The sequence below is a fragment of the Saccostrea cucullata genome, unplaced genomic scaffold (genome assembly GCF_032062105.1).
Source record: "Saccostrea cucullata isolate Sc308-1 unplaced genomic scaffold, CSIRO_AGI_Scuc_v1 ctg613, whole genome shotgun sequence".
In the NCBI taxonomy this organism is placed as follows: domain Eukaryota; kingdom Metazoa; phylum Mollusca; class Bivalvia; order Ostreida; family Ostreidae; genus Saccostrea; species Saccostrea cuccullata.
The window spans coordinates 1-72,089 of NW_026923726.1; the positions used below are offsets into that span (position 1 = coordinate 1).

The following is a 72,089-nucleotide window of genomic DNA, read 5'->3' on the forward strand; positions in this document are numbered from 1 at the left end:
TCAAAATCTCGTCAATTTGAGCATTAAAACCATGCTTAAACATACATATTTCTGAATGTAAATCTGATTATTTTTCTATTTCAGAAGCGACTCGATGTCTCCTGCCCTGCCCCGGAAGATGCCTCGAGTTTTTACAAGAGGTTGGGACTGGACATTTTGGCCCTGTCCTCAACTTCCGGGCAGCCTGAGGAGGTCTCAGTTTTGTTTTACTTTACACTGTAAATAAAACAAAAGAGTAAGTGTGGCCAAAATTAATTATGTTACTTTTATATTTTTGGGTTTCAAATCAAATTTATTCATCAAAAAACTTTTCGACATTAAACATTGAACGCTAATAATGCATTATTTTTTCTTCTTTAATAACGATTATTCATGGTATTATTCATTTGATTTTCAGACTGAGCCACCCAGAAAGCGTTCAGTGCAGCAAGCGAGCCACATAGTCCGACAGAACACTAAACCTACTCAGAGGCCCGACAGAGTAGGACAACAGTGGGTCAGTAGTACCACAGTGTTATACTAATGAATCTATAATTACTATGAAATACTGAGTATAATTTATTTATGGTCTCAAAATGTTTTATTTAAATTTCAGACTCAGTTTCAACAGAGAGATAGGCATTCTCATGCAATCAGTCAAAATTATCCTCATGGAACTGGAAATAATGGAAAGACAGAGTCTGTGAGCAATGCATCCTCCTACCGGCCGCAACATTTGCAACAAACTCGTCCATATGAGCATCATATGCATGCCAGGGCAGGTTTGGTAAATGGAAGAGCAAACGGGGCAAACCAGTATCCTCAACAAAGGCAACCAGCTCGTTCTGATTATCAGACTCATCATAGGACTGATTTAGTGAATGGTGGTGATTTCCGCCGCCATCAAGAAGTGCAACCTGCTCCTGTACATCCAGGGACTGAGTCAAGAGCCGCAGCTTCCTTCCACAGAGCTCAGCATGTGCAACCTGCTCGTCCTCAACAGAGAGTGGTTCGCAAAGAGGTAAAATATTGCTGCCATTCTAAATTTCTAATACACGTCCTAATTTTAGGAGAAAAAGATACCCTTCAAGATTTTTTTTGAATACAAAAAGTCATGTGGGATTTGATTAAAAGAAATTAAAAATTATGAATGTATATTTCCAGCCTCAGGTGAAGCCCATAAACAGATACGCTCCACCAGATTACATGACAATAATGTACCACCCGACTCCGACACTAGAGGACCTGGGGTTAACCAGATATCTGGACAGTCCTCCGTCGTCACCCAGAGCTACATCACCAGTCCGGGAGTTCACAAACATTTCAGAACAGGAGACAAAACAGACTCTCTCAGGGAACGGATTGTCCATGCCAACTTTGACAACGCAAAAACAGATGATTGGTAGATCTCAGACTGTCTCAGTCAACAACTCGGTAAGTACTGAAGTCAGTCGGCAGTTGGCTAAATCATTTTTAAATGTCATATTGGAACATTAGACTGAATAAATGAATCTACAAAGTGATGTCAAATCAGTTTTACAAACAATTCCTGAAAATAAGAAATAAAATTTATGAAATACTACTCCATAACATTAATTTTGACTTCATTTTCTATTTTAGAATAATAACTCAACAAGGAACGTCAGACCTTCAGCGCACGTCCCAAAATTTGCTCCTAAAGGCTGGGCCCCTCCTTCTGAGGCACGCAATCCCTCCCAGAGGCGTGGTCAAACAGAGAGAATGGGGGGAAGTCACGTTGCACTAACAATGACTGCTTCTTCTGTGGGTGCAAAAACTGAATCAAAATCTGTCAATCCTGCAGGACAAATGAACAGTGTTGCTGTGAACAGATCCAAGAAAGCGGCATGTGATTGGGTAAGCAAATACTATACTGTTATTTTTAGCGAACAAAAAATATTAAAGTTGGAATTTATTTTGAGCGTAATATAATTTAAAAATTTTAGCAATTTTGAGGAAATTTAAATTCTTTATTTCTAGGACAATATTTTTATTTACTAAAAGATATTTTATCGGTGTCAAAACCATCGTTAATAATGCAAAAATTACTGTAGGTTCGCAAATTTCGTGACACATTAATTTTGCGAGATGTTCTTTTGGTATACATGTATATTTATTAGCGTAATTTTCAAGAACTCTGGTTATTGTTCTATGTAATTTTTTGCATTTAATTACATGTATACGCTTAGAATTAAATTTTCGCGAGCAGACAGTTACATGTAATTATGCGAAAATGACATTCTCGCGGATAAAACATAACTATGGGCAGCAAAATAATTTCTGTAATATGGTATAAACAGAACTTATAAGTATCAACAATTCAAATACATGTATCATTATTTTCGGGAAACAGTAATTGGAAATGCAAATTGACATATACCAGTAAGGTATGTGTAATTTTCCTTTCTTTTTTACAGTCAACACTTGCTGCGCAGTATTCCACAGAAAGTTGTCAGTCTGACAGTCAGGAGACGAGACGTGACGCAGTGTATAGACGCTACAATGGTGAAGCGCGCCTCTCAAGTAATCAAGAGACGCATGACGCACAGCGTCGCCAGAACCAAAACGCATGGCGTCAAATGAATAATACGTCACAGATTCTTCCCTCCAACCAGCAGATATATGACCAGGTGAAACATGTTTAAATTTTAATTTATCTGCTTAAACATTATTTGTCATGAACATAATTTTATTTATTTTGGCTATGGCTTTATTAAGTTTCAATAAAATTTATATACAGTGTAAAAAAAAATATATTGAAACTAATGCATGGCCTAAAAGATGTTTTTATTTTTTTTAGATAATGGCTCAGGAGAAAGCTAGACAAAATGTTCATCAGCAACAGCTTGAGTCCAATGTCAAGTCTGCGCAGATTACAGGCGTCAAAATGGAGGAGTTGATTAGCTCGGAGACGAAGGTGGGTTTTTCTTTTGGTTTTATTTCAAAATGCTACTTTTCAGACAGTTTTGATCTGATTTCTGCTAAAAAATTGTAAACATGCATTTAGCCTGTACTAAGGATATTTTATTCTTTCAAGATTTGGTGGTTAAGTTAGAAAATTTCGAACATTTGTATTCCGTCTGTACAAATGTTAGGTCTAAAGAGAGCACACCAGAGTATGTGCATGATTCAAATACAAATACACGATCTGTGATATTGACTGTATCTTTTGAACGTTGGGTTTTCTTTTCTTCCATAAATTTGGATGTGAAATGAGTCTCTGCTCATAACAGACTTAAACTTCTTTTTTTTTTAATTTATGAATCAGTTATCAGTTTATGTGTCCTCTGAATAGCATTATCAGCTTAATTATCGTAGGGTTTTGTCTGTTGCAGGAAAAAGTGCTTGGAGACATGAATGATCTATTTGGTGGCATGTCGCCATTTAGCTGCTGGATGCAATCACCAACCAAAGATCCAAGATTTTCTTAGCATCTGAGCTTTGTGTCCATTTTGACAGTCACAACATGACTTTGTCAAAAGCAGTTTCCTCCTGGATTTTGAATGGAAACTTTTGCATTCTTATAGACTTTTACTACCACGTGCATTCTTAGAGACTTTTACTACCACGTGCATTCTTAGAGACTTTTACTACCACGTGCATTCTTTGAGACTTTTACTACCACGTGTATTCTTTGAGACTTTTTACTACCACGTCTTTCAAAGGAGCTGTCAGTGACATACAGGCAAATTATTTGTGATTTTATTATTAGAATTAAATAATACTTTTAATTGACATTTCGTTATTGTCTTGGACAATTTTCTCATCGTTGTCTGTGACAACCCTCTTTTTATATATTGTTTGTGACAATGATTTTTATTGAAAGCACTATGTGCTGCTTAAATAATAAATATTGCTAATTTTAAAATGTTTGAAGAGAGAAGATGGGAAAGAAGAAAAATCTCCTTGTACTAGTGATTCCTGCAAGAAATCAGGTGTCAAAATTGGCAGATCCAGACTTTTTTTCGACACAAATATTTTTTTAAAAAGTAACACGTGAAATCAGTATGATCAAAAGGTTGAAACCAATTTTCTGACATACATTTACTGACATTTTTAGAAAGTAAATAATATTGTTCAAAAAGTTTCTTACGAAATAACTTCATTGCTTCAATGGTAACAATGTTGATTAATAAACAAGAGATGTTTGTAAAACACTTATATGCCCCCCTCCCCCCAAATTGGAATTTTTCTGAGTCCAAAAGGGCATAACTCTGTCAAAAATGGTGCCATCGTACCCAAAACAGAACTTGACCAAGATTTTTATCTGATAAATCTGTATACTAAATTTCATTTCAGTATGTGCAACCTATGCAAACAAAATGAAAAGAAACTGCAAATAATTGAATTTTTTCTAAGTCTAAGGGGCATAACTATGTCAAAAATGGTGCAATCTTACCCAAAACAGAACTTGACCTAAATATCCATATGATAAATCTGTATGCTTAATTTCACATCAGTATGTGCAATGGTTGCGAAGAAAATGAACGGAAACTGCAAATGATTGGAATTTTTCAAAGTTTAAGGGGCATAACTCTGTCAAAAATGGCGCGATTTTACCCAAAACAGAACTTGGCCTAGATATCTATATGATAAATCTGTATGCTTAATTTCACATCAGTATGTGCAATGGTTGCGAAGAAAATGAACGGAAACTGCAAATAAGTGTAATTTTTCTAAGTCCAAGGGGCATAACTCTGTAAAAAATGGTGCAATCGTACCCAAAAGAGAACTTGACCTAGATTCTCATGTGTTATACCTGTATACCAAATTTCATTTCAATAAGTGCAACGGTTGTGAAGAAAATGAACGGAAACTAAGTGGACCGACAGACAGCAGCAAAGCAATATGCCCTCCCTTCTTAGAAGGGGGGCATAATTATTTTTAGATTTTCCGTTGCAAAATATTGTTTATATTGAGACTTATTCACATTTATCAGAATAAAAATAGTTTAGAGGGTCTTTTCCCCTTTTAAAGGACCTGTCATTTGCATTTTAACCTTCTTTGGAAGAAAGATAAAGTTTTGGATTAAAAATTCCAGTGCGTGCTTTTTTCTGATTTTAACATTTCATGCATCAGTACATTGTCAATTTATGGATGAATTAAGAATGCATGAGCAAAAAATGTTAATTTGAGCTTTATTCACGAAAGTGTGTATTGTTCATCTGGAATGAATGTCAGACTAAAGCAAACTGATTCTGTGCATCCCTAGATAGATGTAATCATTAATAAAATTTTGTTCAACAGAGTTTATAGCTAAACTTGCAACATATTTTGCTCCTACAACTTTAAAATTGGGATGTCAGTTCTATGGTGTACACCATAAGCTCAACTTTGATTCCTTTGTTGAGCTCAAAAGAAAACAAAAAAAAAGATGAAACTTTAAGAGTTCTTCAGAAATTTTAATTCAACATTAAATAGCTATAACAATTTAACTGCATTGACTTAAATTTGACACACGTGGACCTGGACATTAGCACCAAATTGTCAAATCAAGAAAATTACTGCTCAACATGGACATTACTAAACTCTGAATCAACAAATATCATGGATTTACAAACACAACTATCTGTTGCTGTATGCTATAATCAAAACACAACCAAGTTAAGTTATTTTCTGCATAAAGAACCAAAAGTCACATCCCATCTTTTATCACAGAAAAAGGAGATTCTTCTGGATTAATCTCAGTTTTCATGGCGTTTCCAATTTAGCATTCAATCTTTTTAAGAAAATAAATCAAAATGATTTTTTTTAAAGATACATCAAAAAGAAAAATAAATTTTCTAACATCAGACAGGTACATACATGTATTACAATGTTATTACAACAATATGTACTACATTCATGGAATGTTCATACATTATAGGACATTAATAAGGATCACAATAAATCATTACACTGACAGGTTTTTACCTATTAAGATGTCTATCTTTATGAATGCACAAGAACAAATGTTTGAAACCTTAGCACTATACACTGAAAAAACATGAACAAAACAAAGGCAGCACTGCATGTGCAAAATAAGAACACAATTCATAATTGGGGACTAGAATTTTTGAAGGAAATAAGTAAATATAAAGGCAGTGACCATTCACTGAAATCCTAAAAACACGTCTACACATGAGAAGGAAAATGGCAAAAAGAAATAAGAAAGAAAGAAAAGAAAACAGTTGTGCAAAAGCAAAGTGGACATTTGTAAAAGGAGACTTGAATCAATTATGCTGGGGGTGGGGGTGGTGTTAAAACCACACATATGCAAACAACACAGCTTTGAACTGTTCTTAATATCCTTACTTGTAATCCCCCCTCCCCTGCAAGTTCATGTTTAATGTGAATCTTTGGGAGATGGGCAGGGGGTTACAAGTAAGGATATTAAGTATCATAGTGTATAGTTTAATGACAAGCTTTTGAAAAAATTAAGAGTGGCAAAAAATAAATAATTTTAAAAAATTAGATCTTTAAAATATTTCAGTACAAGTTTTGAACCTGTTCACCAAGTGAAACAACACCTCATTTCTTTGTTAGATTATCAAGAAAAAAAAATATTTAAAATAATTCTCCACTTTCCATTTGCCAAATGCCCCTTGTGTATGCAAGATACAAAGAAACTTCATATACAACCCAGATAAACAGCTCAAATTAACCCTCTCAGATTACACCACTACCATCAACTAGCATTCCACAGACGATATAAATACTAGCGGCGAAGCAAACATCATGTCAATAATTTGTATAGTTGTAAATGTGCCTTAAGAAGAACGAAGTTCATGAAAGTTAACTTAAATTTAAATTCTTAAAAGATAATTAATCAATGTTACATTAAGCATATGTGAGTAAACTATGAACAAAATCCCTCACCGGTACCGGACAAATTCATTAGGTAATTAATGATTAGTTAATAAGTTAACATATAGACAAAACTGAATTAATTCTGATTTTCAAGAAGTGATCCTTAATATCTATTGCAACAGAAATGAAAATTTGAATTATGCTCTTCTCTTTCAAGACAAAAAAGAACATTATCAAAATTAAAGCTAATGTTTGCAAAATCAGCACCATTATTTGATCAGTGAATTAAATCAGAAATACTGGTGTTTTTACTATACTTGTACAAATACTGAATCTAATTATGACATAATTTTCATTCCGTTTTAATTAATTTGTCAGTACTATAAACATGTATGTATCAAACTCAATGTAAACCCCATCTTGAAAAACATGTTTATGTACATCTAACTCTATAAAGTGAACGTTGCTTATTACAAAGTGACAAGGAACAATTTTGATTCATCATTAACATAATTCATTCTGCTAAATTGATAATGTATGTGTTTTAAAAATACAGGAAAGAGCATTTTTCCACTGTTAACTTGAATTCATCATATTAAGCTTGCATGCTGTAACAGAGCTTTACTACACAAGGTAAAAATAAATTAATCTGTAGAACCAGATAAAATGGCAAAAATAAATTAAACTACTTTAATGCCCACAAATAAACTTGTGAAAATAAAGCCTTAACCAATCAGAGAAAGACCTATCTTTTCTGCACTGCAGAAAGGTCAATACTTGATGCCCTTTTATGCGACTTCTTTTTGGGATGTCCAGCGTTGCTTTTGTCTGGAGGTCGGCCACTGAACTGACCATTGGCTGGCTTTGAACAAGAAAATGTAGGTGCTAAAGTCTGAATGACAGGATAAACAAACATGCAATGTCCATTCTGACTTGTTTTGTTGGAGGCAGCACATTCCGAAGACGAAGATTTCTTCATCAGTTTTTGTCCATTTGCACTTGAGGGAACTGCCTTATTAGACTGTTGACCTTTGTTCGCCTCTGGGAGAGAATTTGGGCAACTAGTCTTTCTCTGTGCCAAATTGTTCACCGACTCTTTATCTTTCCAAAAGTACGACAGCAGTCCCCCAGAATTCCTCTCTGGCTTGGTGCTTGATGTCAATTCTTTGGGTATATCACTAGTAAATAACAGCCCAGCCTCACTATGACTGTCAGCACTTATGTTTTTCAAATCTTCTGGGAGATTGTGGATTTCTGTAGATTTCGAAACTTGCACTCTGTTTCTTTTCTTCTTTTTTCTTCTCTGAAAATCTCTTTGCTGTAAAGTGAAGGATTAAAAATTGAAAGAGTTTTAAATATTATGGAATTTAAAGCTACATGTATGAATATAATAAATGTAATGAAATTTTTTTTATTTAAAGCTATAAATATAACAAGCAAATTCAATATCCTTCGAAAATATGTCAACAAGTTATTGATTTAACACTACAGCAAAACTTGGTTATAACCAAGTTGCTGGGACCTTTGAAATTACCTCGCTATATCCGTAATTCGTTATAACCGTATAAGAAATTCATTTAATTTATATAGCTGGGGATCCAAAATGACTTCGCTATAACCGTGAATTCGCAATTGATGTTTTAGCTGAATCTAGATAAAAAATAATACAAAGACATTTAGATTATTTGATTTAAAAAACCCAAAATCGCTAAATATAATACACCGCTAATGTAATACATTTACAGTATTTTTAAAAATAACAGTGTGCTTACTCTATTAAAAAGTTTTCTGAGAGAGAGAGAGAGAAAGAGAGATTACAAAATGAAGATGCATGTTTTATTATGGAAGTAAAACATTTCCACATCTCTTTTACAAAAAATGCCATACCCAGTGAAGGATCACTGCTGTGTTTCTGTAGTTGTCCCTCAGACATCAGTATTTTGTTTGGTTTCCTGGCTCCCTCAGTGTAGGAATTCCGCCTTGGAACCTTGGACACATCCATACTTAGCGGCATTCCTTCAATCAGCTTCTTGACCTCCGGGGGCATGTTAACCACAGTAGATTTACCTCGCCTCAGACAAACAAGGAGAATACAGAACAGGACAAAAATCTCCACAGTTGTAAAGAAAACCTGTCTATCCAGGACCTACAAAAGATACTCAATTTATAATAAACCTTGATTCATATCTCCTCACATTTCAAAAACCTTGCAGTTTTGTCTGTAATAATACTCTCTTTATGAAATAAAAATACTTTACGTACTTTTGCAAACTACAAAAATCTATTATGAATTTTTATTTTATATCTTTGTGTACCAAATTCTTTTGATATTAACAAAATCTGCGGAAATTATGCACACTTAATATTAATGCAAGACATAGTGACAGTCTGAGAAATTTGCGCAATTTTTGACCTGCGGATTAAACGAAAATAGAGAATCTGCAGAATTTTGACCCCGTGGAAAAAAGAATGTCTACAGTATTCTTATAACAGCTGTAAGTGTACCTGTTTGTTGAGATGAAACATCTCGTCTTGGAGTCTGTACACCATGTCTGTCAGGTTATCTAAGCGGTGTTCCAGAAAATTGATCTGCACCTGTTGTTCTCTGTCCTAAAATAAATGTAAAAATGTGATACAAAAAATATTTTTTGCAATAAATATTTAATGTTTTAAAGTTTCATATTACAAGTGGAATTAGTTACGAAAATGACATCCTAGGAATTTCTTACAGGTATTTTCAAAAATGAAAAAGACCTTCAAAGATTTCAAAGCATTGAACCAGAGAAAATATTTATCACAAAAAATGGGGATATAAACATGTTATCATATCACAACAATGTGTACCCTACATGAATTTGTAGCATTTTCTCATGTGCATGAAAATAAAGATTAAGCTGTCAATTTTGGAAGTCTTTCTCATAAACACAAAAGTAAAAGCTTGACTTTTTTTCAAAATAAAAGGCATTTGAGAGAAAGTCTTATTTTCTATTGAATGAGAGATTTTTTTCATCCTTACTCTGAGCTCGGCGACCATAAGGTCTCTGGTAACATTCTCAAATTTAGCAGTCAGCAGTTTCTGCATTTCCTCTGATTGCTTCTTAAACTTCTGAGTCATCTCATCCAAAAACCTGAATTTGTGTGAAAAAATTGTCAGTTTAGATTTATAGTTAAAAGGTACACTTCATAATATTTTATAATTTTTCTTTTAAATTCTACCTATCTTAGAAATTTGCAAAAACATTATTATTTACCGTTACTATTAAAAATATTTGTAAACTTTCTGTCAGTTTACCTGCTGCTGAGAGAAACATTAGTTTCCAGAGCTTTGATCCTATTGGTCAGTCTCATTATGGCCGTTTCTCGTTTCTGCAGAGGCAGGATGGGAACCTTGACCAATCGGAGGTTTTTCTGTGGCGTGTACTCAATGTCGTCTGCTGACAGTGTATAGCTGGATTCAGTGGTCTGCTCCATTGTGTCTGGGGCAGGGGTCACTGTGGCTTGGGGATAACTGTCCTCTGTGTGCCTGTCCCCCTCCTCAGAAGTCTGGCCGCTCACTTCGGTGTCCTGAGAACTCTCTGTCTGTACAGCACTGCTGGTTGTGATGGAGGCACCATTAACCTCTGGAAGGTGCATTTTCTGCTCTGTTTTCTGAAAAATTCATTATACAATACCAATAATAATGTGAATGAAATGTAAATTAAGGAGAAATACATGGAATAAAATAACATTTATCTCAGACTTACACTTTCCTCTGTTGAAGATGGTGAGGTTGAAACTGGAACTGTGTCAGACACTGGCATTGTTGTAATGGATTCTGTCTGCTGTAGATGTGGAGTCTCAGAAAAGGAATCCGTACTAACATCAATAACAACACTGGGCTCTAGTACATTCTGACTAGATTCCACTTCTTTGTGACTAGTAGAGGACTCAGCTGTTGGTATCTCCCAAGCTACCGTGTTTTCCACAGAAACAGAAGATGTGGCTCTGACTTCTGGACTTTCTGTTTTGTCCATTGTTTTCTGAGATGTTGATAAAACAGGCGACTGATCAAATCCTTGCTGAGTTTTTGTTTCTTTTGTTTGAATTGTACTGTCTTGTACAGGAACTTCAGATTCAAGAGTAGGAACATGTGTCTCTGTTGAAATTTGAACATCAGAAGTGGGAGAGGGCGTGGGGATAAAACAAGGTGACTGACTTTCCCCTTCTCTCTCTGTTGGAGTTTCCATCACTTCAGATGTAGGGGTGGTTACCACCTCTGTGTGATCCACAACCTCCTTCTTTACCGTTACTGAGGGTGTCGCTGTTGAAGATTCAAATGTCCTTGACCTTGGTAGCAAGGTAAATTCCCCAGGCACCGAGATCCAATCTCTTTTTAATGCTCGCACATAACTACACATTGACAAAGTGGACCTCTGTCGGTGGCTAATCTTGAATCTGTGTGGAAGAATACATGACAGAAACATCTCATACAGAGTTAAGCGCTTCTTGTGATTTCCACTTTGTATTAAGGAAACCATGGGAGGCTTTAATTGTTCACTCGGCATTTGTTCATGGTCCTCCAGCTTGGTAACTATGGATACAGCAGGATCCAAAAGATCCGGTTTCATGTCATCACTTACAGTCCCTGCAAAAAAATTCAAAAATCCTCTAAGAATTAACATTATAAATGCTCCCCCTTCTCAATATCCAGAAAAAGACATACATTGTGGGAGATTTTTGTCATCATTTCTCAATAATTTTTTTTTATTCATACCCAATGTTTATCTAAATCAGTCATACCTGGAGTATCACATGGTTTTTCTAGCTCAGCAGGACAAGAGGTGATGGTGGGGGGTTTGGGGGAGGTCTCTCCTTTCCCAGTGTTCACTACATCGGCCTCAGTCTTCTCTTTTTGAACTCTGTCAATGTAGAATTTACTGCTCTAAACCAATTTCTAGTATACATTTGTATATGTACTTGTGAGTATATGTAGTTGAAATGTGCTATTAAAACTTTAATGTCATCTTAAACTGTCAAATTATGAAATATATACATGTATCACTTAATATAAGAGAACTCAGTTACAAATTACAGTCTATGCAATTTTTTTTAATTCAGCCACACAACTTACAATCTTTAGACTTATTATAAAAAGTTGCTAATGAAATCGTATGTAATGTAGGATTAATTGTAGACTAGACACAAAGTTATCTTACTCTGCCTTAGGTTCACAGGGCGCCATCTTCTCCTGTGCTGCTGCCTTGTCAACATCAGTCACGTTGTTTGAGGTGGCATTCAGAGGCATGGTATCTATACATGACATGAAATATGCACACAATTACAATCAGAGTAACTGCAAAAATTATTGTCACTCATAAATGTAAAATTAGTAAAAATTATTAACGTTGTATCTGGAAAATCTATAGGGTTGTGCACTTAAGTGATTTCACTCAAGAAGAAATTTGGAAGGGACACTTACAGGTATTTCAAATGATGGAAAATGATCATACAAATGGTAAACTTACGTATTCAAAAAAAACAACAGATTATAAACACTTTTCATTTATAAGAACTTTATTTTTCCTGTAATAACCTGAAGCAACCTGAACCAGAATTCATCAACATTTTGTATTGATAATTAAGAATAGATAGCTACATGTATTTTGGGAAAATGAGTTGTTCCTACATGTAAAAATTTTGTGATCTACAGTGACAATCCATCAATATTGACAGAATTCATTGAGAACAAGAATTGATCAAAATATGGGGTAAGTAATCTATAGTTCTCACATGAACATTTGTAAACTGGCTAGTGACATCATTACCGGCCGCCAGGAGGCGGTCGGTTATATGATATGAAAGTTTTAAGTCGCTGTGCGTTTCTGCGGAGTTAACAATTTAAATAAAAATATTTAACATTCATATCGCCGGGGAATCAACATGATCAATATTAAACAAAGATTTTCTAAATGTTTAGGAAAAAGCACAATAATCGTAATATTAAATTTCATAAATAATGGGGTAAATATTTCATCCAATCCTGATTGACAAACTCTGATATAACTGAAGTGCGGAGAAAATTAGTACGAGTGTTAGGCATAGTCTAAAACAAAGCCCGCGTTGTAAATCAACAATTTTACTTTCTCTTTTTAAAACAGGATCTGCTGTATTTATTTGAAATGAAGTGTATATTTAAACATTTCCTATGGATGTTTTTCAAAAATATGATGAAATATTGATTTCTTAAAAAGCAAAGAATATTACGACATGTTAGTCCAGGAGACTAGGATATAGGATAGAGCTCGTTTTACAATGTGCCAAACATTTTCCCGCCACATCTCAACACCAAAACAAAGAGATTGAAAGAGAAGAAATGTAGTGGTGGATCTAGAAAGAGTTGGGGGGGGGGGGGGTTAACATCCTCTAAGATAGAGTGAGGAGCCCCACATATTATATATTTGTTGCGTTTTTATTAAGGTAAAACTATAGCTGAGTTCAAACTTTAGTTTTGTACGTTTTATGTAAAGAATAAACAGCAAACTCACAAGAGTTCAAAACTGAGTGCAGAGACGCAGAGGACTATATGAACAGTCTATATTGACTATACATGTAATATTGTACATGCATTGTGCATGAAGAAAATCGGCACATGCAACGAGGATATTTTGATAAATATAAAAAAAATAAAAAAAAAAAAAAAAAGCAAATTTCAGTTTCTGAAATAATTTCAACTAGTGACATGTTTCTTGTGTGTATCTACATGTATATCTGTATAATACTTACTGTTGAGTTGTGAAATTTCTGATTTCTCCTCAACATTTAAAACTTTCTTTACCAGTTTCAATACAGTATCTGAAAGAAAGGAAATCACATGCAGAAAAGTATTACACATGTTCCTGCAAATTTTGATCAAGGTTGCAATGGTGAAACAATTTTTGCCAGATTCTCCAAAAGATCAACTTCTTTATTCTTGCCATAATTATTTTACTTTAATAAATGTACCACCCTCAATACGTAAATCATTGTTAGTATAAATTTGGTAAAATTGATTCTCAAAAATAACATTATTCTGTAAGTCAAAAAAGATGGTCAATGTCAAAAATCAAAAGGAATTATACCATCAAAATAACTGTTTTTAGGTTTTTTTCAAAAGGATTTTATTAAGAAACAACATTTCAAAAACTTACAAATGAGAAAGAAATCCTTTTTTAGCATGTTTAGGCCCAGTATTAGAGAAACTGTTAAGAGTTTTCTGAGAGCAAAAAGGTGAATTGTGTTTGATAGGATTAGTATACTATTCTTTATTAAGTTTGAAAATGTTAGAAGAGATAGAGGAGCTTTTTGACTGAGAGAACTTAACCTTACAGTTAAGCTTAACGATAGATGTGTCATTAGAGAAATGAGAGATAGAAAGAGAGAGAAAACTGTATGTTTACCACCTATTTTCATACAATAAAAAAAGGCTGTAATTAAAAGTATAAAAAATAGGGTTTTAGTTATTGAACATCAGAAGTGGATGAGGGCGTGGGGATGTCACATACATTATAATGCTAAAAAGGAAAGTTATTGTCCAATGATGTTATAATTATTACAAAATTATTTCTTTAGACAGTTTTAAACAAATAATTGATGAACTATAATTTGAAAAGATGAATATCCTCTAGTTACACCCTTTTCTTTAAATCCCATTAATAGGGTTATATGTCATATGTTGAATTTAAAAAATTACCTTTAGCACTGGAGAACAAATTCTTTGGTTGATCTGAGTCAGCTCCCTCAACACTATCAGACGCTAAAAAAATATGACCAAAAAAAATGCATTGAAGTTCATGTAAAGATTTATCTCCCTTATAAACTACTGTAAAACATGCACTTAACAAATATATAAACTGGTAGTCACAATATGGCTACCATTTTAAGTTTACTAATGGTTATACAAATGGCTAGCCTTACTGCTTTCCCCACTGTGCTCCCCCTCCTCATGTTGAGATTCCAAGTCATCATCATCATCTAACTCCACTGGTAATCCATACACCCTGAATTCACAAAAATAGGAAACACAATTACTTCATGCCAAGTTTACCAACAATGACAACCAATCATTCTTTACACAAGTTTAAACAAATGTTTTGAAGATGTATATCAAACAGGAAAGAGAATTGTTAAAAATAAATTAATAATTTGTGAAAGAAAAAATATTTACCTGAACATTGTCAGTGGACAGTAATGTTCATCCCCATAGTGAGTAAGCATTTCCACCTTTACATACTTGACATAAAAATCATTTTCCACTTTGGTTTCAAACTTGTCCAGCCCTCTGTTCTCAGTTAATGTAAACACACCTAGACGGTGATATTCTTTGGTTGGATATCTGTACAAAAAAGATTTCATAGTAATTCACAAGAACTAATTCACATAGTTTTAACTTTCTGTCAGATATTTTAATTTACACTTGAATGTTACATACCTTCAGCTGAACTCATATAACTACATAACTCTTTAATAGCCTTACCTGTCACTAACACTAACACTGATATTCTCTGGTCTTGAGGAAAAAAGTTCAAAACTACCAGCCTCAATCTCCTTGATATAGATAGGTTCACACAGTTCAATCACAAACCTAAAATAATTAAATGTAAAATATTAATGTATAATTCAATCATAATGCGTTCTAACAAAAGAATATTTTCCTCTAGACTCTAGACTAAAATCTGTGTCTTGTCCAGAATTTGGATCCACCCACCATTTTTTGCTGACAGTACAGCGGTTGATCATGTATTCATCTTTGTTGTTGGTTAAAATTCGGTCCACATTTTCTGCCTCAGGGTTGCTGGCCAGAATCTTCGCCCCACAGTCTTTTGAAGCAAAATTCACCTTCTTTACACCATTCTTTTTCTTTGGGGCCACTACTCCTTGTTCCGACATTTCAGCTAAAGAACGAGAAAAAATTACAAAAAAATATATTTGAATGCTATTTAACATTTGTATAAACATGCATAGCACAGTAAAATGTGATAGAAAATAAACAGTTCTAGAACGTTAAATAACAAAACGTATAATTTGTTTATTAATATCATTTAAAGTTTTTTTTATAAGGGAAAAAAAACTGCTGAAACAAATGCTCATCATTTAAAAAAAAAAACTACAAAGAAACATTTCATACACTGCCTACCTTTCTGTTTGTTCTTTTCCTCTTCAGCCAATGCTTTTTGTCGCCATTCAGAAAATGTTTCAAAGTCTTTTTCAGCAGCCTCATCCTTTACCTTATATAACAAAAGAAAACTCAAATAAACAAACCACAGAAAAGGAAATCATCTACTTTACAAAATGTGGAACTCTTCTGTGTTCTCCTTTTACCTCTTTGACCCCAGGTTCAGAGGTCAGAGTTACAGGTTCCCCCTGGGTGGGTGTGGAGGTTCCAGCAGGCTGCTGGGGTAGCTTCTGTTCACTCTCTGGGGGTGGGGCTGGGGTATCCTTGGTTTCTTTATTTAGAGTTTCTGTCTGAGACTCTGATTCTGGTTCTTTCACTTTTTCAGTGCCCTCCTGAGATCTGTTACACACAAATATTGGATCAGTTCATAGAAATACATGAATTACTATATAATAAGCATATTGATCTCAATCTACAATATCCTTAAATGTCTTCGTGTAAAATTTTGAATGCAATGCCTAAATGTAGCCATTGAATCCGAAATTTTTAACCCACCTGTCCTGGTTTCCATTGATTTTGTTCTCCTGTGATGTTTCCACATTCACAGGATTCTGGGATTCTTTCCCTGATGTTCCCAAATCTGTATCATCTTTGACGACTGTTCCTGTTGAATCCTCAGCTTTGTCTGTGCTTTTTTCCTCAACACTGTGAGGAAATCAAAATAAACAATTAATTTACAAAGTATATATGTATATTTTTTTTTATGTTTTTTGTTATTATTTCCATGTGTTCTAAATATATCTGCATTTTAACTTTTTGATTGAATTCAGTTTTTATCCCCCTCAACAAGTTCCATTTTAAATGGAAGGGATCATACAGGATTAAAAATATAAAAAAGTGCATTTCATGCCATATGTTTGCAAATAACGCTAAAAAATACAGAATACACAACTATCAAAACACAGATCAAGAACTGATAAAACTTACTCTTGTTGGGTCTGTGTCTGTTTTTCAGGTTCACTTTTGTGGGGAGGTTCTGTATCTGACTCAGGGTCACTCTACAAAATGTTATCAATAGTCCAAGAAATTAGAATGAAGAATCAGTCATATTGAATTCATAGAATACTTTTTCATTTCTCTTTTTTAACAGAAATCAAAACACAACCTAAAAGCACCGTTTCATTAATTTATTCATATAGGAGTGAAAAAAAAAAAAGCAAACTTAAAGAACTTTACGGTAATCAATATTTTTCAAACTTTGATTATAATTTCTTTTAACAGTATATGATCAAAGGAATACATAAGGAATATGTACGTAATGACGTCACAAACATGACGTAAATTTAATTGCCAGAAAAATGTAAACGTCTGTGTAAGCGCATGCATGTTCAGGATCAATATTTTGATATTCTGTGTAGAATGATAATATCAATGAAATATGACACACATATAAATTTTAAAGCTAAAATTGTTGTCAATTTTGAGTTTGTGAATAAAAACAGAAACTGTGAATAAACTGCTTTGAAACTATAACATGTTCTGTTAATTTATATTTTTAGAATTTATTGAATTCTAGTTTTCAAAATTTGAAAAGCAATATACCGCATATAGTTCTTTACTCTTTAAATTATTTTCTTTTAACAGTATTGCCATAAATTTAATTGCCATGAAACCTATATAAGGATTATAACCAACATGATGTATTTTTGTCCTATAAAGCAAGACCAGAAAAAAATGCCATCATGACATAACCACTGAAGGACAACTTGTACACACAGTGTCCATCATTCTGTCCTGCTCAAGGCTGTACTTTATCATTCTTCATTTGTCATGTCTAACCTAAGAGTGCTCTTTTGTCGGAACTCAAAACCTCATTAATTAGCATATACACTTTTCTTTGACCTTAAACTTTCTATGAAAAAAAAAATTCTCCACATAAAGCTAATAATCTTCACAGTCAAAATGGCAAAGAAAAGGACAAATCTGAGACAGATTTAAGAAATGAACATCACATTTGGTTGTCTATAGTTAGATATCACAAGACGAAGGAGAATTTCTAATCTTGAGTAAGTTTATTGACATGATTGCAATACAAGCCACAGCTATCAAAGGCAATCTTTTACAAATTTAATTTTTTTTTTTATTCATCTGAGCTACAATTTTCATAAAATTTCATCTTAAAAGCTACAGTAAAACACGTTTAGTACGAACACGGATATAGCGAATTCACGGATATAACGAAGTTTTTCTTGGTCCCCGGCAAAATTTTTAACAAATCTTTGTAAAATTTTACGGTTATAACGAACTCTGATATAACGAATTTACGGATATAGCGAACTGATTTCGAGTCCCGTTGAGGTTAAATATAATGAATTTTACATCTTTTATAACGAACTTTAAAAGATTTCAAAATTTGAATAATTGAACTGACTTTATTTTCTCTCAGTATTTGTATATAAAATTCAATTCATAATAAAACATTAGTTATCGAAGGTATGTTTTGTAATATTTGCTTCCCTAACATATTTAATAGTAACCCTTGAAGGAAAACATGCATATTGCGAATTCGCTATGTATGGTTATACGAATTCGTTACACAGATATAACGAATTACGGATATAGCGAATTAAATTCACAGGTCCCCGGGACTTCACTATAACCGTGTTTTACTGTATTTGCAATCATTCATAGATTTAAAGCAGCAGTAAAAGATAAAAAAAAAATTCTATTTAATTATGCCAAGGACAACACATATCTTGCATCTCCAGACTCTAAAATTGATTTTACACAAGGAAGAAATTCTGCATTGCAAGCAAGACAAGCAAACACAGCTAACTGACTTTCCAACCACGGCATGTTCATTAAATTACATGCAGACTTAATCGTGTCTGACAGTCCCACACAAACTTATAAATAATGGCCTTTACAATAGTCTACACCTGTTACTTCGCAACAGATGGTGATACCTATATAAACATGTATATTTCTGATGTTGAAATTTAACCTGAATACAGATTTTTTATTACCTGTTCATTATTGGAAGACTTATCATTTTCCTTTCCATTTATTTTTTGTTCAGCTGATAATTCATCCACTGTCTCTTGACTCTGAAAATACAAAACAAAGATAAATCTGAAGTAATTTTATATTTGAATGACTTCACAAAATGATATTCCTGCTCTCTATAAATTTGAGTAGAATGCCAGAGTCCATGTTTTGCTACATGAGAAAGTCCATACATGAATCCAAACAAAACATAAAAATAGCACTAAGTAATAAAGATTCAGGGTAAGTCTCATTAAATTTCATTGAGTGGTATAGGAGGAGTTGTGGATAGGAGATGGATGCCCCTAATACTATAGAATGACAGTGTCAATGAAAATGTTTTGCTATAGGAATCTCAAAATGCATTTCTGATCATACATAAACACAAAGTTTTACATATGGAAGGAATTTGAAAATTTTAATAAAACATTTTTCAAGACTGGAGATGTCAAATGTATCATATTCATAAACAAATATACATAGTTGTATATATCTCAATAAGTACATGCTTTGCAAAACTGGCAGACATGCAAGTGATTACCAGCGAGTGCATGTGCAGCTCTGCAGTTTATTGCATAAGGTTCAAGGACAGACTATCTCCATAATTCAGTCTGAAATATTTGTCTCTTAAGGTTGGAATTAATTTCCTTATCTTCTTCATATCTGATTACATCATCTTTTGTTTTGCATGTCTGCCCTGCATGGTTTCAGATATATATATCACAAAATGGTAACATATGGGTATTATATGATTTAGAATACATGACACATTTTGAGTCGGAAACTGCTGTATTGGGAGCAACTAATCATTTGATCTCTAGCAAAACTGACTTGATCAGATATGCAGGTCTTATAATACTAATTACTTATCAAGAATTTTTTTAACATTTATATATAAATTTATATAACCATACATTACTATTTGACAAGTGTGTGCAAAGAGAAAGGTATTTAGAGCATACATTAATCTATTGATGCATTAAAGTTTTCTCAGTAATCACACATCATTCTGCTATATTATCTATTTCTTCTAACATATCTTTCTTCACACTTCATATAAAGATGATCAATTTTCTATATGTGCATCTGTTCTATTTTTCTACTTTAAAGTATATAATCCCCTGTCATATTCCCCTGACAAGATCCTTACAGCTGTAGGAGTACCTTAAATCACCTCTCTACGTAGTTAACTGTTTATCTTTATTGGAGTGTAGAAAGGAGTGCACTGGGACAAAAGGTGATCCCAACTGATAACCCATAAAAAACAGTAGGTGGTTGTGATTTCATTCAAGATTACACTCAAAGAAACAGAGAAATCCATTCACCAACAGTGTATACCACTGACCCATACATAAAATCTGTAGTACATAGTGTCAAAATGTATGGTAGGGATATTGGATTTTATGATACATGTACTGCTATATATATGTATACCTGTGTCTGGTGTTCTGAGTTAATGGCCTGCCCCTCCCCTGGTGGTTTAGCCTCCTCCACCTTGGATCCTCCCCTACCATCAACTGTCTGGCCCCCACTGGAAAATCTGTCAATACATCAAAAGAAAGTCTTTTATTGTAATGCAAGAGTATATGTGTAGAATGGTTTGAATTCTTTTGAGAGGTGCAATGGAAGACATTATATAAACCTAAGGCCACATTTTTTTTTACTATATAAAAATTGTATAATGATGTTTAGGTAAAAATGTATAATGAAACAGTTTTCATTAAACTGTTACATTGTGTATCTAATATGTTTTAAATGAGCTTGCATGCTTGTTTTGTTTTACAAACACTGTATATATATTTGTCAAGTTGTGGTCACATGATTTTAATCCACATTTTTTTTTCAGTCTCTTATATTGTGTAGTAATATTACATGAATATACACACACATGACTAAATAATAGGCAAAATCACTTATTAATAAGTAATAATTAATACATAATAACTTAGTATATCACTGATCTTTTTTTAATTCATGCAATCTCTGATATTTTTGTAGGCCAATTCAAGTCAGATATCCTATATGAATGGGATTTAAATGACTTTCTATTCTGGTATAAATCTTGACCTACATAATTCCAATATTTACATAGTATTTACATAGTACAGGTAAACTCAGAAAGGTATGTCATTCAGACCAAAATTGTAACAGTACGGACTCGTGTGTATTGAAAAATACAAACAGCATTCACTGTGATTATATTTAAATATACAGCTGACCTTTAAATGATTTCAAGAAACAACATAACATAAATACCTAAAATAATAATTTAAGTAAGTTGGGATGGGACTCAGTGATGGGTGCAGTCCATGCATGGACACGTATTAATGTATATTTACTTTTTAAATAAATGTCAGTATGTGAAGTTTTCTTAAACTGCTATAAATTTACACTAAGTATACTCACTTAAAATTTTAATTGACAGCAATTATTAAGACTGTATGCATAAATTAAACTTATAAAATTTACAATTTCTCAAAATCTTTAGCCTAAGGTTAATGACTTATTCTGTACACAGGTGCATAGTCATCGAATGAACTTTGTAATGTAAACAGATAAAAGTATAACTATAGTTGTTAACTTGTGTCATCATAGTACACCTTGTAAACATGACTTATCATTGTGACAATTAACAAAGTACATTAGTTAGGTACTTTTCCTCTCACTGCATCTCTGTGTAAACAGATACTTTGGACCTCCGTTGACTGAACTCAACATCCATCAAATTATTATTGAATATGCCATATCAATCTTTTTATCTAATTAATAGATTATAGTTAAAGACATGAGATTATGAAGAGATAAGTCTGACCTCTGACCTATTCCTTTGAAAAAAAAAGTTACTTTGATTTTCAACTTTTTAAATAAACATACATGTATTTTCATCAATTATCAATTAATTTAAAATTTTTATCATTTAATATAAAAAAAATTGACAGGTTTGACCACTGGACAGTTTTACACTTCATTAGAATGTAAGATTCTCCATCCATAATAAAGTATTTCAAGGAAGTAGTTCTTACATATTTTCAAAGAAAAAATAATCATCATGCAAGACCAATGTTCTAGATGTTGGAGACGTGTATTGATTGTTTTTTCTTCATATCTTATACGGATATCCTTCAAACACGTTAAGGATATTATTTTTATCGATTGACTGGATTTATTCCATTTACATTTTTTTAAATTCCTGAGAGATTTTACTCATTTAGTGAGTACATGTAATAATATTAATGAGACAAGTTTCAAGCTTCTTTGCATGCATAAATTGTGGTCATGATAACTGCAACTTTCTCACATGTAATTTGTTAGCATTAAAATAGTATTTCAATTATTTCAAACTACAATTTAATATCCTAGAACAAACCTCTGTGTGATTTAAATGGGATATTATTATGCTTAAGTAAGCTTTTTTTTCTCTAAAATCAATAATGACCATAGAAATATATAGTGTTTTCTTCAGCAACTCAGGCCAGGTACATTAGACCATGTTACACGGTGTTCTCTAAATATTGATCATAAGAATGTTTCAAATCATTTGCATACATTGCTAACAATCTGATTTTCATCAATTCCCAGTGGTTCTCATGATATAAGTATTACTATGTACTGGTAGTTGGTCTTATGTGTACATAATTTTCTCTGTATGGACATTACATATGGCCCAGCATCAATCATTCATTGATCTGACGTCTTTTGATCAAGGTACAATAGGTTAATGACAAGATTTACATAGGATATGTGATATACTGATATATTACATGTTTTGCAATCTGCATCATTATATTTTATGTACATCAGACAGAAAATGTTCCATTTAACGATCTATTTTTTAAATAACTTTGTATCAAATCTTATTCTGCTGCTTGTCTTTATAGTTTCATTGAAAGACCTTTATGCCATAAAAGGAAGAAAAATCAATATATACTTCTTTTATACACAAATTTCATCACCTACATCATTTCGACATTTGAATTTGTTTCATGTTTAGTGAAAGTTTAAGCGATTAGGCAGAGCTTTGAAATATAAAAACACTTACCCTAACAACAGATTAAATATCACCAACTGAATTAATCTGTCTGACTTCAACATGTTCTTTAGATCAACTCATTACATCTCTTTCACATTTCTACAGCTCTGATGACCGACTTTCCCCATTCTGTGTTGACTGTGGATAGCTCAACTTCCGGCGACGTGTATCAATATAATACGCATGCGTTTGGAAAACCCCCTTCCAAGGGTTAATCGGTCAGTGTATTTATAGGTCATGGGGGTTCCACCTGCATATTTTCGAAGGTCCCTTTATCATTTATTTAATAATTTCATGTTGTTTGCATTTATTAGCCAAACAATCTTGCATATATATATATATATATATACACCACAAAAAGAATACGTCATTTTTTTTTTAAAGACAATTTCCCGGAAATACATTGAACACTTGTTTTGTTTCTGCTTTTCTTTTCATTTACTGCGAGCCTGTCATCTTGAAAGCTTCATTGGCAACAAAGTGCTTGTTCTTTTTCCTTGATTATCAAAATGCCACCCAAAAAGAAGAAGGGAAAGGGGAAAGGAAAGAAGAAGAAGAAGGATGGTAATCAAGCGATACATATAAATTTACGGAATTATTTCGATCTTTTGGTTTGACTAAATAAATAGTTATCTATTGTCAATACCATAGTATTGAATTGATACTGTATGTACCGATTGTAGCCAGGTCTAGGAAAATCACTATATTTAGCTATATAGAATAGAATAAATAGATATATACTTTTTTTACACAAATTTCAGGGCCCATTAGGCATAAACATTTAACATATATAATTACATATAAACATGTATTAAAGTAATAGAAAGTACAACATGTGGTGAAGAGCTTTCTTCTATAAAAGTATATATATATACTGATATATATGTTGGTGGCAATTTAAGTTTCATATACAGACATACATGATGGTTTGTTGTACAAAAAAAAAGTGTGCATAAGTATCATTCATGATATACATATATATGTAAATATATACATATCAAAATGCATAAAACTATGTTTGAAACATCAACAGGAGGCACAAAAATGTTTGTGAAACTCAAAATGATGTGGGCGGTGCGTGTAAAGGATATACAGAATTCGCACTTCTGCCTCATGTAGAATAAACAGACATAAAATTTATGGAGATAAACATATATTATATAAATAAATTATACATTGACACATGTGTTAATTAAACTAAACTACAATGGACAGCAAGAGTCATTTATTTAGGATAGTATCATTGTTATTATACATGTATTAAAGTTACAACTTCTGTCCATATATATATATATATATACAACACAAATATCAACAACACCTTTACATAGTGTAGATAATTATCCAACCAAGGTACTTCAAATGATTTTGAATTTTTGAACTTACATGACTTATGAATTCACACAATTTGAACAGCACATCAACATCTTCACAGTTCATTAACCATAAAAATTGGTTATTTTTTGACAAGCTATTAAAAAATGACACCTCATAGATATCATGGATAGTAAATTTATTCTTGATTGACTATGGCATGGACAACTTATCAAAACAACTTAAAAGAAAATGTACTTCATCTTCTATCTCTTCTATTTTACAATTGGGGCATATTCTCTCTTCTCTTGGAATACGTAATGTCTACCTTTTTCAATCATCAGATTTGAGAAGATATTCTAAATTTTGTTAGAATCTTTCTTTTTTCAAACTTTCTTAAAATTAATAAATGAGGTTCTAGCCCAAAGTTCTGTTTAATTGTGCAATAGGTGTCCAATTTCCCACAATTACTTAATTCTTCCTTCTTTTGATACTATATAGCTAAATCTACTTATATAGCTTTATTTACCAATATAATATAGCTTTATTTAGCTATTTCAGAGTAAATTTCTGTTTTATGAAAAGCAGACAAAAAGTCGCAACAATTCACCCAAAACCCATTTTAAAAATGTTTCTCCTTTTGTGCAGTTGCATTCAAAGATCTAAAAGTTTTGGGGCTATGTATAACGGTTAATCTGTGATTAAGCAGCTACTTTAACAAAGAAAAGCAGTTTTGTTTTGGTCAACAAGATAACTGATTGGTAATAATTCAGCACAATGCAAGGCAAACCTTTTTAAAAAAATATCAGCCATAATTTTCAGGCGATTTTTTGTCTGCTTTTCATAAAACAGAAACTTATTCTAAAATAGCTAAATAAAGCTGCATTATATAGGTAATAAAGCTTTAGGTAAATTAAGCTATTTAGCTAAATATAGTGATTTTCCAGGACCTGGTAGCTAAATAGTTTTGTACATTTATTATACATAAACAAGAAAAGAATTTCAATAGCTTTACATGTATTTACTATTTATAAGTACACTGTATTAACAATCTAAATTTATAGTGTCCATATGTTCAAATAATGATGAATGGAAATTTTAAAATTGAAATGTGAGAAAAAAATTTAATTTAAATTTAAAACAGAAAATAGACCTTGGTATGGCAAGTAATTAAGTGTTCTATAAGGCAAAGTTATTATAGTGATCATAATGTACTCAAAAATAAAAAGTTTGTGTTAAAAGTAAGGTTTTCATTTTCGTGATTATTTCCCTTTAAAAATGATGTGGTTTTTGCAGATGCACAGTTGGCATTAGATGACCAATACACACAAACGATGAACAAAATAGAGGCATTAAAGGATCATTTGGGTATGTGTATATCATAATACAATCCTCCATGTACATTTCAATAAAAAAAAACTATTGTTTCTTTTCATAGAGGTATATTTCAGAGTAAATTATCTTTTACTTTTTATCAGCTGTAAGAAAGGAACTTGCTCGTCGTAACCAGGCAGCGGAGGAAAGCATGAAAGCTCAGATGGATGAGACCAAGGGAGAACTAGAGGAAGTCAAGAAAAATCAACTGGACATCACAGCTGGTAAAAAAATCAATACATGTTATCAGAATTTTGTTGTCAAAGTTATGAAGAATTTCAATAAATTTTATTTATTGTCTGCAGATAAACCTTGAGCATTTGCATTAATAGAATATGCTGTTCCTAATTAGAAGTCTTTCATGTTTTCAGCAATAAATGGAATTTGAAAACAAACATTTTTTTTTCAAATTTTTTATTGGAGCTTATTAAAAAATATGAAAGCTAAAAAATTCAATATTGCATAATATTAGGGATGTCAAATCGGTCAATTTTTAATACTCGGTTACTCGGACGTTTTTCCGATCGAGTACCCGGGTACTCGGTAAAAGTGTATATAAATATGAACAAGTAAACATTGTAAACTCTTGTAGAAATAAAACCACATGCTTTGATAGGAGGTTTACCCGTTAGTGTATTTCTGTTGTATCAACGATGAGCACTTCGTGCCCGATGAAATTTAATATAACATCGTTTATTTTCAATTTATTCATCAGATAAACACAAGAAATAAAATCATAAGTAGTTCACAGATTTTTTGTTTCAAAAATTAATCTGCTCCGTATATTGTAATGTAGCTCTTTGTTGCGTTTGACGTCCAGGTATCAGTCGTACAGTTTAACTTGAACTTGATCAAGTTCGCCTAACAGAGAGCGGATTTACGGTTTTAATACACTTTTCGCACATAGATTTTCTAGTATTATGGGACGGTATTTTGTAGTTTGGTGCAATGATGGACATAAGTTTTTTTTAAGCCTTTGGCTTCAACCATTTGTATTGGCACGTAATCAAACACGACCATATCAACAATCGCGCGGGCAATATCATCTGTCTCTTTTCCCGATAATTTTTATAAGACTTCTCGCAGAATTAACAAGATTGTCAAATTTATTAAATCATAATAGACCTTAAACGATGTTCAGTGAAAACAAATAATTAAAGTTAATCAAAAATAAGGGTAGAAGACAGCCAAAGGTGAGAAAAGCCAGGTTACAGGTGCTTGGTCTAGATAATTACTGTATAAACATTGCCACGGGCGATAACGGTCATTTAGAGGAGTAGGAAACCCTAATTACTGTATGTACAAGTGCAATGAGTATTTTACCTTTTAAAATAGATTGTTTAATGTGTTAATAAGTAAGCTAAGAAATATTCAAAAATATACATCCGAGTAACCGAGTACTGATTTTAGTATTCGATACAATTCGGACGTTCGAAGGGTACAAAAGAGACAGGAGTACCCGGTTAACCGGGTACTCGTTGACATCCCTACATAATATCCTTCTCCAAAAGATGATAATATCGTTGAAGATGAATTTCATGGATTGAAATTTTATGATAAATTGTTTATTTCAGCAATGACAACACAGTACAAAACTATGCAAACTAAAAAGAATTATACAATCCATCAACTGGAACGGGAACTCACACAAACAACAAAGCAATTAAGTAAGTCTAAAAGGAAAGAGAAAGATTTTCTTAACCCATATAATGATATTACATGTATTTTCTTTAAAAATTCCTCACAAACTTGTATTGACCTGTTATCACTACATGTACTAGATTTTTTAGGGGGCAGGAGTAGATAACAGGAAGTTTCATTTTTATTTATTAATTAACAATATATTGTTTGCCAGAGGAAACAGAAAGAAAATTGAAAGAGACAGAGGATGAGAGAGACAGAATCATCAAGGAGAAGGATGAAGAAATCGCTGAGCTGAATCACGGAATGCAAGCTCTAGAACACAGCTATAAACGCATTCTGGATGTAAGTGTATCTCCCTGCAAAAGCAACCCCTTTAATATATCATAGGTACTCAGTCACTCAAAACAAAACATTCCCTTAAATGGCCTTGCTTCAAGACCAACGATGTGGGAATTGACTTCAGTGAAGATTTTGATTATCTGAGTTTTATTTAACATAAATATGTTTAAATTTTTGCAGGTTTGTACATGTATAATATTCAGATTTAAACAAATGAACTAAATTTTGCCTCATCAAAATTATTTCAAAAACTAAATTGATTTGAAATTTTGGCTTAAGTCTGTTCTTATAGTTTATCAATGGTCTTTTGGCCTGATTTCTGCAACTGGTGAATTTATGATTTGCACTCTTTTTTTGGAAATTCCCAATGTATGAATGTGAGTTATCAATAGAAACATGTTATTTTCATTGTTAAGTATCCTTTATACTTCAGTTGTGAGAAAAACTGATATAGCCATTAACTATACAAAATTACAAATTATCCCAAATTAATGTTTTGTAAATTTTTAGGATGCAATGCGTAAATTTATGGAAAAACTGGAAGATGCAAAAGAGAAATGGGAGGACACTGCAACTCTGATCCAGACACGAAATAAACAGACATTAATGGAACTCCAGATGACAGATCCGTGGACTTTTGATGAGGTCAAACCAATGCGGGCATTGCATTTTTAATAATCGGATATTTTTTATGACTTTCGTTGGTATTGTCTTTATATGTTATTTTGTAAAAATTTTTGGAAGTAAAGTAACTTTGTAAACAATAAAATCTCAATATGAATTATTGTTACTTGACTTTGTGAAAGCTTTCAGTTAAAATGAGAAATTTGCACCCTATTTTGTATGAATCTTTAGAGCATGCACTACATCACAGGGTATTGTATTTGTGTTCCAAATATGTGGGTATAGTGAACAACACTGCTTTATTAGCTGTTCACCTGAATCAAATAGCTTAATTACAATAGATTTAAACAAGCTAATTCAGAGAATTTGTGTCCCCCGCTTAGGGAAAAAGTCGGCTCCCCCTGACTGAATTTGTAGAATTATTAAATGTATACATGTATACTGAAGGAAATAAAATACATGTATGTCAATATGCATATAAAGATTTGATTGCTTATTCTTTATTATGTGTATAGAAGATTTTTTTATATGGAATATTTATCACACTGTAATGATGATTTTATAACCTCATAAATTTTTAATTCAATCATTTAGTAAAAAAAAAGTATTTAAAAAAAAAAAAAAAGAAAGAAAGGTTCTAATAAGAGATTCGATCCCGGGATCTCTCACACTTGAAGCGAGAGACATAACCACTACACCACAGTGTCGCTTTATTACGTGAGAAGTATATGCAGAACTAAAGTCACATACATGTATATATTCATGTTTTCATGTTCGGTATTCTCAAAATTTTACACAATCCATGGTGTTTGATTTATTTAGCCTTTATTAAACAATTATAATAGATGTAATAAGAACATAAAGTCCGCCGAGAACCTGTTTTATACGCAATAACTCTCCTCATGCCCTTGCGCTAAAAATAGCGACATGTAATACTACAAATACTAATAAAACAAGCTAATTCAGAGAATTTGTGTCCTCCGCTTAGGGAAAAAGTAAACCATGCGCAGTTCGTGGAGGGGGGGGGTGTCGGATCCCCCTGACTTAAGTTGTAAATAATTAAATTTGTAGAATTATTAAATGTATACATGTATACTGAAGCAAATAAAAATGTATGATAATATGCGTATAAAGATTTGATTGCTTATTCTTTATTATGTGTATAGAAGATTCTTTTTATATGAAATATTTATCACACTGTAATAATGATTTTATAACCTCATAAATTTTTCATTTCACATGCTGAATACTATCATTTAGTAAAAAAAAAAGTATTTAAAAAAAAAAAAGAAGGGATCGACCGAGATTCGATCCCGGGACCTCTCACATTCGAAGCGAGAGACATGACCACTGGACCACTGAATCGCTTTACACGAGGTGAAGTATATGCAGAACTGAAGTCATATACCTGTATATATTCATGTTTTCATGTTCGGTATTCTCAAAATTTTACACAATCCATGGTGTTTGACTTATTTAGCCTTTATTAAACAGTTCTAATAGATGTAATAAGAACATAAAGTCCGCCGAGAACCTGTTTTATACGCAATAACTCTCCTCATGCCCCTGCGCTAAAAATAGCGACATGTAATACTATAAATACTAATAAAACAAACGGGGCGGGGCACTTTGAGAGGGGCGAGAGACGTCCTAGGGAGTTTTGGTATAAAATTACATTGCATAAGCTCAAAATCTTCTTGAAATATCACCCGGAAATGATAGTATTACACACAGACAGAATGTATAAATTTACGACCTTGAACTTTGACCTTTTGACCTCAAAATCAATAGGGGTCTTCATTAGGTCACAGGGAGTTGTTATATAAAATTTCATTGCAATAGCTCAAATGGTTCTAGAGATATCGTGTGGAAACGAAAGTGTTTTAACAGACAGAATTTGCTTATTTATGACCTTGACCTTTGACCTTTTGACCTCAAAATCAATAGGGGTCTTCTTTAGTCCATAGGGAGTTGCTATGCTAAATTTCATTGCAAAAGCTCAAAGGGTTCTCGAGATATCGTGTGGAAACGAAAGCGTTACAGACAGACAGAAAGACGGACGGACGGACAGACGGACGGACGGACGGACAAACCCAAATTAATATCCCCCACTTTTCAAGCGGGGGACAACAAACGGGGCGGTGCACTTTGAGAGGGGCGAGATGCGTCCTAGGGAGTTTTGGTATAAAATTACATTGCATAAGCTCAAAATCTTCTTGAAATATCGCCCGGAAATGATAGTGTTACACACAGACAGAATGTATAAATTTATGACCTTGAACTTTGACCTTTTGACCTCAAAATCAATAGGGTTCTTCTTTAGGCCACAGGGAGTTGTTATGTAAAATTTCATTGCGATAGCTCAAATGGTTCTAGAGATATCGTGTGGAAAAGAAAGTGTTTTAACAGACAGAATTTGCTTATTTATGACCTTGACCTTTGACCTTTTGACCTCAAAATCAATAGGGGTCTTCTTTAGTCCATAGGGAGTTGCTATGCTAAATTTCATTGCAAAAGCTCAAAGGGTTCTCGAGATATCGTGTGGAAACGAAAGCGTTACAGACAGACAGAAAGACGGACGGACGGACAAACCCAAATTAATATCCCCCACTTTTCAAGCGGGGGACAACTATACACTTAGCATGTTTAGTTTGGTTACCTAATACCCATAGACAGAGTAGTGGAACAAAAAAATGCATTTTGACTAATCAGTAATATTCAGCAATAATCAGTATAGTGCCACTACCACACATGAACCCCTGACCCTTGGTCCACACTTTTCACAATTTTGGAAAAGGCACTCTTGCTTATCAAAAATATTTGATTAATACATGTACAAAGGAGAAGATTTCAATCAATTAATTCCATTTCCAGTATATGAGTAGAGCCCCCCCCCCCCCCCCCCATGGTACCCCTTACCCAGAGGCGTTGAAATTTAAAATTCAGGAAGAATGGCCCTTGCTCATCATAGCTATATAGGTATTTCATCTGCTTAATACCCAGGAGCAGAGAAGAAGATTTTCAAACAATTTCTGCATTTTCTCTATATAACCAATAGAGCCCCGCCCTAACAACAGAACCCCTGACCCTGGGGTCATAAAATTCACAATAGCATTCTTCCTCATCATGACTATGTACTTAGTTAGTTTATTTAATACCCAGGAACAGAGAAAAAGATTTTTAAAGAAATAATGTATTTTCACTATACAATCAATCGAGCCCTACCCTAAGACCAGAACCCCTGACCCTGGGGCCATAAAAATTCACAATTTTGGAAGAGGCATTCATGCTCATCATAACTACATACTACGTTAGTTTATTTGATACCCAGCAGCAGAGAAGAAGATTTTCAAACAATTTCTGCATTTTCTCTATATAACCAATAGAGCCCCGCCTAACACCAGAACCCCTGACCCTGGGGCCATAAAAATTCACAATTTTGGAAGAAGCATTCTTGCTCATCGTAACTATTTACTTAATTAATTCTTTGGATACCCAGCAGCAAAGAAGAAGATTTTCAGACAATTTCTGCATTTTTAAAGAAATAATGCATTTTCACTATATAATCAATAGAGCCCACCCTAGCACTAGAACCCCTGACCCTGGGGCCATGAATTTAACAATTTTGGTAGAGGACTAGAAATGGTCATTCAATTCATGTTAACAGTTTGACTTTTCTAAAGATTGCACTAATTTTAGTGGTTTTGGTTTTGGCCCCACCCCTCAGGCCCCAGGGGGACAGGGACCATGGAATTCACAATTTTTGTTCCCCTCACCAATAGATGCTTTGTGTAAGAGCTTCATATTAGTCTTCTGTCGACTCTTGCTCTGGATTATTTAGACCCCAGAGTGAGGGGTGGCGTGGATAAAAGAAGGTTCCTGCTAAACTGTAGAAATTATCTGACGACCCCCAGAGAGCGTTCGATTGACGATGTTGTGGAAGTGTTCGATCTTCTAGAATCCAAAGGACTCCTCGCTCCCGGAGGTTATACGATTCTTAGAGAACTGGTGCAAAACATAGGAGTGGATCTAGTGAGAGAAATTGACCAGACAGAGGCGCAAATGGGTCTAAATCTGGGTGACAGGACTGTACGTTCAGCAATGCCTGTCGCACCAGGAAATCGTATGTACTAGTCACTACACTGTAGTGCATCAAACAATAATTTTGGAATTTTTAAGCACTGGGCTCAATCTTTTATAAGCATGATATTTCTTTTCAAGTTGGTAATTAAGGAAATTATATAAGGGTAAATCGCCCTTACTTCGTGAAAATACAAAGGAATTAGACCATATGACAAAAAATAAGTTTTTAAAAAAGAGCGTTGCAGTTTTAAATAGCTGTATCTTATAGAGATTTTTATTTGTCATTTTAGATGTGTACAATACATATAACATCAACAATATTGAGGCGAGAAACGGTGTAATCTCCATCGCTAATTCCGACCACGCAACTGTTGTGCGGAACACATGAAGACAATTTCATTAAAATGAAAACATTCTCTTACTGAAGACGATTTTAAATAGAAGAAATAACAGTTAATTCATCTTTATTGATGAACTGGTAGATTTGCCTTGCTTATAGTTTTAATTATGCGTTGCTTTTTTTGTTTTGGGCACAGAAGATTGTACTAGTACTTATCATCATCAGTATGACCAATACTCATCACTAGTATTTATTATTTAACATCGTCTCTTTGTAGAGATATTGACTTTAATATACATGTACAATATTCTAATGTTCATATACGTATGTAAAGACGTATGTATTAGAAGTATATATTGAGCAATAAATGATTTTGTCGTAATAAATGTGTACATATTTCACTATCATCTATGTTGCAATACTTTTATAACGAAGAATTACATTTTAAGAGTGCATGTAAGCTGATCACTAATTTTGAAGCATCATTGGTAGTATGCTGCTTTAGTACGCGTAAAATACATGATGTGGAATTGAAGTAAAATATTAATTTGATCTTTGATAATACCCAGTACTAGTAATAGTAATACATGGATATCTATGAGGAGGATCTTTTTTTTCTACAAGGGAATCTAAGTGCTCTTAAGTTTTCGAGAAATATTTAACAAAAAATATAGGTCATCTTATTGTCATACTTAATACGAATCTCATACCCCCCCCCCAAAAAAAATGTGCATTTTGACATTATGTTTATTGCCCGAATGTAACATTTAGGTAATATTTTGTAAGTGTCTGTAGGATTTGCAGCTGCCTTGGAATATATATGCCCCAAAATCTCTTCCAACACAATCAGTAACATAGATCAGAGGCGAAGTCAAGTAGGGAAGGGGGGGCAAAAACCAAGAAATACGTGTGAAGAAAGTTGTCAAACGCGCATAATATCAAGCCCTTGTCTAAATGAATGAGAACTTTCTATGACATATATAGTGATAAAGATTAGTATTTAAGCTCGAAAGTCCCTTCAATCTATACAAATCTGGAGCAGGGAAAAACCGGACCTCTAAAACATCAGAAGTGGGATCAGATGCTATGGAGTATTGAGTATCCCCTGTCGACCGGTCACACCCGCCATCTGCTCCTTGTCCTGATTGAGAAATAACTGAAAAAATCTGTCGACAGTTATATGTGTAAATAATGGTCTAACCATTAGTATCAAAAACGTCATTCAATATTATGACTGAAAGATAGATTGCATTTCCCGACATGGTCATTGTATTGACCATAGAATTACGAAACGAGACTGTTGATATTCTTGTTTCATCAACTTGTTTGTCAATAAATTACCTCGATTTAGAATATGTTCATGTGAATCAGCTGACACTGAAATAAAAACCCCATATATGCAGACGATAAGGGTATATATTGCTGCACATCCATGCCATGAGTCAAGACGTTGACATTGAACAAACGGCAAAATGTTGACTCAGGACCTTGTACTATGAGAAAGATTGCTACATAAGTAAGTGAACTTGACTATTCGTTTTCAAAAAAACGTGACATTAAAGTCTTTTTCTAGAAAAAAAAATATCCAAATATGAAACAGAGATTTGTCGACTCTTTGGTATCTTTTATTTCCAGCTCATTCATAGTCGACCGATACATCTAAATGTCGAGTTGAAGGCCATAGCATTTGAGTGTTTTCTTCTTCAAGTTGATGACATAATTCATCACAGATACGTGTATGGCAAAATAATTGATCTACATTTAGGAAAATAAAATGTCGGGGACACAGACATAAACGTAGATTATATAGTTATACTATCTAAAAGTGGAGGGGGCGGGGACTAGTAGACTAAGTTACTACTCCAACTACCCTCCCTCCCCATTGGCTGATCCAGATGGGGGGGGGGGGTTCCGGGGGTTGGAACCCCCCCTTTATTTTTTGCCAAGTGGAGAAAGAGAGAGAAAGAAGGGGGATAAAACGTTTCCCGAGAATAAGTATTTGTACGTCTGACTTAAATATGTATTGAACAGATAGATTCTCACACATTTAGTTTTTCCATTCACCTTCACTATTACTTTTTCTGAGTGAATGGTAGAAAATATTCTACTTATTTTTATATATCTAATATATGATATGTAACATGTGAGGTTAAGTTTGATATTAGATTCCCGCGATCTTAATTTGACTGTGTTGGCTATATACAAGAAGGTGCCGTTTTTTTTAACTAAATCTTATGAAGGAACTAAAATTTAATTCATTGTTTTATACCCAACCCAAAAAGGATTTTTAAATTCTTTAAGAAAAGTCATTCTACTCTTCGGAAATGCTGCAAATCCACTCAATTTTAAGGCTTCAGTAGTTTTTTAAATGTGTTAATTTTTTTTTTTTATACGGACTGGGGGTACCTTTTCAAAGAAAAAAGGACGTAGAACAAAGATATTATTTTTCACAATCTTATATTTTTCCATACATCTTTGCCTGAGAGTGTGTAAGGGGGGGGGGGAGTTAGAGGGACACAACCCTGGACCCCCCCCTTCAAAAATTGCTGGATCCGCCCCTGCTCCCCCACATTAATGTGTACACCATAGGCACCTGACGAATTGAAGGTGTACCCCCACCCAACCCCCGGTTTCTGAGAATTTTTATTAGGCTCTTATTTTATGAGATTTAAGCAAGTACATGAAGTATAAAATAGAAAGAATTTGGCAATAAATTGAAGATTAAATGAACGTTTTAAAGTGCGTGAAAATGCGTGATTGCGGGGAAACGGTACATGTGTGATTTTGCATTAGAAATAGGAAATGTGTTGAAGTGCGTGACTGCGGGGAAGGGGGTTAAAAATACATGATTTCAATAGTCTATCATTATTATATTTCGATATCTGATATCATTTTCCGCTTTTGTAAAGATTTAAAGATAAGTCTTATACGGTATTAATATACACTGTACATAAATAAATATAAATGGGGGTACACCATTCTTCAGACACAGCTGTCGAATAATTTAAAATTATCAGAGGTGGATTTTCCCCAGTTAAAAATAGTACATGTATCATATTTGCATGGACGCCATTGAATAGATCTCTTGAACAAAGACGTGAATAAGTAAGTATAATTTTCTATTTACAAGCAATAATTTAATTTCAGTTTATCAACTTATCAGTCCTATACTTACTGAAACAAAATTTAAAGCTACAATCCAATCAAACCCTAAAAATGTAAATAAATAATGTTTGCTTCTACTTTCGTTTTGTTCTTATTTTTCAGTAACAAAGAATGTTCTTTTTGAAAGAAAAGTTTGTGAATGGCAAACATTTTGATAAGAACTGTACTTATTTATCGACTTTTTATGGTGGCATATTTATGCCATCCACATAACTTTTTGTCAAGATAAGATATCACGTTCAAGTCTAGATAACTACCGCGTCAAGTCATGAAACTTTCTGGTTTGTCATCAAACACCGACTTTTATCTTGTCCAGTCAAGATAAGCTATCGTATTCTTGCGATAGCTATCTTGCCAAAACGAGATCATTTATCTTGTATCGCGATTAAAAGTTATCTCGTCATGTCAAGATAGCTATTGCAATAAAACGTGATAGATTATCTTGACTTGGCAAGAGAGAAATCCGGTGTTTGTCGACAAACCAGAAAGTTATCATAACTTGACAAGATAGTTATCTTGACTTGACATGATATGCTATGTTGACAAAAAATTATGTGGATGGCATAAATATGCCACCATAACTTTTTCAATGAAACCAGAGTATAAAATCAGATTGGGTTGGTTGCAGGATTTTCACATCAATATTACTGGGGGTAGGGGGGTGGGGGGGGGGTTATAACTATTGAAACTGGATTGTTACCACTTGCATATCTTACTATAGATCAATATACTCAGCATTTCAAGAAGTCACATGTTTTGAAAGGTATATATTACATAGAAATATAAATTCAAACAGTGAAACAAGTGAAATTTCTGTTAAATTAATACATAGCAATTTAAAATCTACAGGATTCATCAATAAATTTATGCATAGCAGCAAAATGTACATACGTGTTAGTTTGTAAAGGTAAATTTACATCACCACAAAATAAAACTAGTATCAGATACATCTTGTTTGTAAATATTTCAGATAGCTATAAGCTTGTGCTTTATGTTTTCCGAGGTAAAAAGTATCTCAAATTTGACGAAGTTCCACCAGAATTGAGAAAATTGGGAAAACAGTCTATTTTTGCACCCTCTCGTGGCCTCCATGTACGCTTTGAATCAGTCTGATTAAAACCAGCCCCCTTCTCCTTTCACTCGTCGAGTGAAAGGAGAAGGGGGCTGGTTTTAATCAGACTGGCTTTGAATCAAAATTAGTCACGGATGGTTTTAAAACAAACATCGTTTTTTAAAATTCTTAACTTTAAACTTTCACAGGTTGAACTGTGTTCTTATTTTTACTTCAAATAAAGGCCCAGATCCAGCGATTACCATACCTTGTCCTTTAATGTGCTCGTTCACTATACGAGTATTCTTTTACTTCACAAATTGATTCTGAAATTGGAATTATTACAGAAATCAAACATATTTTTATTATTTTCAGTAATCGGCAATGCCTGTAGACAAAGAGAAAATGAAAGAACTCCACATTAATCTCATATCATCCATAGCCTTAGACTATCTCGACCCCTCAGTTAATAGTGGATACGACCACCAGAGGTTTTTGTTGAACTGCAGACGGTATCTGAAAACGCCACGAGAACAATCTATAAGAGATGTTGTCAAAGTATTGGATTGTTTTGAACAGAAAGGTCTGATGTCTCCAGGAAACTATAAAGTCTTAAAAGATGTGGTAAAAGACGTTAATGTGCAAATTGTTGAACTAATAAAAGACACAGAAAGAAATATGGGCATTTCTGGGTGTGAAGGAGACTTTGAGAGTGATGACGAAAAGTCAGACGACAGTAAACGCAGAAAAGACAAGGACAACAAAGCGTCCCAGGGTGGAAAAGAATCTTTTAAAACAGACGGTGTCTCACGTAAGATATACTAGTACTGTAAAATCACAAATTTTCGTGGAGGCATATTTTCGAGGCTTGAGAAAAAATTATTGATATGTGGGGGTTTGATTTCGTGATTGATGAAGTTTTGAGTAGTAATGCAATTTTCAAAACATTTCGTTGTGGTCTTGAATTGGTGGATATCCCCATACCTCGAAAACGAGGGAAAAAACCTCACGAAAAAGAGTGGTTTCACAGTAGTCTTTTTTAATGATTAAAAAACTTCACTGCCTATCAATAGCATACAATCTTATTTAATAAATTGTTTACAATTTCAGATGTTTACAACACATACAATTTTGGGGATATCAACGCTGGAGGAGGAATAATTGCCTTCGGGAATACAGGAAATGCAAGGATTAAACAGACGAAATGAAATTTGAACTTTTATAAATTTTCAAAAAGAGTATCAAACTTACAGATATGGTTTATTCCAATGCTTCATTTTGAGTCATTAGATAACCGGGATAACTCAGGGTCATTGTTTGAGTCTCTTCAGTTTTATTGTGTAAAATCTGTTCCAATTCTTTAAAACAGTTCTTTCCATGATGTTCAAAAATGAAAATTTGGCTATGTGTGAGAATTTGCCTAATGATTTTGAGGAACAAGCCATTAGACCTTGTATCTTACAATCACAGTTTAGGAGGCTAGGGGGTCAACAAATTATTTTTTATTAACCACCAGATATAACTTAAATTTTGGGATATGATATCTTAAGCTGTCAACTATCATTTGGCAAAGAAAAATTTCATAAATTTTAGTTTTAAAATTTGATCATTTTATTATATCTTTATATGGAGTTCTTCTTCTAAAGGAGATCAAAATGGTCTAAAAGTGGCCACGACCACCCAGCCTCTTTAATCTTTAAGTGTACTTTACACTGTATATTGACGCAACAACAACAAAAAACTGTATTTAATTAATTGTGTGCGTTTTATTTGAATGCCTCTCTGATATGTTCATTTATTTAAACGTTGATTAATAGATTGATTGTATGTTGTGTATGTTGTTTTACGTCTTATTTGAGAATTTTCTTTCATGTCGAGACGTCACTTTATACCGGTAAAGGGCTTCAAATTCAAACGTTTACTCCACACTCAGGGCCATTAAAAGTGAGGGCTGTTTATCGTGTCAACGGCTACCGTGACACGAGACCTCAGCTTTTAAGATGGGAAAGTTGGTCTATAAATTTCAGATAATACTCTCTGTCCAAATATTTTCACTACCGGTATTTTAGAGTAAAATTGTAAGTAGATTAGGTGGTCTGAAAGTTATCTGTCTTTGTTTGAAAATGCCCTGTGTTCTTAAAATTAATACTAAGTATTATGATAATTATTAATTATTTATTCCTCAGTTTTTGTTTTTACGAAAAGTCCATTGTACTTGTTATAAAATTGTGTATGGTTGGTTGTATATGCGGGATAAGTGTAGGTATTTTTTATTTTGAAAATTTTACTTATAATTTTGGAGCAATATATGTGACTCCAAAGGAAAAAGATATAAAACGTAGAAATTCTAAATGAAAGAGTGGAAATAGAAAAAAAAATGAATGTTGAGTTAAAGCCAAAGCAAGATTAGTGTACATGTATATTTCTTCTTCCTGTAATTTCTTTTAATAAATTCTGCTTCATATGGATACAAAAATAATCCTGCTCAATATCCACATCTGATTTACTTCTTAAATACATTGGTGTGAATAGTCCACCAAACGCCCTGACAACTGGGTTTAAAATATCAAAGAAAACCTTTAAAATATGGACTTTTACTTTATCTGTTTTGAAGAAGAGAAAAATTGATTGATAAGTATTTTCATATCATCAAACAAAGAATAGTAGATAATTTCATACAGAAACACATAGCTAATAATAATTGTTGAAGCAAAATGGATTCACACAGACATATTGTAGATTATTTAATCTTATAATATCAATACAAGTCCCCTTCCGCCAAGTGTAATCTGGATCCGATCAGAAACTGAAAATGTCGTCATTCAACCAAAAAAAAAAAAATAATTGAAGCGGAACAAAATGCAGTTGTTGTATATAACTCATCAAGGTAGACTCACACGCCAAAAATTAGCTTAATATATCTATCGGCAAGCATTTGGGGGAAAAGTACGGAAAAGCCATTAAAACTTGAAAAGACTATAATTTTGTCAAAATTCACAGAAGCGGAACGAATTCCAAACTAGGCAAGCTATTATACATGTATACAGTTTTGAGGACAAATGGCCAACCAGTGAAGAGCAAATGAGTTGTCCTGATGGAGAGCCAATAATTAAGATACAAACCAACGTTGGCCCAAAAATGATGTCCGCTTAAAATTAAACAGGTCGAGATCACTACCTTATATGGAAGGCAATTTTCAAGACGTGATGATGTCTTTGCCACACCCGTTCACATTCAAGTGAATGAGTCCCAAAGCATGACCTCTCTACTACGTGTTTACGATTCAATGCCGACACGTGGTTTTCGTCGGTTCACTGCACATTATTAAACTCGTCACCGGAAAATCTGTAGAGCTTCTTTATCACTTTATAACACCGAAATTGAAAGATTACTAGTATATTCTAGAATAAAGACATTGCTCCATGCTCACATTTGATATTGGAGTTGTTTTAGATGATTCATAGTTGCTTCGAATACGTACAAACGATTTGTACATAAAATAGTATTGAGGGATTAAATAATAATTGCACACCTTCTCCTGCTGTCTAAAACTAAGGACCTATATACTTCCAGCTAAAACAATGTACACGTATATCGCGTGAAAAAAAAATCAACGTTTTATCGACACGATACATGTAGCACATGTCTACGTCTCTTTGAACAATGGCTAAGGCCGATGTATTATAAGTTGATATAAGGCTTTATAAAGCAAATTTTGTAAATGTGAGCATAGAAATGAAAGATTATACATCATTTTAAATATTTCTTCCACAAATCTCAAAAAAGAATTGAAGATAAGTTTCCAAGGGACAATTCAAGTTGCCCTTTATTTTCAACACAGTTGAGTACTTGTAGTAGCCCACAATGCATTGCGACTCATTCATCAGTGGGTAAAGTAAACAGATAGCTAATTTACATGCAAATTTAATCTGACGTCCGAAAATATAGTGGTCTCGACCTGTTAAAAGAATAAGTGGTCCAACAATGGCTCAATAATATCCGTTCGTTGGTCCAACAGTAAGCCAACAAGTTGGTCCAATTAAGGACCGTTGGCCCAACATTAATTGCTTACAATAGCCCATTTGTACAAAAATGACGTTTGCCCAATATTGAAAGAATACATTGGCCCAACAATAAGCCAACAAGTTGGTGTGATAAAGTGCCGATGAGCAAATTACCGTTGGCCCAACATTAATTGCTTGCAATGGCCCAACTGTATAAAAATGACGTTTGCCCGATATTGAAAGAATACTAGTACATAGCCCAACAGTGGCCCAATATATAAATGGTGCCTGTTTTGGAGGGTAACATTTGAAATTGACACCCCAAGGAAAACCATTGTCAACCGACGCGTCAGCGGAGGTTGACAATGGTTTTCCGAGGGGTGTCAATTTCAAATGTTACCCTCCAAAACAGGCACCATTTATTTTATTATACTGAATGTCTTATTGATTTAGGACGTCAGCAAAAAAAACAAACGTCGATCGTCTTTACGTTCATGTATAGAAAGCTTTCACTCACCGGTTCACTAATCTCCTTATTGTTTGTTTGATACTCGAATTAGAGTCATTTATCATACAGTATAAAGTTTCGTTATTTCTGGCTCGCAAGCATGTTTCCTACACTCGCAAGCATGTATCGTCTGTGGTTTGTTGTTTTCAAGTAAGCTATATCGGACGCAAGCTTTTACTGACGTCAAGTTAATTCCGGTTCTTTCAAACGCGCAACTGACGTTTTGAGAATTCTACGGTGAACCGTACGCGCATAATTTCCACGCATGTGGCATTACCGTTGTGTTACCCGTTGTCACGTTTGTTGCTAAGGCTCAGGGTAATCGAACGGATTGTTAACTGCGTCTAAACCAATCAGATTGTAGTATTTAACATGAAAGTATAATAATATTAACTGTTACATTGGCCCAACAATAAGCCAACAAATTGGTTTGACTAAGGCCCAATGTTGAATACGGTGGCCCAACAAAGGTCCAATAACATCCTGCTATCTAGGTATCTATCGGCAAGCATTTGGGAAAAAAGTACGTAAATACCATTAAAACTTGAAAAGACTGTAATTTTGTCAAAATTCACAGAAGCGGAACGAATTCCAAACTAGATCTTAGGCTAATCAAGAAACACTCACATACCAAAATCACCTCAATATCTGCAAGCATTTAAAAATAGAATCAAAGTACTGAAAAGCGGTTAGCATGCTTTCATCGAATATGTACAGTGTACAATAACAAAAAATGCATTGAATCATGATATTAAAGTAGGCATGCATATCTTTTTCCAGTGTCATCAGCGAAGAAGCAGACACACTGAATTTTGTAGTACTTAACTAAATGGTATAACCAATAACATCCCAGACTGATGTCACAAATTTTTGTTTCAAAATATCAACCTGAGATTTTCAGTTTGAAAGACAGGAAGTTCAATTTCAAAAATTTCTCCCTAATTGTCTCCATTGGTGGCGTCCAAAAGTGCTCAGAACGAAAAAATAATTATGTTGATGTTGCAAATTTGATTGGCTTTCATGCTCTACTGATTCTGAAATTAGGTAACTGTAAAGGCTACTATTATAATAGCAAACAACTCAAAAAGAAAATAAAATGATAATTCAAATTCTTTAAATTAATTGATTTGGAGTACTGTACATAGATCTTTAGCTGGCTAGTCTGAGAAAAACGGATGGACGAGCAGAGAATTAATTAATTTCAGAGAGCTTCAGTTTCGTAGGCTCACTGCGGGTCAGCAGGTGTGACCTGTCATTGGGGATGCTTACTTCTCCTAGGCACCGGAACTTTCAAGGATCCGTTTTTCTTTTGAGACCGATCACTGTTCATTCTGTATTTTGATACAGATACTGAGTACATCTGTTTATTAATATTATGAACTATTTCTCTCACAGGAAGAAAGACAAGTAAACAAGATAATAAAGTTTTAAGAAATGTACATTATTGACTTTTCATACAATTAAATGTTCGAATAAGTAAATGGTATATGACAATTATTTAAAAAAGAGTCTTGCACGATATGTATAAACGAACATATACTGAGTATTTGGCAAATATTTTTCATGATATATTGTAAAAAAAAAAAAAAAAAAAAAAAAAAAAGAAAACGTGTGAAAAGGAAAGTTGTTGTTCAATCCATCAATACTAGTATTTTAAAAATTCAAAGGTTCACTAGAAGTCAGTGTATAACAAACAATTTAATTGTCCATTGCAAGAATTACCTAGGTATCATTGTCACGTTCTTCAATATGTCGCATAAGCAATACATTGTTTTTTTGTTTTTTTTTTTTTTAGTAAAAACAAGTATGCGAATTTCTAGCAATATGTCTGTAAGCATCTGTATTTTAATTTTTATTTTTTTTCTCAAAGGCTCAAAATGATAATTAACGAATTGGACAAATTCAAATTTAAAAAGTATTTTTACAACTTATACCTTGCATAGGAATTTAGCAAACTTTCAAAAATAATCATTCATTAGATATAATTTTCAATTTGTGCTTATCGTCAAGATTTTTCATGCCTCTTTTTTCTGTGCATATTTTATATCGGCTGATTTTTAGAAAAGGATCGAATGCCGATTAAATTTTTTTCTCCAATTTTTTAAAATCAATTTTAGTATGTTCATGATCAGGCTCCCATTATTTTTTTTTTTAAATAAAAATGTGATCGTTTAAAATCGTTTGTAATAATTAGACTGAGTACAGAATTTATCACTGGAAACAAAGCTTTTATCATCTTTTAAATAATTTCAACTGAGAAAAAAGGAGAAGAAAACAAACGTTTCATTATGGAAGTAATCCATAACTGTACAACTTACAGATGTATTCAGTATTTTTATATAAAGGTTTTCTACGAGTACTAGTATTACTTAAGTTAATTAAAGGGATGCCTAAATATTTTGGAAAATGAAACTCGATCGAGAGATTCTCCGATGTTTTGCAGTCGGTAATAACCTTCAACCCCTTTAGCCAGTAATTAACCCGTCCTCCCTGTGTCCAGTAGCATAATTCGGTCAAATATTTATTGTTCATGAGGGGTGCCTTATAATTAATCACAGGCACCTGAATTTTTATCAGTAAGTCTCTAAATTAGCCAAATATCGAAACATTCTACCCCCTCTATATATAAATACACAAGGTGTCCAACGCCATTTTGACCACCTGTTCGATTCAGGCTTCAATTTAACACATAAATCGGAAATGCCTACTGGTTTTCGTGTAACATTGGGTTCAAATATGATATTTAAAATTATGTGCGGTATGTGTTCGAAAAGTTTTCTTCTGAAGTCACGTGGTTATTTGGGGTATAAATAGTAAGGCCATGCGGTAGCACGGCACTCTAAGCTTGCTCGCTAGGATTTAAAGATTGTAAGAAATATGGAGGATAGTAATGCAATGGAGTGTAATGAAGTTGGGCTCTCAAACGAGGACGCCGTTTCGCTGTTTAGTACTTCACTCAACAAAGCCTTAGAAAAACAAAGTAATGTGATTGTGAGTACAATTGCGGGACTTACAGAACAACTAGGAAAAAGTAATGCCTTGAAAAGTGCAGCGCACGTGCCTGAGTCCGGACAAGCATTTGAATTTAAGCATGAGGGGCATAAGATTCAATTTGCGTTTAATCAAGATAGACTTTCTAAGTTGTCTGAAATTGAAGGTCTCATTCAGGAAGTTGATTTAACAAAGGCTGCAGCAGTTATTAAGGAAGAAAAGACAGCCCTACAACAGAGAAACAAAATTCTGAAAATCGCTGACCGTCACGGATGGGATACCGTGCACGAGTATCTCGATGACCCTTTGGCAGATAATACCGAAGATGCCACTAAGCTTCGTTACGCTGTGGGGCGTGCTGCAAGAAAACGATCCTTCAGAGCAAAACCGTATGAAAGACGCAGAGGAAGTTTTGCGCCCAGTGACTTTTTTCGTGGCTTTAGCCAGTCGTATAATTCCTCCGAAAAATTCAACACAGGGGCTTCAAGGGTCGGAAATACAGGATTCCAGTTCCAAAGAGATCGTGGCGGATGTTTCTACTGTCGGCAAGTCGGACACATGGTCAGAGACTGCCCATACCACAGGCACCTGAAGTATGGATAATACCCCCCCCTTTCTTTTAATGAAAAAAAAATGTAAGAGTGTATAATACCTCGAAAATACAAAATTTCCCCGTCAAACACATCTATATGTCGTTATGTGCAAGCAGATTGTACTTTTTCTCACGTTTAAAGAATGGCCCTATTCGGTATAATAAAAATACACAAGGTAAGAAACAAAAGTTGTAAACAAACGGGGGACCCCTGCTTCGAGACAGATTAACAAGGTAATAATTAGTGTTACCTATCATAATTTTGCAAACACTCTGTCTGGGAGATGTTCTTTTACTAGTCTCTTTAACCTAAACCCCGCTATTAGCGTTTGATATGCCGTAATCGGACGATTTATTAATCGGATACATAAAATTTTCTCCATTGGCAGCGTTGGAGGAGGTTTTGGAGCTGCTTTTCTGTTTCGCCTTATCTGATTGGTTAATTGTAATACAGTTTGAATATCTAACCAATCAGATAAGGCGAAACAGAAAAGCAGCTCCAAAACCTCCTCCAACGCTGCCAATGGAGAAAATTTTATGTATCCGATTAATAAATCGTCCGATTACGGCATATCAAACGCTAATAGCGGGGTTTAGGTTAAAGAGACTAGTAAAAGAACATCTCCCAGACAGAGTGTTTGCAAAATTATGATAGGTAACACTAATTATTACCTTGTTAATCTGTCTCGAAGCAGGGGTCCCCCGTTTGTTTACAATTTTTGTTTCTTACCTTGTGTATTTTTATTATACCGAATAGGGCCATTCTTTAAATGTGAGAAAAGTACAATCTGCTTGCACATAACGACATATAGATGTGTTTGACGGGGAAATTTTATATTTTCGAGGTATTATACACTCTTACATTTTTTTTTCATTAAAAGAAAGGGGGGGTATTATCCATACTTCAGGTGCCTGTGCCCATACCTCAAAGGCCAGCCCATCCCCACCTTGTCAACCTCAACTACATGCACAAGTGGAACCTCTAAGCAGTGAAAATAATGAAGTTGAGTATATGTTTGATTTAAATGAGCAATATGAATATGAGCAAAATGTTGAGATGGTTAGTGTTAAATCCAAGCTCAAGAAAAGCATAAATTTCTGGAATGACGAGCTTAATGCTAATAGTTTTATTTTGAATACTATAAGATTTGGGTATGCTATACCTTTCAAAGAACTTCCATATAGTATTATTTTAAAAAATAACAGGTCTTCATTAAATCATGCAGAATTTGTTTGCTCAGCTATTTCTGACCTAATCAAGACTGGGTGTGTTAGAGAGGTTCAAGAACCATCTTTTGTAGTTAATCCTTTGACTGTGTCTGTTAACGCGTCTGGTAAAAAACGTCTTGTTTTAGATCTCAGACATGTTAATCAGTTTATTGAGAAACAAAAAATTAAATTCGAGGGAATTAAGGAAGCTATGTTATATGCTAGAGAAGAACAATTCATGATAAAATTTGATTTTAAATCGGGTTACTACCATGTAGATGTACATCCCGAATTTCAAAAGTATTTAGGGTTTAGTTGGGAATTTCAAGGAAAAAGGAAATATTTTGAATTCACTGTTTTGCCATTTGGGCTTTCTTCTGCAGGGATATTTTCACAAAAGTTGTGAGGGTATTGGTAAAATATTGGAGATCTCATAGCATTCCTGTCGTAGTTTATCTCGATGATGGCTGGGTTTGCTCTGATTACAATTCTTGTATAGAAATAGCCGCGTTTCTACAGAAAACGTTAGATCACTCAGGGTTTCAGGTTAATATAGAAAAATCGCAGTTTGTTCCAGTAGACAAAATGATTTGGTTAGGATTTATATGGAATCTGAAAGATGGCATTTTAGAAGTTCCGATTGAAAAAATTGACAGTATTCGTTCTGTTGTTGCTTCGATAGTGAACAATGTAAGTAGAGTAACTGCGCGAAATATCGCTTCTATTGTGGGCAAGGTCATTTCATTGAAACCTGCTTTAGGTAATATTTGTCAGCTGATGACACGGCACTTGAGCATGGCATTGTGTAAGAGAACTGGTTGGGATTGTGTATTGAATATGTCACGTGACTGTATTATTGAATTGCTTTTCTGGTACAAGAATTTGGCCACTTTACCGAGATCAAAAATTACACGGTTCAGAAAAATACCTGCAAAAGTTTTGTTTTCGGATGCGAGCTCTTTTGCAGGAGCAGGTTTTTCTTTAGAACAAAATGAAAAGGTAGTGCATTACATGTGGAGTGATTCAGAAAAAATAAAAAGTTCTACGTGGCGAGAAATAAAAGCTATTTGTGTGATTATTGAGAGTTTGCATAATTATCTGTCGGGTAGACTTGTCAAAGTATATACAGATAATAAAAATGCAGTACTTATTGCATCTAAAGGTAGTATGAACTACGAGCTGCATCAGCTTGCTTTGGAAATGTTTGGTTTGTGTGTTGCGCATTCGATAAAATTAGAGTTAGAATGGATTCCTAGAACTATGAATAGAGATGCAGATGAATTAAGCAAGATTTATGATTTTGATGATTGGGGAGTTTCAAACAGAATTTTTAAATTTTTTAATGAAGTATGGGGAGAGTATACCTGTGATTTATTTGCAGATAGTAAGAATAGAAAAGTTAAAAAATTTTATTCTAGATTTTGGACTCCCGGATCTTCAGGGGTTGATGCGTTTGCACAAAATTGGGCTGACGATAATTGTTGGATTGTGCCCCCACCTGTTTTGATATGCAAAGTTATTACTCATATGCAAATATGTAAAGCATTTGGAACGTTAATCATTCCAAAATGGAAATCCGCTTTGTATTGGCCGATGGTTTGGAATGAAAGGAAAAATAAATTTCACGATTTTGTGCTGAAGTTTTTTGAATATAAAAATCCTACAAATTTTTTCACAGCTGGTTCAGATAAAAACGGTATTTTTGCATCAGAAAAATTTCAGAGCAATGTACTGGTTTTGAAAGTAAATTTTGGAACATCCTGAAAAGTATAAAATTTGAGCACCATGTGCAGTTCAATGTACAATAAAAATTCATGCACCATGTGCAAAGTTTGTATGAACTGATCTATTAGTAAGGCACCATGTGCAAAAAATTAAGCACCATGTGTAAAAAGATTTGACTAATTGTTTAAAAAACACGACACTTTTTGGGGGATGAAATTATTATTTTGATGCATGTATTTGGATATGACGGTGGTTTTATAATCTTAATATGAGAACATTTTTTCTTTAGGTACGCAGTGTTTGGACAGAAATTCAGGAAATGAAAAAGGACAGCAGACTTTCTTCAGCAGCATCAAACATTCAGCACATAATCAGGAAAGGGAAGAGTGATAGTTCAAATAAAATGTACGACACATATTTTAAAAAGTTCAGGACCTGGTGTTCAGATCATGGTGTTTCTCATTTACCCGCGGCAGTGAGTACGGTAGCCGTATTTCTTAGCAGTCTCGTGCAACAGTCGGTGTCAGAATCACACTGTAGGAAAGCGGCTGACCGTAATATATATTACGGTCATCAAAACATGTCGGCCGTGCCGATCGATTCAAATTTTTCGACGGCGATTACAAACATTATCTAATAAAAATGAGTAATTTAAGATATTGATGAAGCGAACATCGATGTTATTTCCACGACAGTATAGTTGCTGTTAACCCAAACAAGCGAAAATGAAAGAAAAACGCCTTTGAAATTTTGCAGTATGATGACCGTAACAAACACATTCCAGTGAAAAGATGATGATCGTAATATAATTATACAGATGACCGTAATATAATATTTTTACAAAGAAGGATATGGAGATAACGAAAAGTATTCAATATCAAACTCCATAAAACAATACAAAAACGGAGCAGACTCATATTAGGTGTATTAATTTTTCTTTAAAACAAATTCATGTTTGTAACTGCGCGATCAGCAACATGGAGAACCCTCCCTACTTTTTTTCAAAACATAACCTTTTCTTTTTGAAAATGATCATTGAAAAAGCGACCCCCTCCTTCATAAATTTTTTGTTGCAATTTATGATATATTATAACATACAAATGAGGCAGTCATTAGAAAATAGAAATTAAAATGAATTACTTGTATATTACCGGTGTTGTAGAGGATTTCACCCATAGCCCGTAATCCCCATAGCCCGTAATCCCCCCCCCCCCCGGAAAACGTGCTCTAGAGTAGGATTTTCCTCCGAGGGGAAATATCACACCAGAGCCAAATTTCCCCCTCTTTCTTTCTCAGAGTAGGGTTCCCCCCTCATTATAGAGCCAATATAAACCACAGCTGCAATATTTTTGTGAAAAAAAGATAAACAACAAACTGATTTTTAAAAGGTAAATGAGTGGGTTTTTTTTTTTACTTATGTGGTAAGGCAAATCATGGAATCACAACCAAAATATCTAGCTTTCAAAAGCAAATATTCTCAAAATATGATGAAAAAACAAAAATGGATGTCTAGATTGGTATATATTTTTGGACCTATTTTGGTTGTAAATGATTACAATAATAAACTTTCTAAAATATTAAAAAAATGTTAACTTACTATGATGTTCAAATTTCTACCTTTCTGTAACCATACTTATTAATCTATACATTTTTTTAAAATTAAATCTCCTTAAATCCTTTTTTGTGAAACTTTTAATGAAAAATTTAACTTTCATTTTACTTATTAAAATAGGACTTGAATTGTAATTTTCAAGGTTTATTTGTATCATCTGTCCTTAAATTATATTTTATTGGGGGGGGGGTGGCTCTGGGGAAAATCGCACTCTATAACTACTATACAGAGTAGGATTTTCCCCCTGAAAATTGACTCTAGTGTGGGATTTCCGTTGGGGGAATCCTAGAGCCAGTTTTCCGGGGGGGGGGAGTCTACTTTAGAGCCAGTTTTCCAGGGAAAAGATTTTAGGGGGAAAATCCTACTCTACAAAACCGGGAAGCAAGTTGATACTTCGGAAAACGAACTAAATGGCTCGCCAAAATCTTTTTTGAAGGGGGGGGGGGGTTTAAAGACGACAAATTGGCTTTTAAAGTTTGACGAGCAAAAAAGAAAAAAAATTATACAAACTCTAAATTCCTGTATCGTGAATGTGGACTTATGGGTGTGTATGTGTATTTGGGAGGGAAGGGTGAGTTAAGATTTAACTTCTTTCACAATCAAAGGATGACTGTACATAATGCTGTGTTTTGAGTCATTTTTAATCGCTACTGTTCTCTTACATCTTAGCCTCTTTTCACTTTTTACATTAACTACAGCGGTCGGTCAATTAGACACCCAATTTAAATATTTAAACTGTAACTTCCATGTTTTTTCCAAATACAGGTAATTTACAGTTATCTGCCCTTGATTTAATATCATTTATGCATGAGAGGTGGAGCTAATATAGTAAGATTGGATGTAAAACAAGTTTATCTTTTTAAAAAGATAGGTGAGCTAGCGCCGATGCAATTTTTTTAACACAGAAAGGAGGATCCGTGATCAAGTGAATTATTTTGCGGAATTCTTTAATTTTTTATCGAGGCTGGAGAGTGATAAAGTTATAATTGTTTTGTGAAGTGTGTTTTATAGACACATAGGTAAAGAAACGAGGGGCGGGGTGGGGTGGGGTGGGGTGACCTATTAGAGTTTTGGTGCAATGGAACATTTATGACCTTTACTGGAGAGGGGGGGGGGGGGGAGATTCTATATAATATGGAGAAGATGCCGATTGAGGCATTGTTTGAGCTGGTTTAAGAACAAAATTTCTTAGCGATGTAGCAAAGAAAAATACAGGGGAGTTAAAAGGAATATAGAAAATAACCCAAAATGTATGTTGTATAAAGAAATCCAGAGAGTTCCGAATGTGAAGCTGTGCTTGGTCCTTTCACTCGGAGTTCCTCGGATGACTCGTACCTCGCACTCGGTTTGAATGGAGCGTAGTGGAGTCAGCCGAGGATTGCCGATTGTGGTCCTTTGGGTCATCTTTGTCAAGAAATGATTGGTTAAAAGCCATACACATCAGAATTTTTTAAAAATAAATAATGGATTTATGCGTTATTTTCAGTGTAAATTCTTGTCTCTGGAATTTGTAAGAATGGCTGAATTGACCAATTAGAAATTGAGCTTAGACGTTTTAAAAAAAAATCCCTTGTCTTTGTTTAGAACAATTAGATAATGGCTCGGACTTTTCAGTCAAAAAAAGGGAACACTTGAAATAAATTAAAAATATATAGTTATCTTTAAAGTGTGAGCTACACAATAAATAAACATGGTTATTTATTGCTACAACATGATACAACGAAATTGTTATCGTACGGTCTATCTATAGTAGTTTTCACAGTTTTCCAAGAATGCACGACTGTGAAGCCGTGAATACCACCTGTCGTCAAGCACTGTTGACTGTTGCTACGCTGGAGGGCGTGGCTTCATTGTTCAGCGGGAAATAGTGTTTTTAACAAATGATTCTCGACCAATCAGATTCAACTAATTTACATGAGAATACAATATTACTGAATAAATGCAAATATACAACTCCTGTGAAAAGGAGCTATAACACAAGAGACAAACATGCGATGACTGTATATAAAATCAGTAAAAAAGAACTTCCAGGCGTCCTCATTATCGTACGGAGATCGAAGAAATTGTGATGGCACCTGCCTTACAAAAGAGATATCTACATCGTAAATACATACTTTTTATTAATTTTAACAAAGCAAAGTTGTAGACTAGACGATGATCCTGCCTGCAATTAAAAGAAAAATATATGTTTTGAAAGAGTATTTTGACGTAAATTTCACATATCCTTAGGTGCAGTCATCCCTTATTCTCAGAACACCAGATTATTCCGATTTTGCTATGTTGCAACAAAAAAGTGGGAGTTGACAACCTTTCAATGAACATTTCCACAATTAAAAGTTTTGTTTGAGAATTAAGGTTTGCAGATGGTTAGAAATATTTTGTTTGAAAGGACATATTCGCTTTAACAAAAGAATTGACCTATAGGGGAGAACAATTTCCCGGAAAAAGTGACTCTTTATTTGTTGTTTTCTACCGTATATATGTCTAATTTTTTTAAATTTGTATTTTATACCTAAAATTTATTATTTACAACTTTACAATAAACCTCCAAAGTTGATCGAAACACCATTTTGTCCTTTAAAGCGTTGATTTTTGCATGAATTTTGGCCTTGAAGTCCATCAGGGCAGGCCTGCCCCTAAATAAAATTGTGATATTTTGATAGGTAAGGATGTAAGGAATAATTTAAGATAAGATTTTTTTAGGGGCACCCCTGCCCTGGGGTCGAAATTCACAAAAAACCTACAAAAAATAAGGAAACCAGATTTTCATAATCTGCTTTAAATTTATGCCACTAATTCTTATAATCAGACTAGCTCAGTTGATATATTAGCTGACTTTTATACCTTGGGTACTCTCTTTTTAAAGTCGGGTGTTCGAATACACCCAGTACAACACTTATAAAGTTTTAAATTTCGCCCTTTCAAAGACTATTTTAATTTTTTTTTTATAGACGTGTGTATCTTTCCGTCAATTTTCTATCCCTTATGCATGCCCATTCTTGATACAAGAAACATTAAAAAGAGATCAAATCTTAACAATCCAATGTACAGTTGTCAGTCAGGCGGAACGAACCTCAGTATCAGCACACTTTCTCCGAGGACAAGAATAACTTACTGTGTGTTACTCAATACGGGTATTCTTGGCAGCATTGAGATGCGATGAATTTCAGTTGTATATATTCCTTATTATTTAATCACATTAATTTTGGCTACATATTTCAGTAAATGCACTCCCTTGGATTTCATTTAGGCCTTTATAATTTGCACACATTAATGACAAGTTTTTACTACGGTATATCTACGGATAAATAGCCTAGACATAAAGAATAGAATTTCAGAGACAGTAGACAATACCTTTATGCACAAAGAGAAGTAAAGACAAATATCAGTTATTACATTTGGAGATAACAAACTCAGAAAATCAATAAAAAGGTTTCCTCCTATCTCTACTCACTGAAATAAAGATTTAGGAAAAACAAATTGTTATATGTATTCAGCCTAATGTCATTAATCACAACGGAAATCGACAGCTTTTTGTAGAGAATAAAACCAAGCCTGGTCCTATAGGTCAGATCCCTATTTATACATGTAATGAATTGATCCTTATATTTATGTCTTTCTTCAAATTACAACATACATGTATATCTGCTTTTTAACAGGAAAGAAAACAATTTAAATTCGGTATATTACAGTCTTCCCAGTTCATTTTAAAAAAATTATATCACGGTCATCTTAATATTTTGTTACGGTCATCATTCTCAAAAACTTTGAGGTCGTACTACAGCTTTATTTCCTTAAGTCCAACTAAGCTTTTATAATCAATAGCAAGTTTTCATGAGCTTACATTCAATTTTCAGCGGAATTTACACATTTATGCTAACAGATGTTTTAAATCTTGAATGAAAAATTTCAATCGATCGGATCGGCCGACATGTTTTGATGACCGTAATATATACTACGGTCAGCCGCTTTCCTACAGTGAGAATCAGTGTTATCAGCTTATTTTTACAGTATTAAGTGGTTCCATGATTTCAATGTGTGCATTAATCCGTGTGATACAAAAATTCTGCATATGGTTATGGAAGGAGGAAAAAGAATCCTTAGTAAGCCGATTCAGAAGAAGGAACCTATTACGCCCGAAATTTTGGAGCAGATCATAAACAAATACGGTGATGACAGTCGGAAAAATGACTTATTAAGTGTAAGAGTGTGTGCTATGTTTCTGATGGGATTTGCGGGGTTTTTAAGATTTAATGAACTTGCGAACTTAAGAGTTAGAAATATTTCTTTTCATGATTTTTACATGTGTTTACATATTGAAAGCAGCAAAACTGACGTTTATAGACGAGGTAATGATGTTCTCATTGCAAGTACAGGTAATGCTACATGTCCTGTGTTTTGGGCAAAACATTATTTACAGTTAGCTGGAATATCAGGAAAACCAGACGATTTCATTTTTAGATCTGTACGTTATTTCAAATCAGCTAATTGTCACAGGCTTTGTAATATCAACAAGCCTATTTCTTACACCAGGGCACGTGAAATATTACTTGATTCTTTATCGACCATTGGTCTGGATTCAAAGCTATTTGGTTTACATAGTTTACGTAGTGGTGGCGCTACTTCTGCAGCTTCATGTGGGGTAAATGACAGGTTATTGAAAATACATGGTCGTTGGAAGACAGATTTTTCAAGGGATAATTACATTAAAGCTGACATGAATTCTTAAAAACGCAACATGTTCATCTATGTACGACTTGTTTCATACCAACTATAGCCGTATTCCGCCATATTTCTTTCAGATACCTTGTCTCATTGTAACGATATATACCCCAATGCGCTCGTTACACTTGAATGATTTTTTGGCTTGAGTATCGACTTGTGCACATCTCCGATGGTAAAGCATATGAGAACACATGAGGAGATCAAGACATTTCAAAACCACAATAAACAACACAATAATCATATTTCTAAATAATTATTGATTTGAATCAAAAGAAAAAAATGCAAGTTTGGTGAGAAATTTAGATGCACGAGTACGTATTTTTACAGTGCGCCAATTTATGCAGAATAAACTTGAAATAAAATGCAGTAAAATCTGCAAACACATTTTGAAATTATATCATTTGAATGGAACAAAACAACCAACGTATTTGATTTGCAGCCCCTATGCAATTGGTGCATACCGAGAAAACGTCTCGAACGCTGTAAACGTACCCATACCTGGTAATAAGATTACTGCATCGGTTCGAAGATGTGCACAAGTCAAGTGATATACACCCTGAATTCCATTTATTGAAATATGTATCACAAAAAAGAAATAAACTCCACAAAAGCTCAATAGTAAACACACTGTCATTACTCCGTACAGACTAGCACGTCGATACACTTAGTCCGTGCTGATCAGATTTTGTTCAGGGAAAATATCACAAGTGGAAAGAGAAGTTATTTGGCATTTGCGCGGCTGAAAAGGGGGGTGGGGGTATAATTGTGCTATAATTGTGAATTGTCTATCTACATGTAGTTCTAATATACATTCTATACAAAGTCATGTATATAGTCTGCAGTTGGTTTGCGTCGCAAAATTCATTTGTCAATTATAACTGATTATTTTAGTACTAATCTCAAATCTAAACTAAGTAATTTGATGTACGGTAATTATTTACTTCAAATCTTAAAAGCAATTAACCAGAATACAATTTTTTATGTGTACATAGATCTATACGTTCTTTAACACACAAACACACGAAGAAATACCATCCCCTGGTCAGATTGACATTTAGGCATTTGATTTTTAGGCGGGGGGGGGGGGGGGGGGGAGGGAGCGTGCAAAAATAATTGACATGACCGTTATCTAAATATTCTTGGAAGACAGACATCTCTGCCGTACGGAAGCCCATTGGTGCCACGTACGAAAAATATTTTATCTGGCGGCCGCCACTTATTATTTGGCGGCCGCCACTTGTACATCTGGCGGCCGCCACATAATTATGTGGCGGTCGCCACTTATTATTTGGCGGCCGCCACATAATTTATATAACGGCCGCCACATAGTTTTTCTGGCGGCCGCCACATATTTTTCTTGCGGCCGCTATATAACATCTGGCGGCCGCCACATGATTTATCTGGCGGCCGCCACTTATATATCTGGCGGCCGCTACATAATATTTGGCGGCCGCCACATAATTTATATGGCGGCCGCCAGATAACACCTGGCTTCCTGAATCGCTCGCATGTTTTAATGTGTGGTTTAAGAGGTGGATACAGTGTAAAAATTATAATAGCAACATCAATCAACCAAACTTGTAAGAGATTTATTATGAACCAACACTCCAATCCACACTTCTAATAGATATGTTTTTTACGGAAGCCCATTGGTGCCACGTACGAAAAATATTTTATCTGGCGGCCGCCACTTGTACATCTGGCGGCCGCCACATAATTATGTGGCGGTCGCCACTTATTATTTGTATATTTGTATGTATAATTTATATAACGGCCGCCACATAGTTTTTCTGGCGGCCGCCACATATTTTTCTTGCGGCCGCTATATAACATCTGGCGGCCGCCACATGATTTATCTGGCGGCCGCCACTTATATATCTGGCGGCCGCTACATAATATTTGGCGGCCGCCACATAATTTATATGGCGGCCGCCAGATAACACCTGGCTTCCTGAATCGCTCGCATGTTTTAATGTGTGGTTTAAGAGGTGGATACAGTGTAAAAATTATAATAGCAACATCAATCAACCAAACTTGTAAGAGATTTATTATGAACCAACACTCCAATCCACACTTCTAATAGATATGTTTTTGCATAGAGCAGATTAATATTTGATTTGAATTATGCAAGTATTTGTAGAGTGTTTCAATTATTAAGAAGCCTCATCAAGGGTCACGGACATAAATCATGGTGTTTGCTGTACGCTATGATTGGTTGAGAATTAAATGAAGTTTTGCATTTTGGATCTCCAAGAATGGTGTTCCAATATTTCAGAATTCGTTTTTTATCATTTACTGTTTTATCAATAAGCAGCGGTTTTGTCAACATCCATCTTCTTAACCCAATAACACTCACCTTTTGCAAAATAATTTATGTGGCGGCCGCCATATAAATTAAGTAGCGGCCGCCAGATATATAAGTGGCGGCCGCCAAATAATAAATCGCGACCGCCAAATAATAAATGGCGGCCGCTAGATACATAAGTGGCGGCCGCCAGATATATATGTGGCGGCCGCCAAATAATAAGTAGCGGCCGCCAGATATATATGTGGCGGCCGCCAATTAATAAATGGCGGCCGCCAGATAAAATATTTTTCATACATGGCACCAACGGGCTTCCGTAGTTTTTGCATAGAGCAGATTAATATTTGATTTGAATTATGCAAGTATTTGTAGAGTGTTTCAATTATTAAGAAGCCTCATCAAGGGTCACGGACATAAATCATGGTGTTTGCTGTACGCTATGATTGGTTGAGAATTAAATGAAGTTTTGCATTTTGGATCTCCAAGAATGTGTTCCAATATTTCAGAATTCGTTTTTTATCATTTACTGTTTTATCAATAAGCAGCGGTTTTGTCAACATCCATCTTCTTAACCCAATAACACTCACCTTTTGCAAAATAATTTATGTGGCGGCCGCCATATAAATTAAGTAGCGGCCGCCAGATATATAAGTGGCGGCCGCCAAATAATAAATCGCGACCGCCAGATACATAAGTGGCGGCCGCCAAATAATAAGTGGCGGTCGCCAGATATATATGTGGCGGCCGCCAAATAATAAGTAGCGGCCGCCAGATATATATGTGGCGGCCGCCAATTAATAAATGGCGGCCGCCAGATAAAATATTTTTCATACATGGCACCAACGGGCTTCCGTATATGTGGACACAGCCGCTGCTTATTGATAAAAAAGTTTATGATCAAAAAGAATTCTTAAATATTAGAACACCATTTTTGGAAATCCAGAATGCAAAACTTTATTTAATTCTCAAATCAAATATTAATCTGCTCTATGCAAAAACATATCTACTAGAAGTGTGGTTTGGAGTGTCGGGTCCTAATAATCTCTTATAAGTTTGATTGATTTTCACACTGTATCCACCTCTGAAATCACACGTACGTTAAAACATGCGCGCGCATCAGGTAGCCAAATGTTATCTGGCGGCCGCCAGATAAAGTATGTGGCGGCCGCCAAATATTATGTAGCGGCCGCCAGATAAATTATGTGGCGGCCGCCAGATAAATATTTGGCGGCCACTAGATAAATTATGTGGCGGCCGCCAAATATTATGTAGCGGCCGCCAGATAAATATGTGGCGGCCGCCAGATGTTATATAGCGGCCGCCAGATATTATGTAGCGGCCGCCAGATAAATATATGGCGGCCGCCATCTAAATTATGTGGCGGCCGCCATATAAATTTTTTGGCGGCCGCCATATATTAAGTGGCGGCCGCCAAATAATAAGTGGCGGTCGCCACATAATTATCTGGCGGCCGCCACATAATTATCTGGCGGCCGCCAGATATATAAGTGGCGGCAGCCAAATAATAAGTGGCGGCCGCCAGATAAAATATTTTTCGTACGTGGCACCAACGGGCTTCCGTACACATATCTTAACCCAATAAAGACACAATAACATTCACATTTCACAAAATATTTTATGTGGCGGCCGCCAAATAATAAGTGGCGACCGCCAGATATATAAGTGGCGGCCGCCAGATATTAACTGGCGGCCGCCATATAAATTATGCGGCGGCCGCCAAATAATAAGGGGCGGCCGCCACTTAATATCTGGCGGCCGCCAGATAAAATTTTTTTCGTACGTGGCACCAACGGGCTTCCGTACTTGACACTGGTTGAATATGGATAATTTTTATTTACTCTTTTGTATACTGAACTCTCTCTCTCTCTCTCTCTCTCTCTCTCTCTCTCTCTCTCTCTCTCTCTCTCTCTCTCTCTCTCTCTCTCTCTCTCTCTCTCTCTCTCTCTCTCTCTCTCTCTCTCTCTCTCTCTCTCTCTCTCTCTCTCTCTCTCTCTCTCTCTCTCTCTCTCTCTCTCTCTCTCTCTCTCTCTCTCTCTCTCTCTCTCTCTCTCTCTCTCTCTCTCTCTCTCTCTCTCTCTCTCTCTCTCTCTCTCTCTCTCTCTCTCTCTCTCTCTCTCTCTCTCTCTCTCTCTCTCTCTCTCTCTCTCTCTCTCTCTCTCTCTCTCTCTCTCTCTCTCTCTCTCTCTCTCTCTCTCTCTCTCTCTCTCTCTCTCTCTCTCTCTCTCTCTCTCTCTCTCTCTGTAACCATCCCTTGGGGCAATAATAGGTATAAAATCCTGCGCACTTTGTGCTGTACCATTTATTAAGCCTTAGGACAGATCAAGGATTTTTTTTCAGGCGGGATGTCGAAACTTCATAAATTGAATAATAATTTTAATTTGGACAAGAAGTTAATCCAAACGGCCAAACTGAAAGAGAAACTAGAGGTATTGTGAGCAATGAGCTCACTAAATGATACCCCCGCCTCCCATATGGTTATAATGGCAAAGTCCATATTTTGCTGTTGCCGCTAAACCCAAAATAATGTCGGATCAAAAAGTAAAATAGGAGGTGCACAATGGTAATATGTAATAAATCTAAGATTCTGTGAAAGTTTTATTAAATTTCACTTAGTGGTATAAGAGGATTTGCGGATAAGAGATGGGTACCCCAAAGCGTAACAGACCGACGGACGGACATAACTATTACTACATACCCTCCCACTTTTCAAGCGGGGGATATAATATACGTGAAATATACATCACAGGAATGGGTACATTGGGAACTTTCTCAAATAACTTCTCAAACGCATTGGCGTCGGAAGCAAATTGAAAGTGAGGGGGAGGGGCTAAGTGCAAAGAATTTTTTTTATACATTCAATAAATCTGAGAAGCTTAAAAAAGGGGGAAATGTCCTTTTCTAAAACACGAATATCATATTTCGTGTGGGGGAAAGGGGGGAGGTAGGTTCGAACTTCAGTAACAAAATTTTTCTCCAAACACCAACACTTTCCTCTTTTTTAACCTATACTGCGATTTGTCTGTGGAAAGTGGGGGGGGGGGGGACTAAACCTACGCAGCAATGTTCAATGTCTGTACTAAGTATATATTTGTTAAAAAAAAAAAACATCCCCCGGTTCCAACACCTATGCTCAAACGTACGAGTCAAACCTGAACCTGGACAACAGACTAGAGAATTTAAAAAAAAAAAGAAGAGCTAATTGTAGGTAGAATGTGGAATTCTCACGGGGGGGGGTTGCTCTCTCTTTCTATCTGCTTTTTCTAGCAATCATTAATTATTTATGTCTAGAAATTTAATTCACATTAAATTCTTGTCAGCGCAACTTCTTATAAACCACTGAACAGAGTTTTGTCGAACTTTCGAGATATTTATAGGAGTCAATGTGTGTCTAGATTTGCACATCACCAGGAAATTCCGAATTCTTTATTTTTTCTTCGGAAATTTCCGCACTTTTACATTTAGATTTTGGCCATATCTTGAATATAAAGATGAGCAGTTTGTCTGCGCAATTCCTCATAAATCGCTGCAAACAATTTAGTCAAACTTTGCAGATATTTAGGACACAGTGTGCATAGATGTGCATATAACAAGAAAATTACGATTCCTTTATTTATTTCTGGGAATTTCAGCACTTCGACTTTGGGGGGAGCGTGGGGTATGTTTTCATTCATTGTGCATAAAATTATAAATAACTTTAAATCAAATCACATTAGGTCTAATAAAGCCAATACACAGTATTTATTTGATAATAATTAATCATAAAGAAATCAATATGTTTCAGACGTTTTCTTAAATTATTTTTATGAGAGTGTTAATATGCATGTTTTATTACACCCCCCCCCCCTCCTATCACAGGAAAATATCTTCAAAAGGTGAATGATTCGTAATAATGCATGCTTTATTATAAATTTAATGAAGTTAAACCATGTAATCATAAATTCTATTTGCAACATTTACAGACAAGAGTAATGTTTAGTTTTGAAAAAAATCACTTGCATTTTTTTTCAATCAACCCCACTGAGCTTTCAACCTTTGATATTTTCCCTGAGCAAATAAAATGATCGGCATGGGGCACGTGTGTCAAAGCATTTTTTACTGTTGAGTTAGCAATGGACTACTGAGATGCATTTTTCAATAAAAGTAAAATAGGATAATTCTTTCGACATGTGCACATCCCTGTAACGATAGCAGTATATTCAGGTAAATGTTTTATCACTGCGTTTGACGCGTTTTCTCGACCTGCATGGATTTTTGCTGTACATGAATGTATTCCGTGTTAGTGTATTTTCTATATTGCAGCAAATGCATTCAAAAATAATTTAATTCTCGGTGTAGTTCTATTGTTTGGTTGAATTCTTACTTTTCAAACATGTATTTGGTCAGTTTATTCATTTTATGTACTTCTAAAAACTATGCTATCGGAGATGTGTACATGTCGACAGCCAGGCTAGAAAATCACTCAAGTGAAACAATTCTACAAGGCTATATATAGCAGGTACAGGTGGCCAAAAATCTTCGATAAATATGGCGGAATTGAAGAAATATGGCGGACAAGGGCATACAGGAATGTAGTAAGTCGTACAAAGATGAAAACTGATGCCTTTTTAAGAGTTCATGTCAGCTTTAAGATATAGATCAAGTTTCCATTTTCCCGCTTTATGACTTTTTGACGGAATTGTGGTATTTTCAATTTTTGAATATGAACCATATTACACTTGCCGATAGGGAACTAGTATTTCTAGAATGCAGTATAATCAGAATACTTGTTAAAATAAGATATATGCGAACGAAACTTAAAATCTAATCTAAATAAGATTGGGTAAGTTGCTTATTTTCAATTCTGTCAGCTTTGAGAGGTAATGTTCCGTGATATGAATGTATCGTAAACAGGAAATGGTTTAGGGTCTAAGGTTTTCATACGTCAAAGATTTTTTTTTCATTCATATTTTTTTTTTACTTTCAAATCATAAACAATTCCTTAGGATTATTTTATTACTAATCATTTTTTAATTTTTCGCTGCCTGTGTTTTTCAGTTGAATCTTTTAAAGTATTCTGTCAGGTGGTTTTCTCGGGTCTATTTTTTGTATCACGGACGCCATTGAAAACCAAAAAACAGGAGTTTGGTAATTTTAGGAAATGTGTCAAATGTTAATCCTCTTCACAGGCATATCAAGCATTAATATTGCTTTAAAGGAGAAAATGTAAGAAATAATTAATGAAGTTTCAATACAAAACTGGCAGGATTTTAACTGTATCTACTTTCGTTTTTGTTTATTACTAACATTTTGAGAGAAAAATCATACAAATATATCAGGTTTCGTCGTTTTCAACACCCGACCCGACTCCATCCCATCCCCCATCGAAATCCAAGTTTGGAATTAGGTGCCAAGAAGTAAATAATTATCAAATTATTTAAGTTATAAGCGAATCAACATTGTCATTCTACAGCCTGCCAACTGACTTACAGTAAGCCTGGTAAGTCCAAAAATAAACACGAGTAAACTAAGAGAACACAGAATACATAAAATGAATTAAATAGTATTTTAAAGCAATGTTTTTTTAAATTGGACAAAATGATGATGTTCCATCAAGCTGATCGCTACTTTGTTATGAAATTGGGACCTTGGCAACATCTTTTATACCTTATACTAGTATGATACCTTATGATTTTTTTTAAATATATCCAATCAAACGTTAAAGGGACATGAACACAGTTTCAACTGAATTTTTTAAACCAATTTTAATGCTTACAATTCCTAACTAAGGGAAAATTTGAACATCATTTATTGATTAGTAAACAAGATACAGAACTTCATGTTCTCCATAATGTAACACAAGGCTCGTGCCTTGTTCTTGTTTACATATAGAAAATATCATATTTATAACAAAATTAAATTCAGCAAATTACTAGAAATTGTATGATTGTATTCAGAATTAACTTTTCAGTTGAAATTATCTGCTTTGAACGAACATATATTAGTATATTAATCTATGTAAACAAAACATGACATAGACTTTGTTTACATACAGTTTTAGAGCTCTAAATCTCTCTTCTATCTCGACAACAAAAGTTAATTATTAGAAAGACTTTAGTCAAATGTTTGTAAAAATGTAAAAAAAAAAGTTGAAATTTTTTAGCTAAAACTGTGTCTATGCCTCCTTAAAGCATATCATATATCGTACCGTTGACTAAACAGTTTTTTTTTTTGCTTGATAATCTATTACAGAATTAAAAGAGAACAATTTTGGTGACAATTGGTGAGCAATCATGGCCGTAGATAGACAGCAAATTAAAGATCTCCACAATTCTCTCATGACATCCATAGCCCTAGACTACCTCAACCCCTCAATTAATAGTGGATACGACCACCAGAAGTTTTTGTTGAAATGCAGACGGTACCTCACGACACCATACGAACAATCCATAAAAGACGTTATCAAGGTAGTTGATCATTTTGATAAGAAAGGTCTCGTGTCTCCGGGACACTACGATGTGTTAAAAGATCTAGTGAAAGACATTAATGTAAAAATTGTTAAACTGATAGAAGACACAGAAGAAGAAATGGGCATATGAGGACGTGAAGGAAATTTAGAGAGTGTTGATGAGCAATCGGACAGAGAGTGCAGAAAAGACAAGGACAACAAAGCGTTTCAGGTGGAAAAGGGGCCTATCAAATAGACGGTACCTCATGTAAGAGCTTATTGAAAATCTACCCACAAAAACACAAAAATAACAACAATCTGAATTGATAACAATGTTTAATTATGTGTCCATACGGAATGCCAAAATAAAAGAGACGAATAAAATTAACACACCTTTAACTTTCTAGAAAAGAATATTAGAATCACAGATGTTGTCTATTTCAATGCTTCTGCTATTGGCATATTTGAAAATTGAGAATTATAATCTGTTTACATCTATTCGTATTCAATCAAACAGTTCTTTCTATAATGTGAAAAAAAGCTGAAAACCTGGATACTATGAGGATTTGTTTACACTTTTTGAGATCAATTTTCCTTTACACCATTGTGTATGTGATTCATATTTAAAAATTATTATTATCGTAAATTTAGTTTACTACTTACACCGTATGCAAATAAATTCAACCGTGTATGAGTATATGTGTATGTTTTGTGATAATTCCTTTTGATTGTAAATAAATATGAATTCTTACCACTTACATATATTTATAACTTTGCACTCAGATTAAATAATTCTATCAAATTTGAAATGATTATTTGTAAGTAAATATGTTCTCTGGAAGTCTATTTTGGTTCAAAATTTTTATTTTCTGAAAATTAAAATTATAATTATTAGTATTATTAGTATTAGCAGGTGCTCTTTCGATGGGGTTTTAACTCGTAGATTTAGTTATCTTGTCATAGGCCAATTTCAAAATTATTTTAATTATGAATGATTATGTAATTGTACACAAATGTGCTCTCAAGTTGATATCAGTGATGCTTGAGTTTTTGATTTGACAATGCATGTATCCTTTTACATGTCTGTGTTTTTTGGAGACCATGTCTTCCAACAAAGTATTTGAATTCCCATTGGAATCAATTGCGCCCGTTATTTGCAGACCTATTTTTGTATTCATACGAAGCAGAATTTGTTCAAAAACTTAAGGTGAAAAAAAAAAACACGGTGTGGCCTTCCACTCGACATTTAGATACATCGACGACGTTCTGTCAATTGACAATTGTTATCCCGGTGAGCTTGAAATAAAAAAAATTTCACAGAGCCTGACGCATTTGTTTCATAATTGGATATTTTACCAGAAAAAAGACGTTGATTGTAATATATTTCCATTTCTATTTCCTAATCTGAATTTTAAGTTTTATTTCACAATGAAATAGAAATACACATGTATAAGGAATCACTGTCTTGTTTGTTGGGTATGCCAGGGACATCAACTATAGCTGGAAACGTGGGATTACTTATGCAGATTAGGCTTCGTCCGTTATGCAAATTATTCCAAGTTTCCAACTATTGTTAGTGCCCAGGCATACCCAACAGTGTAGACAATGATTCCTTAAATAAAAAGATTAAAAAAAAATTTAAAAAAGATAAACGTCAAAACTTTAACTTTTTCAATCTTCAGACCCCCTTTCTTATGAAGCAATACATATACACCTTTATTACCTGCAAATATGAAAAAACAAGAGGCCCAGGGGCCACATTGCTCACCTGAGCAAATCGTCTAGGAAAAAAAACACAGATCAGAACTGAAAAGTTTACTGAAAGGGGGGGGGAGGGGGTCTTGAATTTAATACTACTTTAGAATGCCTTCATATTAATACAGCATATGACTTTGCTGTTCTTGATAAAAAGATTTTTTAAAAACATTTTCTTCCTATACTATCACTAATCATTGCTTTGAAGTACTTGAGAAGACGATTTTTATAAAGATTTTCCCTATATATTCCTATGTAAAACTTTGATCAGCCATTGTGGCCCCACCCTACTCCGGGGGTCATGCTTTGAACAAACTTGAATCTACACTACCTGACAATGCTTCAACATGAGTTCATCTTTCCTGGACCAGTGGTTCTTGAGAAGAAGATTGATAAAGATTTTCCTTATATACTCCTATGTAAAACTTTTATCAGCCATTGTGGCCCCACCATACCCAGGAGGGTCATGATTTGAACAAACTTGAATCTACATTAAATGAGGATGCTTCCACATGAATTTGATCCTTCCTGGTCCAGTGGTTCTTGAGAAGAAGATTTTTAAAGATTTTTTACCTATATACTCTTATGTAAAACTTTGATCAGCCATTGTGGCCCCACCCTACCCCCGGGGGTCATGATTTGAACAAACTTAAATCTACACTATCTGAGGATGCTTCCACATGAGTTTCATCTTTCCTGGCCCAGTAGTTTTTGAGAAGAAGATTTTCAAAGATTTTCCATATACTCCTATGTAAAACATTGATCAGCCATTGTGGCCCCACCCTATCCCCAGGGGTCATGACTTGAACAAACTTGAATCTACACTACCTGCTTCCATATGAGTTTCAACTTTCTTGGCCCAGTGGTTTCTGAGAAGAAAATTTTTTACAAATGCCATTAATTTTTCACTAATTCATAATTATCTCCCCTTGGAAGAGAGCTTGGCCCTTCATTTGAACAAACTTGAATCCCCTTTACCTTAGGATACTTTGTGGCAAGTTTGGTTGAAATTGGTCCAGTGGTTCTTAAGAAGAAGATGAAAATGTGAAAAGTTTACAACAACGACGACAACGACAGACGACGGACAAATTTTGATCAGAAAAGGGGGGGGGGGGCAAGGCGGCATATTAAAAAAAACTTTCATTAATGGGAAAACATTTTAGAATTGGCCAACATGGTCACATTTTTTAACTTCATATTGAATGTGAGTATGTGATTGTTTCAATCACCAAATTTAACCCAAAAAAAAAACCAAACAAAAACAATACAAAACAAAAAATACGCCCACGAAATCTTCCGTTTTAGTGGCAAATTGAAGTGGGGAGTTCAACAGTATCTGATGAGAGTAAACATAAATTATGCAAGCAATGTGTGTTATTTTTGATACAGTGAAATAATTTTTTAAATAATACGTCGTCAATATATCGAAATACCCATGGGAATTCCAACATATTGTTGGAAGAACTGATCTCTAATAAAACTACAAAGATATCGCTAGAAACTCAAGCATCTTTATAATATCAACTTCAGAGTACTTGTGTGTACAATCAGAATGTTTTAAACAAAATAACTTTCAAAGACCAATGACAAGGTATGTATATTTTTTTAGTTCCAATTTTCTTGAAAAATCAACCGTCTATGCCTGGACTTCGATTTTTCGTGAGGAAAGGTTGTATAAAGTGTTGAAAAGTTGTACTATTTGATTTAATTGTCAATGACAAGATACATTTTTCAGCTAGTTGATTTCTAAAACATTTTTGATTAAAGAGAATTTTTATTTTTATTCAAAAATATATTTAACACACAAAGCACAAAGAGTTTTTAAAAAAGAGACTCTCTCTCTCTCACCCACACACAAATATTTCAACAATGTAACTATAAAAACAATGGAAAATGAAACCAAAAAAACAATACATCATCTATGACCTGTGATATGATGCTTATTTACAGAATGAGATGAAAGGGAATAATATCACATCTTAGTCCATGCACTTGTATGCATCGATCCAGCGTGTCGAGCGACATAGATCACCCTCGGAACACAGAGACTCTACAAAACAAAACTTTAATGAATAAATTATGTATATATTTCTAAATAAAGAAAAAATCTTAATTTAAATGAATTCTAAAATTGCATTTTATAAAAGCCTAAGTGAATACGGTATTTTCCTCTCGTCTGTAATATTTGACAGAACCTGAGACCTCCCGAGCTAAGACAAATCGGAGACTGAAATTGGAGATCTTATCATCATAAATTTCAAACATTGACAAATTGACAGAATAATATCTCAGAAAGAATATTTTAATCCAATTCAAATTCAGAACTGCCCAGTATTTGCATTTTGCGTTTAAAAGATTAAAAATGGCTATTTTAAGGACAGTTTAAAAAGAAATCTTAAGAAAAATTTGTAATAAATCATTTCGGTTTTGTTAGAATATAATTAACATTCAAGGACAGCACCTGCAGTAATGAATTCCATGTTTTTTAAGCACATAACAAGTAGCTGACATAATTAAAGGTTTATTAATTTACTTAACTCTTTCATTTCGTTATGTTTAATTAACATGTCTAGACTAAAACCACAAAGTGTGTTCATACATTGTTTACAAAAAATGTGTGAATACGTGGATTAATGCATAAACATCTAGCTACAAGTTAAGTTTATCAGCGTTGAATAAAGTTATTTAAAGTAATGGCTTTATTAACATGTAATATTTCATAATTTTTTTTTTATTTCATTTTCATTTTGTCGCTGTAAAAAAACTACATGCTAAACAATGTATCAAATTAATCATTTAATTGTTCTATGTTTTTTTTTTTAAATAAATCTTTTCGTATTTGAGATTAATTAACTAGGGCTGGGTATTGGCCCAAGATTTCGTATTGCGATATATTGCGATATTTTAAATTGTATTGCGATATGTATTGCAATATTTTCATTGTTATTAAAATGGCATTTTCTTCCTTTATTTACTTAATTTACATGCAGAATGTACATAACTGTGATAAGTAACCTGAAGACGGGAAAAAAAATCTTGTTGATTTCATATAAGTTATGCTCTGAAATGCTCCCACAAAACTTCTGTCTTACTGTTTGGCTTAATAACAAACTTTCATAAGTCTATTCCTATACTTAATGATAAAATTCCTTAATCTAAGCATATTGCCAATATATCGATATTACAAAATCGTATTGCGATACAATATTTTTTGTCATAGTATCGCAATATATTGAAATATCGATATTATTGCCCAGCCCTATAATTAACATATGTGCTTGTAATTCTAATTTTATCATATATGTTTAATAAAAACTTTACCCTGAGATACGAGTGAAAACAATTAATTATAGAAAAAGTCAGGCTAACATTTTCTACTTCATTTGAACACATTTTCTTCGTTTTACAGAGTTCCAGAACCGGTTTGGTAATCTCTTGGCACGCGTTAACATTTTCTTTTTGAGATCAGAAAAAATGGTTTTTAATCAATTCTGTTATTTCTTTGTAATCGATGAACGTGTAATATCTAAAGCTTTAAAGTAAACACATGAGGATGCTACATTAATTTTGTTATTTTTAAAGATGAACTGCTTTTTTCTACATTTTGTAAAAGTTTGAAAAGGGGTAAAAAGGGGTAAAAATTAACTAATATTGACACTTGTCATCAATGTCTTTCTAAGGATTTTGTAACCGTTTGGGGTAAGCCTAGTGGTGCGATATTGGGAGATAACCGGGTTCGAGTTCTCGTACCTGTTATACGTACATGACGTACTTCTGGGCACCTAGAAAGTGACCGTTCTTTCGCACTCCGGATTTCGAGGTCTGATTTCCTTTTTCATAAACTTACTTCTTTGAGATTTGGTGATTCCTTTATATAAACTTGCTTCTCTGAGATTTGATGATTCCTTCTTATAAACTCACTTCTTTGAGATTTGAAGATTCCTTTTTTATGAATTTACTTTTCTGAGATTTGATGATTCATCTTTTATGTACTTATTTCTCTGAGATTTCATGATTCCTCTTCTATGTACAGTACTTACTTATCTAAGATTCGATGATTTTCTTTAATAGACTTACTTCTCTGAGATTGATTCCTTTTTATGGACTTTCCTCTCTGAGATTTGATACTTTTTTTTATAAACTTACTTCTCTGAGATTTGATGATTCCTTTTCCGGTACACCTCATATGATGACACAAAAATCGGAGACCAAATGTATCCTTAAAGTCCGACGGAAAGACACACTTCCCATTTATTTTGCATCCTATAAAAGTAAGAATTACTTTGCAAGGCATTATTTACATCCACTGAATATTTTTTCTTCTTTATTTCTTAAGAAAACCCATTGCGTCAATCACTGCATGAACTACATTAGGCATGTCGCCTGTACACATTTCTTGATCAGTGGCTCTTCCATCAATGAAACGTATAAAGACGTTCAAATCATTAATACAATAATTAATCTTTTTGTTACTACTTTAAATGATTATTTAAACAGATATAAATATAAACAATAAAATGTCTTTCTTTGTTTGTTATTACTGGAATTAACGGTCGCAGCTATTGCAGAAAAAAATTACATAACCCGCGTAAGCGGGTTATGTATTTTTTCTGCAACAGCTGCATCCGTTAATTCCAGTAATAACAAACTAAGAAAGAATTTTATTGTTAAAATTTCTTCCAAATCGTATTAATCGCATTCAATTTTAATTTTCTATTTACATATTACCGATTATAAATCACTTTGTTTCACATGATATTCCTTTTTTATTTGATTTTTCATTCAAAAGATAAAAAAAAAACGGGGTTTTTCTCTCTAAAGATTCTACAGGAATAAATGCATAATTTATGATATATGTATATAAATTGATATTATTCAAATTATCTTGAAAGATCATAATTAATAGTTAATCATGAGTTAATTAATTGAAATCATTTCATCAGTCAAAATGAAAACTTTCTGTCAGATGGTCGGTTTCCCTGGTACAAAGTGGTATCAAACATTACGTGTAACACAGAAAAGGGTCTGCATTTACACGGTATAATATATATACATAATAATCGTTAATAATACATCAATTTAGTTATATGAAATATTGCTCATCAAATCTAGCGTTTTTTAATTTATCAAACATTACGTGTAACACAGAAAAGGGTCTGCATTTACACGGTATAATATACATACATAATAATCGCTAATAATACATCAATTTAGTTATATGAAATATTGCTCATCAAATCTAGCGTTTTTTAATTTATTGAACACGATTTTCCAAACGATTAAAAGCGGAAGATAAAAAGAGACAATTTGATGTTCGATATTGTTCCAAATGATTGGATAATGTGTCTTTTATATAGTACCAGAGGCCCGTTAAGCAGAGCGAGCTTTCTCGACCATTTCTATTTGAAGTATAAGGAATTTTGGTGAGCGCTCTCTCTGTTGAACATAACCCTTCTAATCTTTTAATCTGTTTTCTACATTTTTTTTAAAATGAACTTTGTTGTAAATTAAATTTTGTGAAAAGACAAACATGTATGACTAGCTTGCAAAGGAGCTGGTAACATAATTATGCTTCATGTTATTGATCCCTAACGCATTTTGTATAGACAAGGACCTATTAGTATATACTACATGTATGTATATGATTAGTATAAAGGTCCCTGATGTACATAGATAGGGATCGTGAACAACAACCACAGCATGTAACTGATTCCTATGCTAGCTTGCTTGCCCTGCAAAGAGATACTCCGTCTACTTCGAAGAAATTCTACATGGATTTGCTGACGGGCCTTGGAGCTTACCTTTCGTGTGTGTCATGCTGTATCCCTTACGGTCGACAAAACACGACGACATGATACAAGTTTTCTGGTCAATGTGTGACTCTCCAGGAAAACATTTGAATGTCCTGGATGTAATTGTCGCACACTCTCCACGAATTAAAAAAAAATTATGAAGAATAACACACAGAGTAAGTGTTCAAAGTAATCTTGGAAACAACGCAAAAATACAGAAGAAGCAAAATTAAAATCAGTTTTCTGTTATTGAAAAAAAAATCATAACGAATTCTCCTGGATCACTAACCTTCATTAGATTTTTGGAATTTATTTCCATAACATTTCAAGATTTGACAAGACCCCTTTATGGCTACTGATTTTCCGTCAGGAATGATCCTCCCCTCGAACAAGCAACCTTTTTCACAAAATGCGGCACATTTAAAATCCGTATCAATTATAAATATTTTAGCATTAAATTATAACTACTGAATAACTGTTTCTGTACATAAAATCATACATACCAGTAGAGTCCATAGGTTTGGATTTGTCATGGAATACACTATATAGTGTCACTTCTCCAAAATATCCAAAGATGGTCAAAAAGTACAGCAATAATGTATCGAAGATTTTCTGCATTGTCGTTGGTGTTTCGATATAAATCTACAAAAAGAATCATTTTCTGAACATTATATATATATATATCATTTTTTATGAAATTAGCAATTTCGAAGAAAATTTTATTGCTTTATTGCATAAAGTGCACTGTTGCAATAGTTTATTAATATAAATTTACATTTTAATTCCCTCATTACAAAGTAGACAGAATATTTTGGATTATTTTAAAATTGGCTTACCTAAGAGCATCCAATATAAGCTGTCGTTTGACGGAAACTTCTTTAACTTAAATATAATTCCCATATGACATCAGTCAAGGACAAGTGAACGTACCTGACAACTTCATAACAAGCAGCGGAAACTCTTAAATCAGTCAAAGACGGAGATATTTACACTTCCGAAATATGATAACACGAAGACCACCGGAAAAATAAATATTTTTCAAGATAGGACCATCTTTAAAAAACGTTTGGTTGTCCTATCCCGACTGACTTGCTAAAAATGGCCTGACTCAAAACTTTTTTAAAACCTCAAGTAATTATTTTTCATAAGCACTCTGGAAAGTTTAATTTAAAAAAAATTAACATTGAAATTGAAATTTTTTGAGAAAAAATTTCTTACCTACCCACCAACCCAATATTATCAAACAATCGGGGGAGGCCAGGCAAACATTTTTCTTAAGTTGGTATAGGCAATTTTCATTGTTTTCTATTTCACATTTGAAATCAACACACTATCTCCTAACATATTTACATTTTCCGTAAACTATACTCTCTAACAAAAACCATATTTGCTAAAGAACTATTTCGAAATCTTTTATTTTATCTGTCCTGTCCTGCGCAGCTGCCATGCTCTGTTTCACTTAGAGACAATTGTTGTCACTTTAATTTTCAACAAGCATGTT

At 34.0% G+C, this 72,089-nt stretch overlaps 6 protein-coding genes and 1 long non-coding RNA gene across 8 annotated transcripts; 5 read left to right on the plus strand and 2 right to left on the minus strand.

The window, feature by feature from the left end:
• Window positions 1-116: 116 nt before the first annotated feature.
• On the plus strand, window positions 117-994 carry LOC134264760 (uncharacterized). Its single transcript, XR_009991611.1, has 3 exons — window positions 117-235; window positions 398-496; window positions 596-994. It is a non-coding gene; the product is annotated as an uncharacterized LOC134264760 (long non-coding RNA).
• Window positions 995-1,125: 131 nt separating this feature from the next.
• LOC134264779 (uncharacterized) lies at window positions 1,126-3,817 on the plus strand. The gene is made up of 5 exons (XM_062747063.1): window positions 1,126-1,413; window positions 1,600-1,854; window positions 2,415-2,627; window positions 2,798-2,914; window positions 3,333-3,817. Exons 1-5 carry the CDS (start codon window positions 1,126-1,128, stop codon window positions 3,426-3,428), a joined length of 969 nt encoding a protein of 322 aa, XP_062603047.1. The 3' UTR covers window positions 3,429-3,817.
• A 1,561-nt stretch (window positions 3,818-5,378) lies between these two features.
• Window positions 5,379-23,133, minus strand: LOC134264772 (SUN domain-containing ossification factor-like). Its single transcript, XM_062747054.1, has 21 exons — window positions 23,001-23,133; window positions 20,396-20,501; window positions 18,943-19,023; window positions 16,904-16,974; window positions 16,472-16,621; window positions 16,123-16,315; window positions 15,938-16,028; window positions 15,509-15,695; window positions 15,278-15,385; window positions 14,969-15,136; window positions 14,719-14,801; window positions 14,495-14,557; window positions 13,549-13,617; window positions 11,982-12,075; window positions 11,566-11,684; window positions 10,530-11,410; window positions 10,079-10,434; window positions 9,803-9,914; window positions 9,292-9,396; window positions 8,610-8,932; window positions 5,379-8,111 (listed from the first exon to the last, which is right to left on the minus strand). The coding sequence occupies exons 1-21, from the start codon at window positions 23,051-23,053 to the stop codon at window positions 7,532-7,534; spliced, it is 3,993 nt and encodes a 1,330-aa protein (XP_062603038.1). The 5' UTR covers window positions 23,054-23,133; the 3' UTR covers window positions 5,379-7,531.
• A 282-nt stretch (window positions 23,134-23,415) lies between these two features.
• Window positions 23,416-28,429, plus strand: LOC134264771 (coiled-coil domain-containing protein 153-like). The gene is made up of 6 exons (XM_062747053.1): window positions 23,416-23,555; window positions 25,602-25,673; window positions 25,784-25,903; window positions 27,254-27,346; window positions 27,535-27,665; window positions 28,173-28,429. Exons 1-6 carry the CDS (start codon window positions 23,501-23,503, stop codon window positions 28,335-28,337), a joined length of 636 nt encoding a protein of 211 aa, XP_062603037.1. The 5' UTR covers window positions 23,416-23,500; the 3' UTR covers window positions 28,338-28,429.
• A 1,200-nt stretch (window positions 28,430-29,629) lies between these two features.
• LOC134264765 (uncharacterized) lies at window positions 29,630-32,909 on the plus strand. Its single transcript, XM_062747048.1, has 3 exons — window positions 29,630-29,663; window positions 32,083-32,409; window positions 32,660-32,909. Exons 1-3 carry the CDS (start codon window positions 29,630-29,632, stop codon window positions 32,755-32,757), a joined length of 459 nt encoding a protein of 152 aa, XP_062603032.1. The 3' UTR covers window positions 32,758-32,909.
• A 2,856-nt stretch (window positions 32,910-35,765) lies between these two features.
• Window positions 35,766-38,759, plus strand: LOC134264761 (uncharacterized). Its single transcript, XM_062747043.1, has 3 exons — window positions 35,766-35,814; window positions 37,301-37,736; window positions 38,036-38,759. Exons 2-3 carry the CDS (start codon window positions 37,310-37,312, stop codon window positions 38,131-38,133), a joined length of 525 nt encoding a protein of 174 aa, XP_062603027.1. The 5' UTR covers window positions 35,766-35,814; window positions 37,301-37,309; the 3' UTR covers window positions 38,134-38,759.
• Window positions 38,760-66,575: 27,816 nt separating this feature from the next.
• Window positions 66,576-71,540, minus strand: LOC134264762 (uncharacterized). 2 transcript variants are annotated; one of them, XM_062747044.1, is made up of 6 exons: window positions 71,519-71,540; window positions 71,092-71,230; window positions 70,878-70,985; window positions 70,598-70,723; window positions 68,943-69,059; window positions 66,576-66,846 (listed from the first exon to the last, which is right to left on the minus strand). In XM_062747044.1, exons 2-6 carry the CDS (start codon window positions 71,204-71,206, stop codon window positions 66,776-66,778), a joined length of 537 nt encoding a protein of 178 aa, XP_062603028.1. In that variant the 5' UTR covers window positions 71,207-71,230; window positions 71,519-71,540; the 3' UTR covers window positions 66,576-66,775. The 2 variants fall into 2 exon arrangements, with proteins under 2 accessions (XP_062603028.1, XP_062603029.1); XM_062747045.1 differs by lacking the exon at window positions 71,519-71,540 and adding an exon at window positions 71,425-71,487.
• Between the last annotated feature and the right edge of the window lie 549 nt (window positions 71,541-72,089).

Coding starts and splice junctions, on each gene's coding strand:
- LOC134264779 (XM_062747063.1), top strand. CDS start 1,126: ATGAATGTATATTTCCAGCCTCAGGTGAAGCCCATAAACAGATACGCT. Junction 1,414..1,599: donor CTGTCTCAGTCAACAACTCG/GTAAGTACTGAA, acceptor TTTCTATTTTAG/AATAATAACTCAACAAGGAA. Junction 2,915..3,332: donor TGATTAGCTCGGAGACGAAG/GTGGGTTTTTCT, acceptor TGTCTGTTGCAG/GAAAAAGTGCTTGGAGACAT.
- LOC134264772 (XM_062747054.1), bottom strand. CDS start 23,053: ATGTTGAAGTCAGACAGATTAATTCAGTTGGTGATATTTAATCTGTTG. Junction 15,696..15,937: donor GGAAAAGAACAAACAGAAAG/GTAGGCAGTGTA, acceptor CTCGTTCTTTAG/CTGAAATGTCGGAACAAGGA. Junction 14,802..14,968: donor TGTCCACTGACAATGTTCAG/GTAAATATTTTT, acceptor TTGTGAATTCAG/GGTGTATGGATTACCAGTGG.
- LOC134264771 (XM_062747053.1), top strand. CDS start 23,501: ATGCCACCCAAAAAGAAGAAGGGAAAGGGGAAAGGAAAGAAGAAGAAG. Junction 25,904..27,253: donor TCAACTGGACATCACAGCTG/GTAAAAAAATCA, acceptor TGTTTATTTCAG/CAATGACAACACAGTACAAA. Junction 27,666..28,172: donor GCTATAAACGCATTCTGGAT/GTAAGTGTATCT, acceptor GTAAATTTTTAG/GATGCAATGCGTAAATTTAT.
- LOC134264765 (XM_062747048.1), top strand. CDS start 29,630: ATGACCACTGGACCACTGAATCGCTTTACACGAG. Junction 29,664..32,082: donor ACTGAATCGCTTTACACGAG/GTGAAGTATATG, acceptor GCTTTGTGTAAG/AGCTTCATATTAGTCTTCTG. Junction 32,410..32,659: donor GCCTGTCGCACCAGGAAATC/GTATGTACTAGT, acceptor TTGTCATTTTAG/ATGTGTACAATACATATAAC.
- LOC134264761 (XM_062747043.1), top strand. CDS start 37,310: ATGCCTGTAGACAAAGAGAAAATGAAAGAACTCCACATTAATCTCATA. Junction 37,737..38,035: donor TAAAACAGACGGTGTCTCAC/GTAAGATATACT, acceptor TTACAATTTCAG/ATGTTTACAACACATACAAT.
- LOC134264762 (XM_062747044.1), bottom strand. CDS start 71,206: ATGCAGAAAATCTTCGATACATTATTGCTGTACTTTTTGACCATCTTT. Junction 70,986..71,091: donor CAAACCTATGGACTCTACTG/GTATGTATGATT, acceptor TTTGTGAAAAAG/GTTGCTTGTTCGAGGGGAGG. Junction 66,847..68,942: donor AATCATCAAATCTCAGAGAA/GTAAGTTTATAA, acceptor TTTGTTTTGTAG/AGTCTCTGTGTTCCGAGGGT.